At 37.2% G+C, this 72089-nt stretch overlaps 2 long non-coding RNA genes and 1 pseudogene across 3 annotated transcripts; 2 read left to right on the top strand and 1 right to left on the bottom strand.

The window, feature by feature from the left end:
• Positions 1–6235: 6235 nt before the first annotated feature.
• LOC114276979 (uncharacterized) lies at positions 6236–11044 on the bottom strand. The gene is made up of 5 exons (XR_014327371.1): positions 10724–11044; positions 8963–9047; positions 8823–8870; positions 8118–8229; positions 6236–6509 (listed from the first exon to the last, which is right to left on the bottom strand). It is a non-coding gene; the product is annotated as an uncharacterized LOC114276979 (long non-coding RNA).
• A 31786-nt stretch (positions 11045–42830) lies between these two features.
• LOC114289904 (uncharacterized) lies at positions 42831–49429 on the top strand. Of its 2 annotated transcripts, none has more exons than XR_014327370.1 (2): positions 42831–42955; positions 48903–49429. It is a non-coding gene; the product is annotated as an uncharacterized LOC114289904 (long non-coding RNA). The 2 variants fall into 2 exon arrangements; XR_003638773.2 differs by having other exon boundaries at positions 42833–42955; positions 48973–49429.
• Positions 49430–54083: 4654 nt separating this feature from the next.
• Positions 54084–58154, top strand: LOC114275724 (uncharacterized; annotated as a pseudogene).
• The last annotated feature ends 13935 nt before the right edge of the window (positions 58155–72089 follow it).

Below are 72089 nucleotides of genomic sequence, written 5' to 3'. Positions count from 1 at the left end.
ATGAGCATGCATGTGACAATTCTCCATAGAATCAACTCAAAATTCAACAATATAGGCATGCATGCATGAATTAAGCTATAATTCAACAATTAAGAGCCATAACTTGGCTCTAGACTTCAACTTGCTCAAAACCATGCAAGAATCAATTCAAAACATACACAAGAGGCAATGAATCTGCCTTAGGTCTTGTAATTCAAGATGTACAAGCTCAATTTTGCAAAGAACTCTTCAATTTACTTCAATTACCAAGCAAAACTCAAGATGCAGCTAAGCTTTCTCCTTTCTCTCCCTCTCTTTCGGTTAAGTGTCACTCAATGGCTAATGAAATGTTTGTATAAGGCTTAACAATAGTCCAAGTAGTGGGTCACTAGGTGGCACTAATGTAAATAAGGCCAACTATGCAATTTATCAATATTTAATCTAATTTAATCATACCAAATCAGTTATCAGATAAATATGTCATAAATTCACATTAATTCTAACGATCATAGAACATCAATCAATTTCAGATTCGGCCGCCGATAAGGCCTTCAATTTCACAAATTAACCATAAAGACACGAACAGATCAATTAACAAGCAACATATAAAAATAAATTTAAACAGATACAGTCAATCAATCAGTTTCAGATTTTAGTCAGTTAGTTCAGTATTTCAATCAGTTCAATTACTTCAGTTATCAATCACAATCAGTCTCAGTTTAGCAATAATCAGTAGTTAATCGATAAACAGTGACGAGGGTTGTTACAGTTGGACCTCTCATCCTTTGGAATGTGAATAAAGGCTTGGCAACCAAACACTCTCAAGTGCTCATAAGATACATCTTTGTCGGTCTAAACTCTTTCAGGAACATCACCATTCAAAGGATAGGAATAAGATAAATTGATCACGTCAATCGCTGTCCTCATTGCCTCACCCCCAAAAGGATCTTAGCAATTTAGCATGTGAAAGCAGACACCTTGTTCTTTCCACAATGGTGCGGTTCATCCTTTCGGCAAAGCCATTTTGTTGAAGAGTCTTCTTAACTATCTTTTGGTGCCTAATACCTTGGCTGTGACAATACTCATCAAATAGCCCAACGTATTCACCACCATTGTCTATTCGGATGCACTTCAATTTCTGCCATGTTTCTCTTTCAACCATCGCCTGAAAATGCTTAAACACATTTAGAACTTGATCTTTAGTTTTTAATGCAAAAGCCTAAACTTTTCTTGAATAATTATCAATGAAAGTGACAAAATAAAGTGTACCACTATGTGTTCTAACTTTTAAAGGACCACAAACATCCAAATGAATCAACTCCAAAATATTTTATTTTCTAGAAGCAACATTTTTATGAAAAGAAACTCTATGTTGTTTACCCGCCAAGCAATGAGCATAAGCTTTAAGATGTGTACCTTTCAAATCGGGTAGAAGATCTTTCTTGAACAAAACTTGCAGCCCCTTTTCACTCATGTGCCCAAGCTGTTTGTGCCACAACTCGATACAAGTATCATCCTCAAGTGCATTGAAAACACCTTTATAAATATTTCCTTGCATCGAATAAAGTGTGTGAGTCTTCTTGTACTTAGCCACCACCAAAGAACCCTTTGTGAGCTTCCATTTTCCATCACTAAATCTGTTGTTGTAGCCTTCATCATCTAGCTTCTCGGTAAAGATCAAATTGAAGGGAATATCTGGAACATGCCTCATATCTATAAGCAACAACTTGAAGCCCAAATTTGTTCCCAGGCAAACATCACCCATGCCAATAATCTTGGACAAACCTTCATTACCCATTCGAACACAACCATAATCTCCTTTGGTGTAGGAAGTAAAGAAATTAACCTGAGAAGTCACATGAAAAGAAGCACCAGAATTAATCACTCAATTGCTCTCTTGGCCTACGAAATTGACACAATCATCTTCACAAACAACCATGAGATCACCATCGGTAGTAACCACCGTTGTGTCTTCTTTCTTCTTATCCACATTTTTGTCACGCCTTTTCTCCTTATTCTTGAGTTTTCGGCATTCCCGCTTCATGTGCCCTTTCTCATGGCAATAATGGCACTCAATGTCTTTCTTTGAAAAAGAACGTTTCTTGATTTGTCATGGCTTTGATTACGACCATGAGGAGTCTTAGTTATTCCCCTTGTTTTGCTTTGGCCTCTTACAATAAATACCTCTGAATAAGAAGAACCTGATGATTTTCTTCTTATTTCTTCATTCAACAAGCTACTAATGACTTGGCTCATTGTAACAACTCCATCGAGCGCCGAATTACTAACCATCATAACCAAAGTCTCCTAGCTTTCAGGCAAGGAACTAAGTAGCATCAAAGTCTGCAACTTATCATTAAAAACAATTTTCATAGATGTAAGCTGGTTAATGATACTCTTTATTTCATTTAAATGTTCCAGAATGGGGTTGACATCTTTATATTTTAAATTAACCAACTTTCGAAACAGAAAAACTTTATTTGTGGTTAATTTTCTATCATAAAACCTTCCAATTTTTTCATAAATCACGTGCTGAAGTTTCAGTAGCAACATGATGAAACACAATGTTATCAATCCATTAATGAATAACACCAACGACTATTCGCTCAAACCTCTTCTGTTCCTCATCTTTCATAGCAACATGATAAAACACATTGTCATCAATCTATTGACGGATAACACCAACAACTTTTCGATTAAGCCTCTTCCATTCATCATCTTTCATACCCTCGGGTTTGCTACTATCACCCTCAATGGGTCCATACAAATTTTTACAAAATAGTAGGTCTTCCATTTTAGTTTTCCAAATTACCCAACTGCTTCCATTGAAGCTAGACATATGAACCATATTCCCCTTCATTGATTAAGCCTCTTCCATTCATCATCTTTCATACCCTCGGGTTTGCTACTATCACCCTCAATGGGTCCATACAAATTTTTACAAAATAGTAGGTCTTCCATTTTAGTTTTCCAAATTACCCAACTGCTTCCATTGAAGCTAGACATATGACCCATATTCCCCTTCATTGATTTACACAAATAAATAAATCCAAATGAACCGTAAACTCTAATAGCAGTTGTTAGGGAAAATAGATGATTTCTCATAAGTAAATCAATCAATGGAAATAAAAACTAATGCGGAAAATTTCATTAAAGTCAACACATTTCTTTTGCCCAAAGCATTTCACAACAAGGTATGCCCTATACCTTAGATTCTTGCCATCATTCTTCAATTTGAAGACCCACTTATTTTTCAAAATTTTCCTTCCCTTAGGCAATTTCACCAAATCGTAAGTGTGATTTTCAAGTAAAGAGTTCATTTATTCTTCAACGGCCTTTTTCCAATCACATTTCTTTGCATGCTCAATTGCTTCTTGGTCGCTTTCGAACTCCCCTTGATTAGATATCAATGCAAATTCATTAGGAGGATACTTTTTCAAAGGTTACCTGTCCCTTATAGATTTTCTTAACTAGTTGTGGTGGTAGTTCTTAAGTTGGATGGTCTTCTTCAATTTCGGGCTCAACTTCATTAGGATTAGCATCAGTTTGATCATTTTGTATGAGGTCGTCCTTATGGACATAATGTTTAGCGTCTGAACCTTTGGATAAAAAAAATCCAAAAGTGGATTTATTGCCGAGTGCCCTATTTACAATACGCTCTAATTATGACATTTGTGATTTTGATTATATCCTATTGTGGTGCTAATTATATCACTTGATTATAACTCCATTTGGTGTTGGTTATAACCTATTGCGGTGTTGATTACGACTTATTGTGATTATGATTTTGGTTATAATTTAATTATTATTATTATTATTATTATTATTATTATTATACCTTATGTGGTATTTGGTTATGAGTTATTATTATTTTAGTTATAACCAAAAAAGAGTTGGTTATGACATTCAGTGGCGACTCTAGGAGTTTTTACAGATGGGGTCACTTGATAGGCTTAAGTTCTACAAATTTTAAAAGCAATCCTTAAAAAAAAAAAAAAAAAAAAAAAAAAAAAAAAAAACTAAACAACATTTGTTCTGTTTGGTTTTGAATTTTTAAAAATAGTTTTTGAGTTTTTTTTTTTTCGTGTTTTGTTATCTTTAGTAAATTTTTCAAAAATATATTTTATACATTTTCTTAGATGCATCTAAAAAATAAAATACATGTAAAAAATGTACTGAATTTTTCTATTTTTTCTATTTAGTAAATTTTTGTAAAAACAAAATCACAAAAAACTTTACGTTTTAAGTGAATATAGATTAAATGAATTTGAAAAGTAAAGAAATTTGAAATTTGTTTAAAATATTTAAAAAATTCACCGCTAACAAGTTACACGAAAAATAAAAAACTCAAAAATTATTTTTGAAAATAATTTATCAAACAGTCATTTAAACTTTTTAAACACTATATCTCTAATGGGTGTGCACCCTTGTTTGATGAGTAAAAACATAATGTCACAATGATACTATGTCACCATTAATACGTGATATCACTTATCAATAATAAACTTATATGTTGAGGGTGAACCTCACTCTCAAAATATAACTTTACCTTGTCAACATATATATGAGAAGGTAATGGCAAGATGTTAATGGATGATGATATTAATCATTGTATTAAATTTTTTTTTTCATATTGATATGGTCCTTAATTTTTTAAAAGAATCAAATTATATAAAATAAAATACTAATAATACAAATAAATTTTTTTTCCAGAGTTTTTGTTTTTTTGATGTGGGGATGGGACCCATCAAGCCCATGGTGTCGTCACCCCTGATGACATTTGTAATAATCAATATCATAACTTACATATGTATACAGTAGCATGACCCTTGCAGTTAAATGTACAACTTGATTGATTGAAATGCGTATAACAATATATATATATATATAGCTTGAGGGGCTCGAGGCTTACCATATGTCTCATTTTGATGATGATAATCGTTTATTTTGTAAGGCCGTATATTATTTATGGTTGATTCAATAATTACAACCTTTTAATTTTATCGTATTTGTCTTAAAAAAAATAAATTATCTATTTTCAAAAATATACTTATCCATTCCATGTTTTTGGAGATAAATACGATAAAATGAAAAGATTCTGATTGTCGGATGAAACTAATTTTTTTTTTTTTTTTTTTTTATGAATGATATACACTGAGAGGCTATATAAAATGAACAGTTCAAATTATAGAAGCAAGACCTATGACGTACCTCACAGGCTTCACGAGTTCAAATTTGAACTTAAGAAAAATCCAATCCTATATATAAGAAGTTATGGATGCAAATGTGATGCATCTGGAATTTTACATTTAAATCTATCAAGAAAAATGTAAATTTTATATGATAGAAGAAATAGATAGAATAGATGTAGAGGGAGAAATCAGAAAGGCCAAAACATGCCTGGATAGCTTATGTTTCCTTGAAAAAATGATGGAAAAATTAACATGAGAAAGACTAATAACAAGAAGGAACTCATCACAATGATAGAAACAAGAGAAAATTCATTAAACTATTACACCTAATACATTAGTTTTCTCAATTATCAATTTTAAATTATTTAAATTGTTTCACCTTGTCCCAAATCATTAATGATGTTTTATATGCTTAACAAAAAATTTCAATTCCCCTCAAAATATCACATTGTATTATTTTACCCCTAAATTTTCAAATTTAACAACTAACACACACTACAAAAAAATTGACTTTTTGCGACGGTAAAATACCGTCGCTAATACTCCTTCTGCCGTCGCTAATACTTTTTGCGACGGCAAGAGGGGGGTCGCAACTGCAGGGGTTGCAAAAGAGTTTTTGCGACGGTAAGTGCCGTCGCTAATGTTTTGCGACGGCATTTTTACCTTTTTGCGACGGTACCGTGCAGTCGCTAATAACATTTGAAATTTCTTAACTTTTTTGCGACAGTCCTATTTTACCGTCGCTAAAAACGTTATTTGAGACGGCAAAAAACACCGTCGCCAATAGTTTTTTTTTAAAAAAAAAACACTGTTTTTTGCGACGGGTGGTGCCGTCGCAAAAAGTATAAAAAAATGAAATTTTCTATTTTTTGCGACAGTGTAATGCCGTCGCAAAAAATATTAAAAAATAATAAAATTTCTATTTTTTGCGACATATAATATCGTCGCAAAAAGTAAACCCTGTAACAAAATTAATAAAAATATTAAAATTTTCTATTTTTTCCGACGGTGGTGCCGTCTCTCTCAAAGAGCTAATTATTTACATTCCATTCACAAAAACATCATAACAGAAAATAAAAATAAAAATTAATCAAACCATCAAATTCAATATTTTACAAAGAACAATTAAATTGTACATGTTCATAAAAACATATTTAAATTATAAAATTCACCCAAATCCTAAAAAAAATAAAATAATAAAATAAAATCTAAAAGAAACATATTTAATTAAATGTCAGACTCTCCAAGTGAGTGAGAATCTATAGGAGGATTTGATTTTGATTTTGCTGTGAGATTAATCCTGGGGGATCCAACATCTGAATCATCACCTCCAAAAGCCTAAATGAACAAAAAAACAAACATAATAATGAGGAAATAACAATGTCAGACCTGGTTAAATGTCTAAATAATAAAGAACAAATCACATTTTTTAAAGAAATAAACGAATGTTAAAAACAAATTATTACATTTAAAATAATTGTTGTTTCTATTCTTTGATCTGTGAAACTATTCAGCTAATCATTCAGCTCATATAATCTCTAAAGTGAGCACTAAATCCCTAGTCTTCCTCTTATTTAGTTTCTCAACCAAACCTGATCTTAAGGTACTGTTCTGAAGGCACTGTTCACAGCATCCCAAAGGACCCAAACAGTCCTTTCCTTCTTTAAAAACATGGATTTTGCTTCAGCTCAATTAAAGCAACCATATTTTTGGTACAAAATTCAGAAGTTCACATTCCTTTTACTCAACACTGGATATGAGGCATAATAATGTATTGGCCACACATGCAGCAATATTCAATAGAGTGAGAATGTTAATATTATGAGAACAAAGGCAAAATACTCAAAATGCAGGTGCAAAATTATAATAGTCTTTTGGCATTCCTTAATCTCAGAGATAAAATTGAAGCTATTCAGGAAAACTCATCATTGGAGATGCTAAATATGTAGAGGCACTAACTGAAGTAACAAAAACACAGAAATGAACTTATACTAATTCCAAAATTTTCCTGCTAAGATAGAAAGAAGCTAATGTAGTAGAAGATCCTACAAATCTACAGAATTATGTGATTAGTACCCTTTCCATTTGCATTTGGTTTGACATCTTTTTACCTACCAGACTTCCAAAACAAAGGTTTTAGCCCTGACACTGTATACTCCACTCGTCAGTTTTTTCTGTCAATTTTTTCTATCTTTTATCGTACTGCTCTTCTACCACCAAACTAAATTATGTCATAAGCATGCTTATCATACATTTTGAAATGACTTCCATCTTTTTCTAAAAGAAAACAAAGAACATTTAGCTTTTATTTATTTATTTATTTTATCAAAAAGGAGGACATTTAGCTCTTCTATGGTTGAATTTTCACAAATCACCATGAACATACCCAAGACTACATTTCATCCACAAATGACTGAGCTTACACCTTTTCCTTTACACTTTGTTCCATGTGTTATTTTCCTATCTTACAGTTAATATTTAACTAAAAAGATAGTTGTGAATCCAAAGTTGTGAATCCAAAGATCCATGGATTTACAAAATGTTGTGTTTTGAAGACCTAAACCCTCATCGTCAAACATGACAGCTTCCAAAATCAAGATATGACTAAAGTATCCATTGAGCTCAAGGAACAAAATTTTGTTACGTTACCATCAAAATGGTTGAAATATTTCCATTTCCCAGGATCTATAGACCTTAAATATGTTTAATTATTTAATTATTGGGCTCATATGAACATTTATATTGGCTTTAGTTTCTATTTCCAAATAATTCCATATATTCCCTTTTTTATTTTTTCCTTGTGTTAAAACATTTCTGAAACATTTCAGTTTCCAAGCGAACTTAAACAGCATATCGAAACAAAATTTTGATATAAGAGAATGCATTAGGAAAGGGGATAATCAACTACGTTCAAGATAAACTAAAACAAAGACTCTTAATCATTACCTCTTATCAACAAGGTCAGTTTTGTTCCCAACAATGACAATTATAACGTCACTGCCCCGTTCAGTGTGAACCTGCTCAATCCATTTTGTGGTGTTCAGGATTGATTGCCTTCCTACACCCCCCAAAACAAATTATCACAAGTGTATCATAGAAGGCATTAAGTCAGAAGAGCAAGCAAGATGCTTAGAAAATAAATTTGAATTTTTATTTTATTTTAAATAAGCTGCATCTGTTCAGGTGGCTGTAACCTATAACACACCATTTTTCAGTCACAACTAATCACAACTTATCTCTTTGTGGGAGCTTTTAAATTTAAAAACCATTTTAGTTAATGTACAAGTTCCATTTACAGTTTCATAGTTTACATTAACATTAACACTAATTAAAAAATTATTATTATTTATTAAATGAAAAAATTAAGATATAAGTCATTTATTAAATGAAATGATAAACAGATTGAATAATATGGCTACCTTATTCCTAGAAAGCTTCAACATAGAAGTTCTGGCAGCTTAGGGCAGCAAAAATACAACATCAGACCACTCTCTTTATAAGAAGATTGGTGGATCATATAATTCTATCCCTAGAAAGCTTCGACATATAAGTTCTGGCAGCTAAGTGCAGAAAAATACAAGAAGATGCAGATCCAATAATTCTATTTCAAATGATGCTCAAAAAGAGATGCCATCTCAATCTACAACATACCTATTCATTTTCTTTTGAAACTTGTTGCCCACTAGATGCATCGGACACCTACAATATGTTAGTATAATGTGTTAATAATTTCCATATGTATATATACAAATTGATAAAACGTAAAATTCGTTAATTTGTAAGTATTGCACCTCTCTCAAGCTCATACTCCCAGCCACACCCTGTGACTCTAAGAACAAAACACGTGTCGTTAGGTTCTTGATCGTCGTAGTGAACCTAGACTCAACGTCATCAATAAAAAGAATGAGCACAGGTATAAACAAATATATGAACCCCATTTTTAGCCTTGTCATCTAGATTAAATAAATATATGCGAAAAAAGTCCAGGTATTAACATAAAAAAAATTGCACGAATATTGGTGTAAGTTAATTTTAAGCAACAAACAAAATCTTGGGAGTAAGATTTAAGGCCATCCCTTCAAACATCCACTCATTCAGATATATGTCATAAAAATCCAGGGAAACATTTGTCTTCATGTCTTTCCAATGGGAAATTGAATATCTCTTCATCGAAAGTTGTAAATTGTAGCACAGATCTGAGAACTGGCATATCAAGTTATTAACCTACAACTAATGACAATTATAATGGTGTTCTTGCAGCATATAGAATCTGTTGAGGAACAACAACATCATGAAGTGCCAAATTATAGTAGAGACACAACTATTGAAGGTTAGTAAGCCTAAGCTTGACTGTTCTACTTCCTATCTGAGTGTATATCAACTGAAACTTCAATTGCTTTGATCTGTGAAAGTATGATATGCATGACTAACAGAAAATGGAGTGAGTTTGTATAAGACAAGCTATAGAGTGCCATGATAAAGAAAATCTGCAACCCAATGCTTGGGCATCGAACAGAAGAATACTACAAGATTAGCATGTATAATCTAACGCCAAAAATGCTATCTACTCCAAAAATTGCCTCAAATTTGACATGTACAGTATAGATTTGAAGTTGTTGTGGGGGCAGAAACAAATGAATCTTGTTTTCAGATTGTAAATTCTGGGTATTTTTCTAGGCAAATTTGATAGGTACGTAACATTGCTGTATCCAACGGCTTGAGTAAAAACCTCTAGTAAAAAATGACATCAAAATACTACATTCTTTTAAAAACAATCACATATTCTAAAATGACTTTATTATTTAGATTCATCGCAAGAGATCCGTGACAGAGCATTATAATCAGTAGCTTGTTTTAATACATAACAAGAGCATGTTGATCTATCATGTTGCTAACTAGTTTGGTACCTTGAAAAACTATACACACAAAAAGAACATAATGGCTATGCATCAGTTGAGAGCTAGACAGTAGATAGGTCACAAATTCAATTTTGTTATTTGATTCATTAGCATCAGCATGCTCTGGCTTCAGTAATAAACCAGCCCATTACTTGAGCTAGTTTGGTGTGATCAGCAAGATTTTAATTAGCAGTATTGGGAGGTGAATTCGTATAGGTGGCAGTGTAGTGATATGGGAAGTATGAAAAATCAATTGACAGAGTCTTGAATTTTTTGTTAGTCATGCATATCATAAACCAGCCCAAGGAGGCCTCTGTTGAAGAGTTGATTCAAAAGCGACATTTAAGCCTCAACCAAGACGATCGATAAAGCTTTGATTGATTGTTGATAGCAGATTGATCGATCAATCTCATAAAGCTAATGTGGGTTTTTCTTCTAGTTACAGATGCAAAGAGGCAGGTATGAGTAGCAGTAGGCAGATCTGTATGGGAAAAACAGATGAAGAAAAAAAAAAGATCATATATATATATATATATGTAACAGATCAAAAACCCCCCTATATACACTCACAGATGTATATATATATATGTGTGTGTGTGTGTATGAAAACCCCCTATATCCGAAATCCCGACACAGAGAGAGAGAGAGAGATACCCTTTGAAATCGGCGGTGAGGGAAGATCGCCGGTGAGGGAGGAGTGGCGGTGAGGGGCGAGCAACCGTCAACGTCGTTTGTGAGAGAGAGAGAGAGAGGGAGGCAGCAGCGGCGGTAAGGGAGGAGGATCGACAGTGAGGTACGAGGGACGGTGAGGGAGGATCGGGAGTGAGGGAGGATCGGCGGTGACGGATGATCGGCGCCGTCGTTGTGTGAAAGAGAGAGAGAGGAAGGCGAAACCCTAGATGGAGAGAGAGACAGAGAGCGAGCAGGAGGAGAGGAGACGGCTTGTTGTGTTTGTGTTGGGTGTGTTCTCAAACAAAACCCTACACACACCAACAAATATGTTATAGTTAATGAATTTTTTATCAAAATAAAAATTATTAAAATAATTTTTATAGTTGATGAATTCTTTTTTTTCATTTGGTAAAGTTAAAAATTTATTTGTTTTATATTTATTTTAATGAATAAAAAATTATTATTATTTTTTTATTTGGTAAAAGTAGGAATAATATTTTCCATTAAAATAAAGTTAATTTTTTGTGGTCAATGAAAAAGAGAGAAGATAGATGAGAGAAGAGATAAATGAATGAGAGACACAGAGAGAGAGGGAGAGTCAAATAGACAGAGAGAGAGAGAAGAGTGATGAATAAGAGAGAAAGAAAAGAGAGAGAAGAAGATGAAAAAATGGGTGAAAAGATATAGACAAAGAGAGAGACAGATAGAGAGAAAAAAAAAGAGCGAAAATAGATAAATAAGAGAGAGAGAGACAGACAGAAAGAGATGAGCGAGAGAGCGAGCGAGAAAAAAATAAGAGAGAGAAGAGAGACAGAGAGAGAAGATATATGAAAGAGATAGAGAGAAGAGAGATGGACGAGAGACATAGAGAAAAAGAGAGAGATAGACAGACATAGAGAAAAAGAGAGAGATAGACAGATAGAGAAGACGACTTTTCTAAATTTTTGCTGATATTTCTTCACCATACCCTCCATCTTCACCTACCCAAGAGACGACAGGTGTCGGAGGGAAAGTCGGAGGGAGGGAAGAGAGGGTAGTCGAAGTTAAGAGAGGAGAGAGAGAACTAGAGGTTTCGCCATTTGTGAGAGAGACAGGTGGTTCGAATGGCATCAAGAGTGGGGAGAAATGAGAGGATGAGGAGGAGAATGAGGTCCGAGAAGTCATTTAGGTTAGGAACGGTGGTGGAGAGAGAAAGAGAGAGAAACAAAAGAGTGAGAGACAAACAAACAGACACAGAGAGAGAAAGAAAGAGAGAAAAGTGATAAGTGAGAGAGAGATAAAGAGAGAAAGAGATATAGAGAGACAGAGAGACAAAGAGAGAAAGAGATAGAGAGAGACATATAGAAAAATAGAGAAAAACAAGAGATGAGAGAGACATATAGAAAGAAAGCGAAAAGAGATGAACGAAAGAGAGAATAGAAAAATAGAGAGATAGAAAGAAGAGAGATGAGCGAGAGAAACAGAGAGAAAAAAAAGAGATGAGCGAGAGAGACAGAGAGAGAAAAGAGATGAGAGAGATAGAGAGAAGAGAGATGAGCGAGAGAGACATAGAGAGAAGACAAATGAGAGAGATAGAAAGAAGAAAGATGAACGAATGACACACAGACAGACAGACAAACAGACAGATAGACAAACAGACAGAGAAAGAAGAGTGATGAGTGAAAGAGAGAAAGAGAAGAGTGGTGGTAGTTAAATGGCATTTGCAGTAGTGGTAAATGTGGTAGAGAAGATGGGTGGTGAGAAAGAGAGATGAGTGAGAGATGAATAGAGAAAAGAGATAGAGAGACAGAGAAAGAGACAGAATGATGAGCGAGAAAGAGACAAAGTGGTCGCTAAAAATGCATTTTCTTGTAGTGGATCGATAAATCGAAAGGGAGCTCAATAAATAAAGAAGACAGATAATTCAAAACTCTTTTCAAAACTTAATTCAAATCAATTTTTTAAATATTTTAAAAATATTTTAATTTTGTGAGAGACAAATAAAGAAGAGAGATAGAGAGAGAGAGAGAGACAGAGATAGAGCGATGAGCGAGAGAGAGAAAGATAGACAAAGTGGTTGCTAAAAGTGTATTTTCTTATAGTGGATTGATAAATCGAGAAGGAGCTCGATAAATAGAGAAGATGAGAGTAAGAGAGTAAACAAGGCGAACATAGTGAGGGAGAAATAGACAAATAGACAAGTAGACAGAGAGAGAGTGAGAGAAGAGTGATGAGTGAGAGAGAGACAGGAAGAGAGAGATAGACAGAAAAAGAGATAGAGAGAGAGAGATGGAGAGATAGAAAAAGAGAGAGAAACAAGAGATAAGCGAGAGATAGACAAAAAGAAAGAGAAATAGAGCGAAAAGAGATGAGCGAGAGAGAGACACAGAAAAAGAGAGAGACAGAAAGAGAAGAGAAATGAGCGAGAGAGATAGAGAGAGATAGAAAGATAAGAGAGAGAGAGAGAAAAAAGAAATGAGAGAGATAGAGAGAAGAGAGATAGGCGAGAGACACAGAGAGAATGAGAGAGAGAAACAGGCAGACATAGAAAGAAGAGTGATAACTGAAAGAGATAAAGAGAAGAGAGAGAGAGAGATAGAGACAGAGAGACGGGAAGATGAAAAAATAAATGAAAAGAGAAATGGTATATCAAAAGAGTAAGACGACATTATTTTTTTTAATTTTTTTTGCGACAGAAAAATACCGTTGCATTTATTCAAACCATTTTGTGACTGTATATATATAAAGCTATCTCAAAACCACAATCACTATGCTAGGTTAGAGTTTTCCAAAAACTCTTTTGAGAAAATTAAACTTTATTGTTTTCCGTGTTATATTGTTTTTACTGAATTTTTTAAATATTTTAAGTATTTTTTAAAATTTTTAGACACACTTAACATAAATACACCTAAAAATTAAAAAAATTGTAAAAAAAATCTTTTAAAAATTCACTAAATACCAAAAATATAATAATTCAATACATTTTTTTGTATTTTTTTGTATTTATTAATTTTTAAAAATATTTTTTCATAATTTTTTATTTTGTAGATACATCTAAGTAAGGTACATCTAAAAAAATATTTAAAATTTTAAAAATATTCACTAAAAAAAACACGAAAGTCACTTTTTGCGACGGCAGAAAATGCCGTCTCAAAAAAGCAGAGTATTTGCGACGGCACCATTTACCGTCTCAAAAAAGCAGAGCATTTGCGACGGCCCTATTTGCCGTCTCAAAAAATGAGAGTATTTGCGACGGTATTTAGTGCCGTCGCAAATGCTCTGCTTTTTTGAGACGGCAAATGATGCCGTCGCAAATACTCTGCTTTTTTGAGACGGCATTTTCTGCCGTCGCAAAAAGTGACTTTTTGAGACGGTAAGTGTGCCGTCGCAAATAATTCCGTCTCATATACCCAGTTTTCTTGTAGTGACATTAAAGTATTAAAATAATTTACTTTGCTTCAAATTATTAACAACATTATGCGACTTGTCCTTTTCTCCCTTTTCTTAATCAATTTTGCTATAAAAACATATTTTGGTACTAAACTATTTTCATAGTATAAGATGTTAATTGTTCAAATTGATAGTTTATGGGCAAATTGAAACAAATGTGATAATTTGAGGGTCAAACACTACAAGAAAATGCATGCTTGGTGACTAAAATAAGATTACCAAACCAATTTTAAAATAAGATTTTTTTTGTCAAACAATAGTAACCGTTCATGAGAGGGAGTTTTTATGTGCACTAGGGCCGAGCTAGGCCAAGGCGTGGTAATGGGCCGTTCTGTGGGCCGCGGTAAAAAGGGCTGAGTGAAAGGACTTTGTAATTAGCTTGGTCTAAGAATGATTGCAGTCACCACGGTCAGAGTGGTAATAATTACCTCGATCTTAGAATTCGGAGCCGAGGTATCATGGCTTCTTATGGTGGACCTCGCTCTGGTTAGCACGGTCAAAGCTTGCTGTAAGTTAGCTCGATCTCAACAGACAAAACCGAGGTACAAGTGAAAGGGGAGCCGAGCTATGTGTTGCATATGAAGGTGTTGGATTAAGTATGACAGAGGGTTAGCGTTAGCTCGGTCATACTGTCTTCCAACCGTGGTAAAACCATGTCACTTGATTTAAGCAGTGAGGGGGGTGTTGAAGGATAAGCATTATCTTTCAGGATATGATTCCTAGGGGGACTCTATATGGAGGAATAAGAGTCCTACTAGGATTGTGCCATGCGGAACCTATAAAAGCTCACAACATAACCTATGTAGAGGTAACACAACTTTGATCCCCGAATACATAGAGATTTTGTCTATTTGTCTATTTTGCTAACTTAGGCATCGGAGAGGTATCCGACACACACCCGCCGGCTAGCTCACATTTGTGTTTTCAGGGAGTAAAGCGACGACGTTTGGAGGAGTGTAGACTTGATCAACAGGATTATACGAGAACATTATTTCGTGCTCGTATAATTGGCGCCGTCTATGGGAATTACACATAGAACAAAACCTTTTGATCGAGTTTTCCTCTCTAGTTGAAATCAATGGTGCACAACAAAGATTTTCCGTAATCTGCTATAGATGGGCAAACCCTGGAAGGGGGTGGAAGGCACGAAGGCTTACCTTCTATCCCACCCATGGCGAAATTAGATCCACAGCGAAGGAATTTGCGGAGAGAAGCGAGAGAAAGACGGGGCTCAAGTCCACACCGCTCTCAAAGCCCTTGATAGACAGAGGCGAAAAATGGATCCTCAGGTTCTCAAAGATCGCGTAAGGGAGCAAGACGAAGTAATAAGAAGAATGGCGGCTGACATAGAGTCTATGATGAGCTAGATAAAAGGCAAAGGGGTGGCAGTAAAAGAGGGGCGCAAAGGCAACACACACTCTTGCCACTCAGAAGATCGTAACAGACAAGTCACACCATCACAAACTGAAAGTACAGGTCGGGCGATACACAATCAAAGACTTCCAGGACAAGCTACTCCAGGCCTGAGAGAATGAGGACTGAAAGGGCTCGAAGGAGAGAAGACACTCAGGCTTGCGACCCCCGCAGAGTCTCTGTACTACAACGATTGGCTCCTAGAACACACGGGAGTTTCGAGGTTAGAATTTCGGAGCCACGCCTTGCCTATGAACCAGCAGACAAAGCGTTAGCAAGGTTGTAAAGCTCACCGTTCATTCCGACAATAGAGAACGCACCATTACCCTCAGGCTTCCACCAGCCCAAATTCACTACTTATGAGGGGAAGTCGGACCCCTACATACACTTGAGCCACTTTTACCAGGTTATGGCCGTGTATCGGTGAAACACGGCTCTAATGTGTATCATGTTTCTTTCCAGCCTTGGTGACCTGGGTTTAACGTGGTTTGAAAGGTTGCCAGAAGGTAGCATAGCTTCGTGGGCGCAACTAGCGGAGGCATTTGTGACCAGATTCAGAATGAACACCAAGACACCAATGGAGATTGACCAGCTTCTCTCCATAGACATGGGCGAGAAAGAAACATTAAGGTCTTACAATAATCGATATTGGGAGACTTTTAATCAGATTGGAGATTGCCCTACAAACCTAGCTATCGCACAGTACAAACGAGGTTTGCCGGCTGGCAATAAGTTGAGGGATTCAATGACAATGATGTCGCCCCTTACTATAGAAGCCCTAATGGAGAGAGTGTACCAACACATCCGGGTAGAGGAAGATGGGGCGCGCACCAAGGCAGAGTCCGGCGCAATAGTGATACCAGCCAAAAAGCCTTTGGCGAGAGTTAACACGGTTGACAAGTAGGATTGACCGCGCAAAAGTCTTTACCCAACTGGGGGCAAAGTGGATTGGCAGGTTTGACCAACTCTTTCTAAATAAGTCTTTGCCTGACTGGGGGGCAACAAAAAAGGTTGGCAGGTTTGACTAACACTTTTTTCATTCCTAAGCTGAGATAAGGATCTAGGCTGTAGGAAGTTGGCAGGTATGACCAACATTTAGCTCTCTTCAGCCGAGATAAGGATCTAGGCTGAAGAAGGTTGGCAGGAATAACCAACATTTAGCTCTCCTAAGCCGAGATAAGGATCTAGGCTACAGGAAGTTGGCAGGTATGACCAACAAAACTTTTGCACTCTTTGGCCGGGATGACAGTTACCTCGGCCAAAGTAGGTTGGCAGGTTTGACCAATAAGTTTTTTGGATTCTTCAGCCGAGATGCGTGGCAGGATCAGGTAAGGCCTAGCTAATTAGCTAGACATGCGGTCGGAATGATGCAAAACATTGAAAAAGAAACACAGTAACCGAGCAAAGAGATCGAAATTTTTCATTAATTGGAAGATGATTACAAAAGGTGGGACATATAGCCCGGTTACACTTAAAGAACGCCTTCTCATATGATTGCGAACTCGAAGGATATAAATATTGAAGGCAAAAAGGTGGGACTGTTCAAAATTTTGAAGGTACATGACGGTTGTAACAAGAGAACGAGGATAATGGGGGCATGCCATGTATCTTGGGAATGACGTCGTGCCAGATTAGTGGAAGAACATGTTGAGCAACTGACAAGGCTTATTGGGGCCGAACGAGCTATGAAACCGAACAACTTTTTAGCTCAACAGAGTGGGGCGTTCTTAGCTCGGCTGGAGGAAAAATAATCCCAATCAAGCTACGCAGATGGAATTAAGGGGCAATTGAGAGGGTAATTTGTAAACAAATTGGGCCGAGCTAGGAAGAGTCTTCTTTGGGAGTTGGGCCGCATAATGGGCCGAGATAAGGGCTGGTGTAGCTTGGTCTTAGGCCAAGAAGACATCTCATATTTCGGGTTTGGGCCGAACTATGGGCCGAGGTAATTATTTATGTAGCACGGTCCTTGATCATCTAAACATCGGGTCGGTCAGAGATGGGCTACTAGTGACCTGACCTAGCTATCCTGGACCGAGGTATCAATGGAGGGAGAACCGAGCTACAGAGGTAAGGGTAAGCATGGTGGTGCTTAAAGTATCACCGAGTCAGGACTGATAGTGGTGCTTAAAGTATCACCGAGCTGTGTGAGCACGGTTGACCGCAATGTCAGTCGAGGTAAGGGTTCAGCCATCTCACTTGCCTTGCAGTGATAAGGGTGTTTTAGGGATAATCATTATCCTTGGGCTTGAGACTCCTAGGAGGACTCTGCTATGGAGTGTAGAGTCCTACTAGGATTATGCAAAACCATCTCACTTGGTTGGTAGTGAGTAAGAGTGCGACTCCTAGGAGAACTCTGCTAAGGAGAGTAAAGTCCTACTAGGATTGTGCACACCATCTCACTTGATTGATAGTGAGTAGGGTGTGTGATTCCTAGAAGGACTCTTATAAGGAGAGTTGGAATCCTACTAGGATTGTGCCAAGTAAAGTCTATAAAAACTCATGGCCAGACCTATGTACAGGTATCCCAATTCTTACTCTAGAATACATAGAGTTTATTGTCTATTGTCTAGTTGCTGACTTAGGCATCGGAGGGATTTCCGGCACACATCCGCTGGCTAGCTCGCGTTTGTGTTTTCAGGAAGTAAAGCGACGACGGTTGGAGGAGCGCAAATTTGATCAACAGGATCACACGAGAAGAATTATTTCCTGCTCGTATAGTTCACAATTCAGGGCAAAATGAAACAAGTTCAATAGTTTCAGATGTTAGCTATTAACACTGATAATTGAGGAGATAAAATGGCGCAAATGTAATAGCTTGAGAGGTAATACAAAATTTTCCCTACAAATAATTAGAAAACAAATCAACAAATAGGTTGCAACCCCCATTAGCTAGTCCTTTTTCTCTTGGTTATTTTTTTTTATCCAATGATAAAAGTCACACAAGAAAAAAATAAAGAAGTATGCAAAAGCAAATGGCCTAAGATGGCTTATGTGCCAATTATTCACGTATCAACATCAAATATTTACTATTCAATTAGTTACAAATCGTAATGAAATTCTTAATTCAGTTTGATTTTCATTCTCATCATTTGGTTTGTTTTGTGATTAATACTTATTTAACTGTTAAATTTTCTCTGATCAACTTTATGTGCCCAACTCTTTTTCCAAACTCTCTCTATATATACAAGGATTTAAATCTTTGTTTTACGCGTTTTGTAACATTCCAGTTTGTAAGGAAAAAAAAAAGAAAAAAAAGAAATAGAAAATGCTAAAAATAGTCCTTAGGACTATTGTCAGTGTTGAAAAAAATGTGTGAAAAGTATATTGAATGTATAAATATATCTTGGAGTATGTTAAAAATGTATTAAAATTGCTATGTTTGGCATAGGCTACTTTAGTTATTTTAGCCACAAAAAGACAAAATAAATTTAAAAACTAATAAGAAAAAATGTCACATTCAAATCATAATCATTTCATTTTCTCTTTCATAAAAGTAAAAAAAAGTTAAAAAGGTCATCTCAAGTAAGGCTTTTAGCCTCAGCTTAAAAATTAAAAATTCAAAAAGCCAACCCACTGCCCAAACGAAGGCATAATAATTTTGGCATTTTATAACTTTTGTTGATAGCATTGATAGAACCCTTCATTTAATATGCAAAGTGCATATATTAAACGATTAATTATTCACATGTCTTGTCCTGTCCTGTCACCAGTAAGTTCCACAAGTGTTTGTATAGATTAAAGAGTCCTAATAGTTGGACTTGAAGTTTTTTTGTGACGATTTTATGAATGTCGCTAAAAATTGACAATTGATGATTTTCTAAATGTCTCTAAAAAGTAACAACTAGTGACGTTTTTCTATGACGAATTTTTAAACTGTCACTAAAAATTAACAATTAGTGATACTTTTTATAAAAGCGTGGCTAAATATATATATATATATATATATATAATTTTAATGTTTAGGGAAAAAGTTGTATGGGTTCTATACCCAAATTTCTGTATGGGGTAGTAGGCAAACCAGAAACGAGCCCAAGAAAGGGACAAACTGGTGGGCTAAGAAAAGAATGGGCCTACAGGTCCATGAGTTTCCGTACAAATACCTTAGCATACCACCAAGCGACCATGCTTGTTTGTGCCCTAATGGGTAAGCAAGACAATGTGGGGATTCAAGGCCAAGGTCCTACCGAAGTGGCAAACACCAACACCACATACCTCTCTCTCTCTCTCTCTCTCTCTCTCTGATAAAGTCTCTAGTCAATTGTCATTCCATTGGTACGGGAGATATTTTACTTGTGGATATAAGCTTCTTGATGATGTGTATTAAATGCATCCATGAGATATTGGAAGAGTTGCACACTTGATCTTGATGGGAAAATTATACATTGGTCTTGGGCAAATTTATTTGGTGTTTAATTTGTGTTTTATTAATTGAAATTGTGAGATTTATTAATCTTACATTGGATTTTGAGAAATTAATAGAATAAATGTCTTAAAATGAATGATGTGAAATAATATTTTAAAATCACAAAATCACCTCTCCACTTGAAGACAATAAAAGTGCAATTCTAATGACATAAATTTTGCTTCAAATTGAGAGTCATTTTTGCCACATTAGCACACTTAAATCATGATCATAAGAGGGAATTGAGAATACTGCTGTGCGTGCACACATAAATGATGCCGTAATATAGTTGTTTTTTAATAAACAATTCCATTGCCTAAGGTAAAGAGATGAATGGCCCTTTTCTTATCTTTTTTTAATTGTCATTTACCCAAGAGGTTTAGGTCATGTGCAATTTCATCTAGTTAAATAAAAAAATCATAACGTTTAATCCTTGTAACAAAATATAATTTTAAATTTTAATTTTGTCAATGTAAATACTCATTTTTTGATTTATTTTTCAATGTAAATTATTTGTCTATTTTCATTAAATAAAACTAACAGAAAAATAATATTTTATTTATTAAACTCAATAAAAAAATGTATTTTAGACATTTTATGTACACCAAATGGCTAAAAAACCTTTTTTTTTTTTGTCATTTAGTTTAGATTGAAAAAAAATCAAAATATTAGAGTTAAAATTGAAAAAAAATTAAAAATCAAGGTTAATTTTGTTACAAGAGTCAAACTCTAAAAAAATTGTGTAATTACCCCTAATATTTTTGCCTCTTATTTCAAATAATCTAATCTTTTTGTTTTTATTTTTATTTTTATTTTTGAATCTATCTAATAATGAAAAAAAATATATAAAAAAAAGGTTTAGATTTATAAATTTATAAATGGAATTGAGTTAAAATTAATAAGTTTTATAAATAATTTCTTCCATAGTTTCAAAAAGTAAATGTTAACCACTACCCAATGAAATATTGGTATGTATGTAAAAAATTTATTGAAATGTGCAAAAATATATACGACTATACAAAGTGAGAATATATGAAATTTGTATTGAAACTATAACTCTTTTATCATTATGTAATACTTAATAAACATTTGTTTAGCAGTCGTTGGCATAATCTTTTCAGTAACACGTACCTACCTCAAAAATTGAAATGTATTTAAAAACCTAAAATTCTATTTTATGTACTTTTTATTCCACTAAATAAATTTATATAAAAAATTAAAATGTTAAATTTATATAACATAAAATATTATATTGATCATAATTTACTTTTATTTAATTAGTTGAAATTGCATAAGAAGTATACCTCTTAGTGTAAATGACAATTAAAAAGAAAAAAAGAAGAAGGACCATTTTATCTTAGGCAATGGAGTTGTTTATAAAAAAAAAAAAAAAACAAATACGGCACGATTTAAATGTACAGTAGTAGTTACGGTGCTTAAAACACAACAGCATCCCCCAACCCTCATAAGAGATATTTTGAGTAGTAGATCTAATAATCAGAAATTTATATGAAAATTAGTTGTACCAATATAGCATGTGAACAATTTGATTGATATAGCTAATATTTGTTTTAGGACCAAATCATAACTTTTGCAAAGCTATTTTAGCTTTTACCACTAAGGTAATATTAATGAGCTTCGATAGTTCTCCTGCTTGGACTGCATAGTGCATAGTGTGGGACTCGAGCTATTTTGGAAAGATGATTATAATCAATTTTTTTGGTGAAAAGCTGCTTATAAATAATTTTTTTGTGAGAGAGAAAGTGGGTTATAATCTGGGAAGTGGATTATAACCCACTTCCCAAAATAGGCCACTATGCGTATTAGTCATCTAAATAATTTATTTTCTATGTCCCAGTGTAAGTCATCATGTTGTAATCTATATATATATATATATATATTTATGAATTATTTGTGCATAGTAACTTATAAAATAAAGTACTTACATCAACAGAGTGATACCTATGGTAAGTCCTACAGGACAAATTGCATTGTGTGGCCCGGAAGACCAATTGCAAAGAAAGCCATTCCTAAAATTATTGTGTATATGATTTGAAATGTCACTAATATGTTGACATAAAATATAAAAAAGAGGTCATTAAATTAATACACTAGTAACACATAATTCATATGTCATTTGTTTTGGCAAAAAATAATTTATAACAAATATTCTTTTGTATTTTTGAACTATGGGCCAACTTGGGCTTTGATTGTGTGGGCTTTCACGAGGCATCCTTTGTTCACTTGGATAAGGTTTTGGGCCTATTGCAAACTCATAGCTTGGCCCAAGTTATTGTGGGGGGTAAGAAATCCAAGACCACTAGAGCGGCCCATGTTCCAAATCCTATATTTTGGTCGTTTCGGACCATAAATGCATGGGACTAGGCCATAACATGGGCAGGTTGGATCGGATTAAGTGTCCGTTCAGTGTCAATCTGAAGTGTAGATAGATCTAGTTAAGGTTGCAGAAAAATTTAGAGCAATACTAGGTATCATGAAAAATCTTTCATGAAAATAATCATGAAAGTTTTGTGACCCTTGGATTACACTTAGAATAAAGCACCACACACTAATCAAGGTAATCCAATGATCATAAATCTTTGATGATCATTTTCATGAAAAAATTTTCATGATACCTAACTTTTTTCAAAATTTAACACCAAACCGAAACATTCGATTTTGTTGGTTGAAGAATATAAATCTACCACATGCTACAATTTAATTATATCAAATTTTTTTGATGTAGTGTAAATAAACAAATCACAAGAGATTTTAGTGCTTTATAGAAATATATAGAATTGTTCGTTGAAAATAAATGAAGAGAGTGTATTGCTTTATGAATGACTCCCTTGTAACTTTTATTACAAAACGTGCACTGTATTGAGTATTTATTTTCTAGTGTTCAAAAATTATAACACAAAAAAAAGTACTAAAATATAATATTTTGTTCGATTTGGTTGATAAGTTTTCTAGTTAGGTTGTCACTTGAGATCCACAGAAAATTTTTAGAAAATTCCTATCATCAAATGCTCCAATTTTTTAAATACTTAATTAAATTAGGTATCGTTTTAATGTTTAATGTAAGATTTTCAAAAATCTTGGTCCCCTATTATTATCAATAAAAGCCAAATCTAATCAGATCAAGCTGGTTTGGAACCGATTTTTTTTTTTTTTTTTTAAAAATTTGAATTTTTTTTTGAATAATATTAGGCATCATGAAATTTTTTCATCATTTAATTAGTGTAATTTTGACTTTTGGTAAAATGGGAAAGTTTCTTTTTAAGTGAGAAACAAGTTACATTCATTTTTACTGTATTAATTAGTAATTATTTTTGTATATTATATTTACCTGATATTAATTTATAGGTTATTTTCACTTTCTATTATTGAATTATTGTCAAATTGTTTATTACTATATTGAGTCTACCGAACTCTTAAAGTACATAGATCAAAATCTACGTAGTTACTAAACTATCGATTAACTCAAACCTTTGTGGTTCTTGAAAAAATTACAAAAATAAAATATAAGTTCATAAGATTTATAAATTAGTAAAACAACCTACCTATTTAAGAATTTATTACAAAAACAAAAAATTAAAAAATTAAGTTTTCTATTTTTTTTAAAAAAAAGTGGGCACCAATTTTTTTTGATGAATTTTCTGTATAAGGGTTAGGATAATTATCTAAAATATTTTATTGCTCATCTTCTACAATAACTACTTGTTTGCTCTTATCTATTATTATATGTCAGATTTCATAAGTTTTCCATTAAATTATTTTGATAAATTAATTAATGTATTATTTTGTTCTATTATTATTTATAGCGAAATGCTATTATTCAAATAATATTATTTTACTTTTTCAGTATATCTAATCCTCATACAATTTTATTGGGAAAGTTGAGAAACTAAACATTGATATCAATTCAAACACACAACGAAACTAAACACTTTTTTAAAATAAAAAATATATATATAAAATTTTTTCTAAAATAAAATTTTAATTTGGTGAGATTTTTTACTTATTTATAATACTTATGAGTTTATATTTTATTTTTATAATCTTTTCAGAGACTAAATAAATTTGAATTAAGTAATTTACGAACTTAATATATTCAGTAGATTAAGTAAATTTTAATTTATATATTTTAGAGACTTAATAAACTAAATGGATAATTTAAGAATAAAATAGATAATTTAATAATAATTTGAGAATAGAAAGCTAAATTAACACTTAATCCATAGTCATGAAGAGAATCAATATAGCCATACACCCAGGACTACAGCAGACATGACACTATGATGTGAAATATGCCAAGCACAGCTTGAAGTTTTTGATGCAACAAGGCTCATCTAAGGTTATGTTTGGTAACTTTCAATGTTAATTAAAAAGTCAAAAAAAATTATAAATTATGACATCATCCTTGTTATTTTTTCACATATTTTTTTTGCAAAAAATTAAAAATTACTAAAATAATTGGTTCCAAATGAGAGTTAACTGGCAAAATTGGTTCTCGCATATCCTGTTGGGCTGATTCTTTATTAAATTATTCCTAAAAAAGATGAAATCAAGCCAGTTAAATGAATGTATAACTAAAATAAAAGCAAGAAAAATTTTCCTAACAAATTATTCCCATAAAAGAATGGAAGGTTCGACATTAGGGCAACCTTAATTTCTAAGGGGAAATATCCTCCTTTGGCTCATATTTTTCTATTAGCAATTAATTTTCTGAAAATATTTATTTATGAAAAACAATTTGAAATAATCATAAGATGGCTTGACACTACAAAAAAATACAGAAATGGCGACTAAAAAAATTATTTTCAACGCTGAAAGTGCCATTTTCGGCGACTAAAATGGAATTAGTAGGCAAAAGTGAAGACTTTTGGCGACTAAAATGGAATTAGTAGGCAAAAGTGAAGACTTTTGGCGACTAAAACAATTTAGTAGCCAAATATATAGTTATTGGCGACTAAAAATCAATTTAGTGGCCGATTATATGGGTTTTACCAACTAAAGATTTTTTAGTAGCCAAAAGTGACGGTTTTTGGCGACTAAAATAATTTAGTAGCCAAAAGTATAGGTTTTGGCGACTAAAAAACAGTTTGGTTGCCGATTATACGTGTTTTGTCGACTAAAAACAGTTTGGTCGCTAAAAGTGAAGCTTTTTGGCTACTGAAAAAAATTTAGTATCTAAAAACAGGCAATTTGCAACTAAAATTTAGTTTAGTAGCCAAAAGGGGACGTTTTTGGTGACTAAAAACAGGTTAAGTTGCCAAAACTGTTTATTTTTAGGTGGAACTTATTTTTTTAGCGACTAAAAAATAATTAGTAGCCCAAAATTACAGAATTGGCGACTAAATAATGGATTTAGTCGCCAAAAGTGGCCTCAACTTTTTTTAGTAAATAATTTATTTTTTACATAAATTATATTGAATAAAAATAATTATATTTATATATATAGTTTTATATTAACACGAGTCAATATACTATATAAATAATATATATATTGCATATATATTCATGTGGTGTTGTAGTGGCATAGTGGAGGCAATGTGTTGCTAAAGGTTTAGAATGTGGGACAGGTTGGTGGTTCAAATCTCAGAAAAAGCAAAAAAGTTGGTTTTTTTTTTTTTTCACGGAAGCACCTTTGGCGACTAAAATTATTAGTCGCCAAAAGTCTTTATTTTGGCGACTAAACGGTTTAGTCGGCGATTCAATGAGTATTGGCGACTAAAGGATTAGTCGCTAAATGTATGATTTTCAAAAGTGTAAATCACTATTGGCGACTAAAACTTTGGTCGCTAAAGACCTATTTTTTGCCGACTAAAAAAATTTTAGTCGCCAATACCTCCGGCGACCATGTATTCGCAATAAAAGCGGCAACTAAAAATTTTAGTCGGGGAAACTAAATAGTCGACTTTTGGCGACTAAAAATGGACTTTTGGCGACTAAAAATTTAGTTGCCAAAGATGATTTTTCTTGTAGTGTGACAGGAATGTCTTAGTCCTTAAAACAAATCAGATATTTGCTTAACCAAATAATGACTTTCTAATTTATGTTTTGTTAGTTGTTAAAAATAGTTAGGAAATTGAATATATAATTTGTTATAGATTTTTAATGGGATTATTATTTTGTCAGACTCGATGTTCTTTTATTTTTGTTATAAAAATTTGCCCAATTCATGAAGCCCAAACGGATGAAATGTACTAAACATAATCAACCCAAGAAGCAAGGTTAAATGGTTAATTTCTACAAATCTCAACATAATCTAATCATTACACTTGTTTTTACAATTTTTGTAAAGTGAAAATGAATTATATTTAAGCTTAGAATGCTGTGTGGGTGAAAATCTGACCACACTGCCCGTTTAGTGATCAGCTGGAGAGCACAAGCAGAATAGATGGCTAAAGTAACCTGAAATAGAAAGAAAAAGCTCCGGCGGTTGTTCTTCCACCCGGGGGCACTCCGACGATCAAGTCAGTATATCTCTCAAAGATAATCAAGTACTAAATTGAATACTCAAAGTATATGTTACATACCTTAGACCCACGGGGGTGCCTCTCTTTTATAATATACTCAATCCAAGTCCCACTAGAAGTATGACTTCTATGAATTCTAGTTCACTGTTTACTCTGGACTCTTTTAAGTGATACAGATAAACTCCTTGAAAGTTTTATCCTTATCTTAATTCAGTCCCCTTTGTGCCTTAGGACTCTTGCCCCATATCTCGGATTCCGATATCTTCGGAGATGACCTCGGCTTCTCCGAAATTACCTCGGCTTAACTACCAGGGCACGTGGCACCTCGGCTGACACGTCGGCGTCACCATGCCACGTGTTGGTATACAGAAAATATATCCCCACAACTGCCCCCTAGGTTCTATTACCTTGGCATTCTGAGGTGATGGAACCTATTCCGAAATTTTATCGCTTCTTTCCTGAGTAATGGCTCAAAAACTATTTTGCCAAGTTTATCTACTTTCAGCCGACGTGTTCTCTTCGGAGAACAAGGCTTTGATCGTATTCTCCCATGCGCATGAGCTGTCATGCATCTCTAACTGTTTCTCTTACGTGTCTCGTCTTTATTGGAGCATGTTAGTGACGCGCCTGAAGCTGTCTGTTCATTTCGTCTGCGCCGTCTGACGCGTGCGTTACCCTAGGCGTAATGATTGCCCTAATTTTGCCGCCGTTTCATATTTTTGACAAAACTTTCCTTTTGCCTCTTATCTTTTCTTCACTTTTTCATTCCGTCTTCTTGTTTTTTCTCTCTGAAAAGCTCATTCTTCTTTGAATCTGCCATTGCCTCATTCTTTCTTCTGGAACTGCTCTTACTCCCTCATTCTTGCAAAAGCCCTCTTTGCTGTTGCAATCAATTTCTGAGTTCGGTGAGCACAGCCTTGGCTTCATTTGTCCTGGTAAGATCTTCTTCTTTAATTTTTCCATTCTCTTTATGTGCTTTTGTCTGTCTGTTGCCATTACTGATCTTGTTCGAGGTCTTGGATTTATTTGTATCTTGAATTTGTGGCTTTTACCTTGAACTTCTATGCTTTTTCATCATTCTCTTTGCCGCTGTCCTTGATTTTTTCTGTATTTCTATTGTTTCTGAGAACTATACCTCTGTTCTTGAATCTGAAACTTCATCTTTGTTTTCTCTTTTTTGTATCTGCCCCAGATCTGTGCCCTCGATTTTTATCTTCATACCTTATAGATTTGGGATTTGTCTATAGAACCCTTAATCTTTAGGGAAACCTGAAAAACGCCCATCTTCTGAAACATATTCCTCTTAGTTTAATCCAACATAATGGGTATGTGGAGGCATAGGGTAAATACCCCGACAAAACTTGAATACTTTAGGCAAGAATTCTCGATCCCAGCCGACGTTCATCTTAAATTGGCTGGGGATAATGATACCATCGTGCCCACAGATCATACAATGCCTTTTCCAATAGTTGCTTTTACCGAATGTGGACTTCGGCTTCCACTCGATCCCCTTTTTCGTCAAGTTCTCCATTTCTATAAGCTGAACCCTATGCAACTTACTATCAATTCCTATAGGGTAATTAACGGTATTATTGCCTTAGCTAGGCAAGAAAACCTTAGAATCACCCTAGCCGACCTTCAATATTGTTATACCATGTGCCCTCTCGATCTGAATGATAGGGGTTTTGTCTATTACCTTAAGCCGAGATCCACTCAGTACAAAATTATAGCCGACCTCCCAGACTCCAACAAGGGGGCTGGAGATGATTTTCTCATTGCTTCTGGAAATTGGGAATTTGGCCCAGATGAAGATGTCCACCTCTACCCTCCTCCTCGAACACTTACAGAGGGCAAGAGTAAGAGCCCTGAGTCAACACTTAGTTGTTTTTATTTAAGATTTTAATATTTTATTTCTGACGCCCGTTTCTTTGCAGATCTTCATCAGCCACCGAAAAATTTTCGCCAATCCTTCTTCCCAGGAACAGATCTGAAAACACTTCTTGGCCTCCCAATCCATAAACGAAAAGCCCCAGTATTACTAAACTTCATCCCTACATACAAATCCACCTTACCCGACGTCCCAAGAAAAAGGAAAAAGAGCCTTTCTCCACCTACAGCCACAACCTTAACTGCTTCTACATCCCGAACAGATCAAGAATCCACATCTGACCCAGCCGATCTTCCATCAACTTCGGCCCCCTACTTAATACCAATTCCTGAACGTAAACGCCGAAGAAAGCTTGTAAAAACAGCCGAAATGGTTCGTCCAAGGCCTGTCGTCCAAGATCTTCTCGCCGACATTCCAACTGACGCCGAAGCCGCACCAACGCAAACAATGCTTCCACCCAAACCGAAGAGGGTAAAAAAGGCTCAGCCTAAGGCCAAGGCTACAGATGCCGAGGCTGAGGATGCTCTGCCGATTTCGAAGCTAGCTGAAAGCAAAAAATCAGCCTCTACTTCAACCAAAAGGTCTGCTGAGGGCCAACCCTCAGGGTCTACACAAACAAAGAGGCCAAGGTCATCGTCTGCGACGACCTCGGCTTCGAAGAAGTCCGACGTCCCCTAGGCCCCTGATCTATCCCTGGAGGATAGGCCTATCATGGCTAGTGAAAGTGCTGATGATATCAACGTTGCTGTCGCCCTTAGCACCGCTCTTCTTCTACCAAATGACTTGGAGCGAAATGCCAAGTTCAGTGAGTATGAAAATTACGCTCTGATGCTCCAACACTCTGCTCAAGTAAGTATTTCTGTCTGTACTTGTGATTCTTCCTTCCGTTCTTCACTGAGAGTACTGTCTCACATTTCTGTTCTTTTTGCAGGCCATTCAGCATGCCCACTCATTTTCCATGCAAGCCTTTGAAAATCGTCAAAGGTTGGTTGATATGAAGAGGGAAGCATCTTCTATGAAGAGAGAGATCAGGTCTCTTGAAGCAAAAATGAAAAAATTGGAGGATCAAGCCGAGGCTGCAACTAAGGTTCAAACTCTAGCTCTTGAGAAGGCCGAAGCTGCTGAGGCCGTTAGAAAGGTTGCTGAGGCCGAGAAAAGAGAGGCCGAGGTTCAGAAGGCCCAAGCGGAGAAAGAACTACAGCAAGCCTTGGCCACCAAAGAGGCCGAAATCAAGGAGGCCGATGAAAAGGCCTATGCTCAAGGTATGGCCGACGTCGCAGAAGACTACAAGCTTCAAGTCAGGCAGGCATGCAACAGGGGATTTTCCCTTGGTTGGATGTCCTTGATAAAGAAGCTTGACCTTCCTGCTGACTCGCCATTGCGTCAGGCCGACGCTATTCCGTTACCATTTCCTCCACCTCCTCCTGAAGGTGAATCAGAGTCTGAGGCTGAGGCCGTGGAGGAAGATGAAGAAAAAGATGATGGCGAGGCCTTGGTGAGAAAACCCAAGAATGCTGCCGAAGTCAAGTCCCTTCCTCCTGCTGAGCTGGTTATGGACTTAACTCAAGATGAGGGGGGTGATGATGCTGAGGAAGTGCCCAGGGAGTCTGTTCAAGGGTATCTATCATCTGACCTCCTTCTGACTGAAAGAAGTCTTGACACAACATTGGCAGAGATAGATGCCGAGATACAAGCAGAGAAAGTGGCCGAGGAGATTCCACCTGAATCGTCCGAGGTCCCCGTTCCTGCAGTGGCTGATACTGAAGAATCTTGAAAATGTTTTTTGTACTTTTTTCCTTCTTTTTTCTGTACTTTGCACTTTGTACTTTCTGGGTAATACAAAACTCTTTCTTTTGGCCGACGTGGTTTCTTCAACATGTAACTGTAACAGTTCTTTCTTTTGGATGTTTTGATCTTGCGATATTCTGTTGACTGCTTAATCTTTTGCATGTTGCTTCCTTTGTGCAATCTTCTCGGGGTTATATACCTCGGGTATAACCATGAGACTTTTACTTCGGCAAGATACTGTCCTGCAATCTTTTCATAGATTTCAACAAGTATTTAAATGGTAATCTTAGTCCTACCTGCTTGTAAATTGCTACAAATTTTAACAAGTAATGAACAATATACTTAGCCTTTATTTTAACCTGTAACTTACTGTATACCTCGGCGGGTGATCATATGTCGGCTTAACATAAACTTGTAAATGGCTACAAATTTCAACAAGTGTTAAGCATCTTCCCTTGGGTTTAAACAACCCACATATTGCTATGAGAACTTTAAGCAATAACCTCGGCCTATCTTCAACTTGTAAATTGCTACAAATTTCAACAAGTGAAGATAAGGAATCAGCTTAATTCCAACTTGTAAATTGCTACAAATTTCAACAAGTGGATTAAGGAATAACATCGGCTTAACTTCAACTTGTAAATTGCTACAAATTTCAACAAGTGAAGATAAGGAATCGGCTTAATTCCAACTTGTAAATTGCTACAAATTTCAACAAGTGGATTAAGGAATAACATCGGCTTAACTTCAACTTGTAAATTGCTACAAATTTCAACAAGTGAAGATAAGGAATCAGCTTAATTCCAACTTGTAAATTGCTACAAATTTCAACAAGTGGATTAAGGAATAACATCGGCTTAACTTCAACTTGTAAATTGCTACAAATTTCAACAAGTGAAGATAAGGAATCAGCTTAATTCCAACTTGTAAATTGCTACAAATTTCAACAAGTGGATTAAGGAATAACATCGGCTTAACTTCAACTTGTAAATTGCTACAAATTTCAACAAGTGAAGATAAGGAATCAGCTTAATTCCAACTTGTAAATTGCTACAAATTTCAACAAGTGGATTAAGGAATAACATCGACTTAACTTCAACTTGTAAATTGCTACAAATTTCAACAAGTGAAGATAAGGAATCAGCTTAATTCCAACTTGTAAATTGCTACAAATTTCAACAAGTGGATTAAGGAATAACATCGGCTTAACTTCAACTTGTAAATTGCTACAAATTTCAACAAGTGAAGATAAGGAATCGGCTTAATTCCAACTTGTAAATTGCTACAAATTTCAACAAGTGGATTAAGGAACAACACCAGCTTAGCTTTGAGTTTGATATGTCTTCAAAAACATCCGTGCATAACTTTATCAATCGATCATGTTGAAAGGATTCTGAAAAGACTTTATTGATAACATCGGCTAAACAATGATGTTTTTCTAATGATAGAAAAATTTTAAATTACAAGTATTCCAAGGTCTGGGCAATGCTTTGCCCTCATTGTCCTCAAGCCGATATGCTCCATTGCCTAATACTGAAGTGACTCTGTAGGGTCCTTCCCAGTTTGGGCCAAGCTTGCCTTCCCTGGGATCCTTCTTGTTCCCGACGACTTTTCTTAAGACTAGGTCGCCAACTTGAAAATCTCTTGGATTAACCTTCTTGTTGTAAGCTCTGGCAAGCTACTGCTGGTATACTGCGAGCTGAATCGCAGCTTTCTCTCTTCGTTCTTCCAATAAATCCAGGTCTCGGGCTAACAGTATGTCATTGGTGCCATTCTCTACTCCCTGGGTTCTGATCCCTGGGATGCCAATCTCCAATGGGATGACTGCTTCTGTGCCATAGGCCATGGCAAAGGGGGATTCTCCTGTTGATCTTCTCGGCGTAGTCCGATATGCCCAAAGTACGTTAGGCAATTCATCCACCCACTTTCCTTTTGCTGCCTGCAGCCTCTTCTTTATTCCATCCAGGATTACTTTGTTGGATGCTTCTGCTTGCCCATTGCTTTGAGGAAAACTTGGTGTTGAGAAATATTTCTTGATCTTGAATTTTGCACAAAAGTTTTTGATGAGTTTGCTGTCGAACTGTGTCCCGTTGTCGGCAACTATTGCTCTTGGAATCCCAAATCTTGTGATTATGTTTCTCCAAATAAAATTCTTGACATCCACATCTCGGATTTTGGCAAGAGGTTCTGCCTCTATCCATTTTGTGAAGTAGTCTGTTGCTACCAGCAAGTATTTTCTTTGCCCAGTTGCTTGGGGAAGTTGTCCAACCAGATCCATGCCCCATTGGGCAAACGGCCAAGGGCTGGATACTGGGTTTAGGTCGGCAGCTGGTTGATGTATCAAAGGTGCAAACCTTTGGCATTGTTCGCACTTCTTTACATAGGCTTCGGCGTCCTTTTGCATGTAGGGCCACCAATACCCCTGGGTAATGGCCCTATGGGCTAACGATCTGCCCCCTGCATGGCTTCCACAAATTCCTTCATGAATTTCGTAAAGGAAATCTTCAACCTGCAAAGGGTGTACGCACCTTAAAAGTGGTCCAGTGAAGGACCTCCTGTAGAGTTGGCCTTCCGCTGTTAGACTGAATCTGGCCGATTTCAGCCTAATTTTATGTGCTTCTTTATGGTCTTCTGGCAGCTTCCCCTCTTTTAGGAATGCAATGATTGCATCCATCCAACTTGGTCCAAGGCCCACGCACATTGCTTCTTGTTCAATGCTTTGTTTATCTATGCTCGGGGCCGACATGTAGTCGATCATAATTGTCCTTGTTTTTCCAGTTTGAATTGAGCTGGCCAAGTTGGCTAACGCGTCGGTGTGGGTGTTGTCATCTCGGCTTACTTGGAGTAATCTGCAGTTCTGGAATAGGGCTGCCAGTCGAATGACTTCCTTTGCATATGCCGACATTCTTTCGTCTCTGGCTGCAAATTCCCCTGTTGACTGATTAACAATCAATTGTGAATCACAAAAAACAATTACCTCGTCTGCCTCTGCTGCTGCTGCTAGCTTTAGCCCTGCAATTAATGCTTCATATTCTGTTTCATTATTGGAGGCTTTGAACCCCAGACGGATGGACTGTTCTACAATTTCTCCATCTGGAGATATCAGCAGTACTCCTGCTCCTGCTCCCTGGCGGTTTGAACTTCCATCGACGAATAGTCTGAATGAATCGCCGATGTAGATGCTGCATGGTCTGAGCTTTTCTTTCTCTTGCTTTTTTGTCTTTGACTGGGATTCTTTTTGCTTGTCGGGGCAATGTTCCTCTTGGCTCGACGGAGCCCGAGGTGTGATGGCTTCAGGTGTGAGTTCTGCGACGAAGTCGGCCAAAACTTGGCCCTTTATTGCTGTTCTTGGCCTAAATTCTAGGTCAAACTGGCCTAGTGTTACTGCCCATTTTGCTATTCTTCCTGTTAAGTCTCCTTGATGTAATAAGGACTTCAGTGGGTGCTCTGTTAGAACCACAATCTTGTGTGCCTGAAAGTAATGGCTCAATTTCTTTGAGGCCATTACCAAGGCTAGCATCAATTTTTCCAGTGGTAGGTACCTTGTTTCCGCGTTAGCCAGAGTTTTGCTTACGTAATAGACAGCCTTTTGCTCCCCTTTTTCCTCTCGGATTAGCACTGCACTGACTGCGTGTTCAGAGACTGCTAAGTACAAAAACAATTCCTCCCCTGGGATTGGGTTAGAAAGGACCGGGGTTGTGGTCAAGTACTTTTTTAGGTCGGCTAAGGCAGCTTCACATTCTTCCGTCCACAGGAAGTCTGTGGCTTTTTTCACTAGGTTAAAGAAGGGTCTGCACTTGTTTGAGCTTCTGCTGATGAATCGGTTTAGGGCTGCGGCCCTTCCAGTGAGCACTTGAACTTGCTTTGCCGATGTTGGACTCTGTAGTTCCAGGATGGCCTTGATTTGGTCTGGGCTGGCTTCAATGCCTTTTCTTGTTACCAGATATCCTAGGAATTTGCCTGACCCAACTCCGAATGCGCACTTTGAGGCGTTGAGTCGGAGCCGATATGTTTTGAGTATGTCAAAGACCTCTTTTAGGTCAGCAAGATGACCTTTTGATTCCTTGGTCTTTACGACCATATCATCGATGTAAACTTCTACCGTTTTGCCAATCAGGTGTCTAAACATCTTTGTCACTAACCTCTGATAGGTTGCTCCTGCGTTTTTCAGCCCAAAAGGCATTACCCTGTAACAGTACAGGCCTTTCGGGGTGATGAACGCGGTCTTCTCCTCATCTGGAGGGTACATAGCAATCTGGTGGTACCCTCTGTATGCATCTAAAAAACTCATCCTTTCATGTCCCGAGGTGGCGTCTACCAGTTGGTCGATTTTGGGCAGAGGAAAGCTGTCTTTCGGGCAAGCTTTGTTGAGGCTGGTGAAGTCTACACAAACTCTCCACTTGCCATTCTTCTTTTTTACTACTACTGTGTTGGACAGCCACGTTGGGTACTGGACTTCTCGGATGGCCCTGGCTTCAAGGAGTCTGTCTACCTCTTCCTCGACTGCTTCGACGTGCATTAACGTCGGCCTTCTGGCTCGTTGAATCACAGGTTTTGCCGATCTGTCGACATTCAGACTGTGGCAAGTGACCTCGGGGTCAATGCCAGGCATTTCATAAGGTGTCCAGGCGAACGCCTCTATGTTTGCCCTTAAAAAATCTTCCAGTCCTTTTTCTTCTTCTCTAGCTAAGCCTGAGCCGAGAAGAAAAAACCGTTCTTCGTCTCCCTCCTGGACGAGGATTTTCTTTAGCGCCTCTTCGCTTTTCTCGGCTGGTTCTTTCCCGACGTCTTCTAGGACTTCCATGTCCTCGTCTTCAACTTCTGCTTTCTTTGGCTCTCGTATACTACAGATGGATTTTATTGCTGCCATGGAGCAATTTTTGGCTTGTAGTTGATCCCCTCTGACTTCTTCAATCCCATGCTCTGTTGGGAACCGGAGTAGTTGATGCAACGTCGAGGGAACTGCCCCCATTGCATGCAACCACGGTCTTCCCAGGATGATGTTGTATGGTGAAGGTGTGTCAATTACCAGGAATTCCGTCCTGATCTTCTTAGTGCCGGCTTGTACCTCCAAGCTTGTTGCGCCCAGTGGCCATGTCGGCGTTCCATTAAAGCCGACCATCGGGCCGCTGGATTGTTCTAGGTCATCGGGGTGAAGGCCTAGCTCTTTGTAACATCTGACGTACATGATGTCACAGGAGCTGCCTTGGTCTATTAGGATGCGTTTTACTTGGCACTCCCCAACCTGGAGGGATACTACCAAGGCATCATTATGCAGATGTTGGACCAGGTCTAGGTCGGCTTCAGTAAAGGCTATCATTGGCCCTTGGCATTCTTCTGGCCGATGTCTCTTTTCCCCGACTTGGTAGATATGCTGTAAATGTCTTACCCTCTGGGTTTCTCCTCTGACTTCGTTTTCGTTGACCCTTGAGTGGATCACATTAACCACCCTCGGTTCTCCTGCTTGTGGTAGCTGTGCTGGGGGAGGGGGTGCCGCTGGTGCTTGAGGCAACCTTGCCTGTTCTTCCCTCGTTCTGGCCTCGTCGACCAGGTCCCTCAGAAGGCCTTGTCTTACTAGGTCTTCCAAGTGTGCTTTTAAGGCTTTGCAACCTTGAGTTGGATGCCCTTCTTCATTGTGGTAGGCGCAACGTCTACCAACGTTCCTTCCCATGAATTCCCCTGGTGCTCTTGCTGGAGCCCTGAAATAAGGTTGATTTCGAATCCGATCTAAGATTTTATGGATTGGGATCCGGAATACCGTTGTTACCGCCTGTTTATTTCTCAATTCTATTTCTTGTTTGGTCGGTCCATTGTTGTTTCGGCCTCGCTTTGGCGAGCCGTTTCCCTTTTCTTGTTTCACCTCCTTGTTTCCCGATGTATCTTCCTCGGCCCTGGCGTATTTCTCAATCCTTGCCATGAGTTCTTCCATGCTTTTTGGCAATGTTTTTGCCAAAGATTTCCGTAGTGGGCAGTCATCTTTCAGGCCGTTCTTGAAGGATACGACTGCTACTTCCTGGTTGCATTCAGGTATTCGGTTGAACACCTCGTAGTACCTCTTCGCATAGGCCCTGAGGCCTTCTTCTTTGGTGATTCGTAGAGCCATCAAAGCATCAACCCTCAGGGGTTGCAGCTTGTTGGTCACGAATCTGGCCACAAACATCTCGGTCAAGCCTTCCCATGTCTTTACGCTTCCTTTTGGTAACTTATGGAACCAATCAGATGCAATTTCCCCAAAGGATGAGGGGAATACTTTGCAAAGCAATGGCTCGTTCCCGCTATACAACGCCATTGAATTTAGGTATAGCCCAACATGAAAGTTTGGATCTGACTTACCATCATAGATTTGAAACCTCGGCATACTGAATCTTTTGGGCGGTTCGAATTTGTCCAGTTCCACCGAGAAGGCTGTCCTCGGTTTCACTGGGGAATTTACCTCGGCTTCTGCATTCTGCTGCCTCCTCTTGAGGTAGTTCCTTAAGTCTTCTTTGCTCCTCCCTGGAGCTCGGCTGTCTTTGGATTTTAGTCTTTTCGGTATACTGCTTTCGGCCTCGTGGTGGGGTCGTTTGGATCTTTCTTCATGGGTAGTGTCAAAATGGAGTACTTGCCCCTGAACATGTCGATGTTCCTTGGGGTCTGGATTCTTCATGTGGTGTGTCCTTCGGGACTCTTCTTGCCTCGGGTTTTCCCGTCCGACTTCCCTAGAAGGCCGGTGAGAATGCCTTCCGCTTCTGGTATGCTGAGGGACCTCGGGGATTGTTTTTCTTCCATCCTTCTGGGTGTTGTTCGCCGGCATCGGCGTATCTTGCAGCGGGTATGGTGGCTGCATAACATTATTCTGCATCATGAAGTTGACGACTGACTGCAGGTCCGCCAACTTGTTTGCTAATTCTTTTACTTCTTCATCCCTCCTTAGGCACCTGTCCCTCCATACCTGGAGGTTGTCTTCATTGTAGTATTTTCCTTGGTTTGCTCTTTTTGACGTGTCGCCTTCTGGGATGGCGTTGTTCTCTCTGTGACCCTGGTCACGGGCTTCTGTATTGTGGTTATCTCCTTCGATGTCAAGGTCAATTGGTCTGCCACTCCCAGTGGGAGCGTCATCCCCAATATTTTCCTGCTGTCCGTTACTGGCCATCTATTCTTCCTTCGATTCCCACAGACGGCGCCAAATTGTGTGGGTGAAAATCTGACCACACTGCCCGTTTAGTGATCAGCTGGAGAGCACAAGCAGAATAGATGGCTAAAGTAACCTGAAACAGAAAGAAAAAGCTCCGGCGGTGGTTCTTCCACCCGGCGGCACTCCGACGATCAAGTCAGTATATCTCTCAAAGATAATCAAGTACTAAATTGAATACTCAAAGTATATGTTACATACCTTAGACCCACGGGGGTGCCTCTCTTTTATAATATACTCAATCCAAGTCCCACTAGAAGTATGACTTCTATGAATTCTAGTTCACTGTTTACTCTGGACTCTTTTAAGTGATACAGATAAACTCCTTGAAAGTTTTATCCTTATCTTAATTCAGTCCCCTTTGTGCCTTAGGACTCTTGCCCCATATCTCGGATTCCGATATCTTCGGAGATGACCTCGGCTTCTCCGAAATTACCTCGGCTTAACTACCAGGGCACGTGGCACCTCGGCTGACACGTCGGCGTCACCATGCCACGTGTTGGTATACAGAAAATATATCCCCACAAATGCCATGATAAAAGAAAAAATAAATAAATAAATTGAAATTACTTGTCTTCTTTTTTTTTTTCCCTCTCTAAGTTCTCAAATAAAAAATAAAAAATAAAAAGATTTGTTGAAAATGTTAACATTTTTCTTCCTAACTCAATCAAACAAATATAAAAATTCAATTTTCTTTAGTTTTATTTTTATTTTATATTTTATCTTTTTATTTTATTTTATTTTGTCTGGTCTTTCAATTCTCTTTTTATTTTGGTTAACAAATTCAAGAGTAAAAGTATTATTCAATAAAAAGTTGTGTTTTTCCCATGCTTAAGTGGCATATTGTAAGGGTTTATTATTATTTTTTTTCTACGAGAAACATGTCAACATATATTTTCTTAATTATATATAGAGTTATACACAAATTCAAACATAATTTAAAATATACTAACTTTACCTATTTTATGTAGACTCTGTTTGACAAATATTTCTTTTCTATATATTTTTCATCATAAATTGAGATAATCTACAAATCCAATACCAATTTTGCATTTCACGTTTTTCTTTTTAATTCTTTTCAGGGTATTACGATTCTTTTTAATGCTAAATTATTTTATTTTTTTGAAAAATTTATCCATAAATCCCATATGGGGGAATGTTGATCTATTTAATTCTACGAGTTTTCTATGAACTAATTAGTCCTTTTTTATTTTGAAAAGTTATATTTATTTGATTTGGTGCCATTTAAGTTTAAGTGAATGTCCTTTTGTGATTTATTTTTTCGATTTTCGTTTTTTGGCATGAGAATGAAAAGATGAGGTATGGAAGATTTTTTTTGGGGGGTGTAACGCCCCAAAATAAATACGATAAATCTATCTCATAAGCGAAAGTATAATTGAAATGATATATTTTCATTAATCAAAGTTTGATATACATTTACGAGATGGTAATAAGAAATGAAAGCTACACAGATAGTCATGTGCCTTGATGGCTTACATCTTTCCAAGTTACTGCTTGGGTACTATAAAAATGAGTCTTAAGCTTAATATAGACAAAGCTCGAGGCTTGTACAAAATGAATGAAAAGCAAAATAAATAAATAAAAAATGAGCCTTTAGCTCCACGGTCCTCGCAAACTATGCCCTTGGCGGAGGCATGTCACCAACACCTGAAAATGGTTTTCCCATATAGGATGAGACAAAACCCTATAGAAATAATTCAATAGAACATATGAAACTTAACATATACAATGCCATTGATAAACTGATTCATAATTCTTTTGTAAACCATACAGTGCCAACCGTATATTTCAATTCATGAATTCAATTCTATTTTATTCAGACAACCAAGCTGAGTATACAACTCAACTGGTCTCTAATCATTACAGCCATCATAAAATCACTTCTAGTTGCCATTTCACGGATATATCGTCTGGGGGAATCGGCATCATGTGTACGTGCGGTTTTCGGGACTTTTACCTTAGACACACAGGCCAACTTAATTCAATAGAGTACATCATTTTTCTTTTCTTAAACATGGAGTACATCCCCTTTCTTCTCACAAATATCATACATTTACAATGTATTAAAGATATTGTCATATTCAATGACAACGAATGAGAGATTAGTTTCAATTCACCTAGTCCTCATGTAAATTCTGCAACAATCATAGTTATCCTCTACCGATAGCCCAAAACAGATATTTCTAAACAGACATACAATCTTCAAGACCAATAAACTATCCAAATTTCTATAGGTAAGAGATAATACATATCCAACTCCACCATTTATATAATCATCTATCTAATTTCACATTTTCAAAACCAATTTCATCTATTTGTACAAAACAAATGTTTGAGACATTTTAGGGCAAACTTCTCTCTCTTCCAAAATACAACCCAAGTATCAAAATCAACCATTTTATTACTACAGAACCTCATATTCACTCTCATATCCATTTTCAATACATCCATTTGAAAACACCTCTTTTGATTTTAAACTAAATTCCTAGATTTGTTCAGTATCCTCCAAATTCACAATAGTGTTTATTCAAAACAAATAACTATGTTAAGAGTCATGCAGGAGTATAGAAAATTCCTACCTCAAGCTAAAAAACAAGCAAAGCAAGGAAAGAACTTGGATGAAGCCGAAATCCAACTCCAATCGAATGAAAATGTAGCCCTTGAGATGCTCTACCTCTTTAACAAAGGCACACGGGCATAGAAACCACTAAATCTAGGTGAAAAAACAGAGAGAGAGAGAGAGAGAAAGAGAGAGAGAGAGAGAGTTTTAGAGAGAGACTCAAGATCTAGGGTTTGAAAAAGTTTTAGAGAGAGAGAGATATATATGAAAAAGTAATGTAAAAAAAGACTTTCACAGTCTACTCGAGCGTAAGAAGTGACGCTGTCAGACACAATAAGTTATTTTGCTCGAGTGCAAGAAATGAGACTCGAGCACAGATTACGCACTTCCAGTAGTTTTGTAGACGGCAAACCAATGTTCGAGTGCAAGAAAGGCTGCTCGAGCTGAGACCACTTGAGCGTAGAAAATACCACTCAAGCGTAGAATACATCCTCCCAGTAGTTTTGCAGACTGACAAAAGTACTGAGAGTTCACAAAACCCGCTCAAGTGCAAGAAGTGCCGCTCGAGCGAAGGAGTGAAATTCTAGGCAATAAGAGTTTGAAAATCAAGCTACCAACATGTTCCAAACGTAACCAAAACAACCCAAAAGCCAAATTCAATGAGGGGAAAAAGAATAAAACAAGAATAACAATACAAAAACATGAAGCCCGAGTCCAGAATACAAAATGGGTCTCGTCTAAACCAGAATCGCTCTATGGGGATTGGCAGCTGGAGTGTTGGTTGTTGAGCGTGAAAATCTTCATTTCTATTAGTGTGGTTTTCTGGTCTTACATTGGAGTATTACGTTAGACTGCTACATTTGAAAAAGTTACACTAAGGAGTTTTTGTGCGTTACATTGATTGGAGTATTACGTCTGAGAAAAATACACTAAGGAGTTTTTTTGCAACGTTATGTTGTTACGTTTGAAAAAAGTACACTAAAAATTTTTTTAGTGTGTTACATTGAAGTGTTATATTTGGAGAAAGTACACTAAAGAGTTTTTGTGTGTTATATTGATTGGGGTGTACATTTAAGAAAAGTAAACTAAGAAATTTTTTAGTGTATTACATTAGAGTGTTATGTTTAGGAAAAGTATACTAGGGAGTTTTTGTGTGTTACATTAATTGGAATGTTACGTTTGGAAAAAGTACGTTAGGGAGTTTTTTAAGATTGTTACGTTATTACTTTTGATAAATGTATAATAATGAGCTTTTTAGTATGTTACATTAAAGTGTTATTACGTTTGATAAATGTACAATAAAGAGCTTTTTAGTGTGTTACATTAAAGTGTTATGTTTTTAGAATATTACATTAGAGTATTACGTTTGGGAAGAGTACACTAAGAAATCGTTTTGAAGAGTTACGTTTAGTAATTTCAGCATTATGATAAAACCCACATTTGTCCCACATTTGTCCCTCAACACATAACGCATGCGGGTTTGTACTTGGCCATTTATGTAGTTTATATTAGAATGAGACTTTTGGGTCTATAAGATAAAAGTGAGGACCAAACAATTCATAAGATTACTATTTGAGATTTATTGATGCTTTACCCCCCTCCCTTTCTTTTTATTTTTTCGTACATTATTCTATACTTAATACCAATTTTATATTGATATGCCATTTAAATTTTATAGTGATTCTATATATGAAATTATATTTCATTTTCTACATTATTTTATATAATCACAACTCACATGAGAAAAAACATGCACAAATGATACTCTTTTAGGAACCTCTAAAGTTTAGATTTATTACTTGAGTTACTTTTTCAACTGTTGAACAGTAAGTTTTTTTATATTTTGACATTATATTACAGATGATTAATAATTTCATTCACTGAGATGTATCTATCATTTGGATGTTTTCAGTATTTTTTCTTTTTGGGTTTAGATATTATTATGTGATTATTTCTTTTTTAGTCGTTATTGAATTTCTTCTATATAGTTGATATTCTAATTTAATTAAAAGTGTTTATTTTACAATCTTATAATTTAATATATATATATATATATATCATATAAAATCATTATATGATAATCCAACTACAACATGGTTTTGTTTAATTTTTTTTAATAAATTTTGTATAATTTCTATTTCTACGTATTTTTGTTTTTCAAATGAATATAAAAGAAAATTAAATAGTTAGAATTACTTTTAATTTTATGTTACTAATTCTTCTTTAATTTAACTATTATTTTTAATATCAAAATGAGTATTTATTTTACTATTTTATAATTTAATAAATATCATACAAAATTATTATACGATAATTACACTTATATAATACGATGGAACTAAAATTATTAAAATACACAAATAATTTAACTAAAATTAATATGTATAAGTATTCAAATAATAATTTTATAGAACGATGACACTAATATTATTAAAATAAATAATCAAAATCATATTTTAAATTTAAATTTTATAACAGACATTGTATCATCAAATTTTTTTGAAAAAAAATAGCACGTGCATTGTACGGTTCAACTGCTAGGTATTCAATAAAATGAAAGGAAATAAAAAGGACTAGATAATAATTTGGTTCCTCAATTATAGTCATCTAGATGTAACAACCACCCCCTGAATTAATTGGGCTAATTATGTGATTAGTCTTGATTTTGTGTTTTATGAGAATTATGTGTCATGTGTTAATTGTTTTATAATTATATGAATTGATGTATAGAGAATAGGAAATAAACCTACCCAAATCAGTAAATCATAAGGTTAAAATTAAATATTTGAAATAAGCAATTCGAGCCTGATTCACAGTAGTGTTAATTGAAGTGGCTTGTGAGGAGAAGTGAATTATTAAAATTAAACTTAGAATTAGGAAAAGAATAAGAAGAACCAAACGAGGCCTATCCTTACTCATCAAATAAAAGGCAGTAGATAGAGATAGATATTTTGAAGAGACTTGAGAGAATTCTAGAGACAAGAGAGAAAGAGGGAAACCTAGAATTCAAGAAAAAGAAGAAAGGGGTTTGAGTAAGCTTCACCAAATCAATCATTTAAGGTAAGAAATTTTCCTTTAATCTCATGAATTAAAGTTGTCTTCATCATGGAATTATATAATCTAGGTAGGATTGAGGGGTGGAGTGCTGTAAATTGAAGTTAAGAACTCTCAAGAGAGGTGGGGTAAGACAGCTTAAAATTGGGATATACATGGCATGATTCTTGTTCAAACATTTGTTTCTTGCATGAGTTTGAGATTTGAGGAGAAAGTTCATGGATTTTAACTTTGGCACTCAAGATTTGCATAGGTTATGATTTCATATGCTAAGTTCAAGGTTTTGATGTCTTAAATGAACATTGAGTTATAATTTGAAGTTATGATTTTTGTTTCATGAAAGATAGGTTTAATTCAACACGTTTTTAAGAGTTTTGGGCCTTGATTTTCATGAAATTGAAGTTGGTTTTGTAAAGGGGGAAGTTCCATGTTGCAGCAGATTTTCGAACTGGAAATGTACCTCTCGAGCGGCCTGGGCCACCACTCGAGCGGCCAACCTTATTTTCCTTAAAGTTGCATTCTATTTTCCTGCTGCTAATGCGGCCAAGGCCACTCGGCATGTGCGGCCTACGGGGTAGTTTTTTTTGGTTTCGTTTTCTTTCCATTTTTCTGACTTTCAAGCCTCCGTTTGCATGGTCTTTAAGTATTTTTCATATGCATGTGCATTCATGAGCATGAAAAAAATGAAAGAATGACTAGGACCGAGTTAGTGAATAAGGTACTGTAGACGTCCCCGAACGCCCCGGGAGGATGAGTCCCGTTCTGTTCGTTATTGGGCTTCACTACAGTTCAGACTCACAAATTGTCACGGTTCTTAATCTGAACCGAAGAGTCCAAATCCGGCAAATCGTTTTGAGAAACAGATTTTTTGAAAGAAGTGCCAAACATGGACTGCTTTGCCAGATACAGAGTCGCCACCTAAATATTTTATTTTTGGAAAATTTAGGAAACCCTGACTCGTTGCCCAAGGCCACATGTCCGTCATCACCAAAGTTGCCTCGGCTTGGGAACTTGGGTATGATTGGGGAAGGTCACTTCGTGAGCACCCACGCTCGCCCGATCAAAGATCGGCCTCTACTAACCATGATATCTAGTTTTGAGAACTTTATGCGTTCTTATTCCGGTTATTAGCCTAGATTTACTATGTGATGCGCACAACATACAAGTATAGACTGGATCGTCTGAATTGGAACAAAACATTTCATGTTTATTTTTGAAAGTGGTTTGATGGTGCTACCCGCAAGTAGGCTAAGACGTGGATTTGCCACCCTCGGGTGGGCTTAGAAAACATGATTTTGCCACTATCTAGTGGGCTTTAAAACTCACAATTAATGAATTGTTCCAATCTAAATAACCCAACCTTCACCCACAGGCATTCAGGCAGGTATATCACATAAGCATATAGCCTCATGGTAAGCATGCTATCATGGCAGTCACTCACACGCATACAAAGATGCTAAAGCATAAACACTTATCGAGTACTCCAAGCCAAAACAAAAGCTATGTTAGAAATCCATGCATGATCCTAACTATACAGAAATGCCTAATGCAACACATGCAAAAGTGCAACTATAGCAGGCTCGGCTATTCTAAACATGGCATATGAAATGCTACAGCTAACATGTATTCAACTTGGAATTGAAAATACAATGCAGTTAGTATGATGCACCGAGCCCGGTGCATGCAAGACAGATGAATGAATGCAAACATGCTTTCATACTGTATGCTAATTGAAATATGCCCTAATCTAACCATCATAAGCTGGTAAATAAAAGGGAGAAAGACGTGGGGTTGGAAGACATACATCACACGCACGCACACTTATTACAACATTGCCCTCGCTCGGAGGGTCCGAATAAATAATATACAGTCTCAAATGAACAATACAGTTCGAATAAATACAAAATCCTAATTAATTAACAAATTAAACTAGGAAAGTAGTAAATTAGCATGCAAGCTAGGGACTGCCTCGACTCTGCTCTGGATGATGAATGATGCATGTGCGGGTTGCTTGGCACGGAAATCCATCGCGATGCCCCAATTAGCCTCTATTTGCAATTGATGCCGGAATGCTGTGCAAGGCTTTTGAAAGCTGCTGATTTCTGATTTGCTGCAAAAGAGAACAGAAAAGGGGCATGGCAATGTATTTTCACATATGTATGCTTGACTACTCTTCAGGGAGTGTAGTCATCGATCCTCATGCCACCAATCACGCATATCGATGCATGATGGCCGAGGAGTCGATTTGCACGACTTAATATGAAATGAATGCACAAATAAACACAACAAGCCCGAGACTCCATCATGGATAATCCGGAGTGTCGGTGACTGGGAATTGAGACACGTTCCGTCACTCGAAGTACGAAACGTCCCTCGTTTCCCGTGCACGGGCTAACTCCTATCCTAACACAATGCAATATGCATGACATGCATGAATGCAATTCTAACATGCAACCTAGCATACACAATGCTATGAAATGGCATACACAATGCGCGATGTAACATGGCATACACGATGCTCTAACATACAACCTAGCATACGCAATGCTATGAATCGAAATGGCATACACAATGCATAATGGACTTACACCAACATGAATGGACCTCAGCCACACTCACATTAGTGGCCATAAGATGAAAATGAGACTATCGAAATACGTGCACACGTGCGCGCAAACCGAGGACCGATCCTAGGCATAACATGTAACTCTAACAAGGCATGGCAAGGCATGGAATATGGCATACAAGCATGTAGATTCCAGCACTGAAATATGATGCAAAATGGTCCCGAATTATGGAAATATGGCACCCGATGCATGAGATGAACCCTGAAACTCGAAACTAGGCACATGGAATGACTTGTAGCTATACTAAGCATACATTATTTGATCATGAAACATGAAGACAGAGCCAAGGCAGTCCCAAAACATGGACATTTTCAGTTCAAAGTATGGCCAAAAGATGCTAGCAAGATGGACTAAAATAGCATGCAATTTTGACTAGCAAACATGGTTTACACGGAAAGTATAGGATGCATATGGAATCTCACCAAACCAGCAAAAATCAGTGAATAAAACATGTGAAAATAGGCCCAAATAACCACTTATATGCAACCATGGCATGCAAAAATGATGAGTTACTTTAGAGGGCCATGCAAGGAGTCATTAAGCACATGCAAGATAGACATTTGGCATGGAATAAACAACTATGAAAATCAAATATGGTAGTCCCAAAACTCACCAAATTGACCCTAGAAAGTGACTCCAAAGCATGCAAGATAGGGTCTCTTTGGAAGGCAAAAATGACCACCAAACAAGTCAAGGTGAGAGGGGGTCACCCCCCTCTGATTTGGAAGCTCAAAATAGTGTCTTAGCCACTGAAAATCCACTAGATTTCATTGGCTAGAAGTCCAAACAAAGCATGCAACAAGGGCTTAGGTGTAGGGCTCAAAATAGGAGACAATCAAGCATACAAGGAAGCATATGACCTCAAAAAAAAATTTAACCTTAACCAAACTTGAAGATGAGATTAAAACAAGATATTTTTCAGTTTATGACAACTCTCAAAAACAAACACAAGTAGGGCTAATCTATCATGCAAAAATGGCCCTAAAAGAGAGAATAGAGACAAGGGACATTAGCTGGCCTCAAAAAGTGAAGAGCCCTTCAACAAAGTTGAAGAGAGGCTCAAAACAAGGCACTTTACAGTTTATGTCAAGCTTCGAAAATAAACACAAGTAGGCCTAAAATATCATGCAAGAAAAAGGCCTAAAAGAGGGATAAAGAGACAAGTGATAGCTTCTGGCCTAAAATAGAGGAGAGCCCTTCAACAAAGTTGAAGAGGGACTCAAAACAAGACATTTCACAATTTATGACCAAGTCTGAAACAGCTCACAAATAAGCCTAAAATATCATGCAAAAATAGGCCTAAAAGAGAGTTTAAACACAAAGGGTGAGGAGGAGACCTCAAACAGAGAAAGACCCTTAATCAAACATGGAGATGAGCACAAAATATGACTATTTACAGTTCAGGTTAGAGCCCAAAAATGCTTTCAAGCAAAGCTTATAAATGAAGCAAGAAAAAACTAGTTTATGGGAAAAGTGTGCTTACCCTTGAAGAGCAATGAACCAGCAGCCCTTGGACCAAGAAGAGGAGCTCCTAGCCTCTGGAAATCAGCTTCAAAAGGTTGGAATGGAGTGTGGATGTGTGGAGCTATGGGTTGGTGTGTAAATGGTGCAAGGCTTTTAGGGTTTTGAGGCTTGGAAGAGAGGGAGATGGAGAGAGAGAGATGTAAGCAAGGCTCCAAACAAGAATTTGTAACCCTAAAAAATGGAGCTGTGGGGTCTGGTTTTATAGAGGGAGGAGTGGAGAAAAAGAAGGGGGGAAATGAATTCAAATTTCCCCCCCCCCAAAAGGGCAAACCCTCGGGCAGGGGTTTTGTGCAAAACAGCTGGCACAACTGTAATGTACCAGGAGAGAGAAAAATGGCCAGCCAGGTAAAAAAGGTTCAGGTGGCCGGCTGGCCACCCCCCATGGCTGGCCGGCCAAGAGTCAAAAGGGTCAATGAAGATTGCTGGCCGGCCACCTCAAAAAGGTGGCCTCCCATGTGTGCACAACATAACTATGTGGTCAAAATCCAGAAAATGTGAACTAGGAGAGAGAAAAGCCAACTTTTTAGAGGGGTTCAAAAGGGTCAATGACAATTACTGGCCAGCCTATACATATTGGTGGCCTCCCAGGTGTGTACAACACAAATATGGGGTTTAGGGCTAAAGAAAGTGGCCCTAGGGGGGTCAACATTAGCTTTCAAGTGAGGAAAACGGGCGACGGAGAGCGATGAAGAAATGAAACTGGATTTTCAGAACAATTGCTGGCCTCCCACCCTCCTACAAGCTTCCTAAGAATGAAAATAAGGCCTCCACCAAAAATGAAGCCAAACGGATGCAAAACGGAGGTTCGGGGACCGACACGCTCGGCCCGGGGCCCCGAAAATGGGCTGTTAAGCACCGGAGGTGGCATTCGACCACGAAGTTGGTCTCTCGGGCCACAGTGTTCCTCAAAAGGGAGGAAATAAGGTGTATACCAAAAACCGGAGCAAACGGAGGTGGTTAGGCGGTCCCGAACCGAGGCACACGGCCGTCGGCTCCGAAAAACCGAAAACCGGGCTCCAAATGGGAAAAATGGCCTACGACCATGAAACGTAGCCTATGGCCACTAAGAGATGATCTAAAAGACCTCTCCCTCCCTTCGGGAAGAGAAAACAGAGAAAACGGAGCCTGGTTCGCAAACCGAGGCGAGGCACGAAAGAGTCCGGAAGTTCAGAGGCAAGGCTTGTAGCCAGGACTCTGAAACTTCTGAACGAACACGATATGCAATATCACCGAGCGCTCAAATGGTGACGTCTGAGTCTTAAGGTCAGTCAAAAATGGGGTGTCTACAGGTACGGATAGGTTATGAACCGAATGGGTATAAGAACCGACTGAATGGCGTGAATGCATTATGAAATGTTATGAGTGAATGTGTTGTGTAGGTCGTTTGCACGAGGAGTATCATCTGGACGAACACGGTGAGTAATCTCTTTGTAAAGATATATTCATATATGAATTACTGTAAAATGGCTCATTAATTTGTAAAACCTATGTTATGTTATGTTATGTTATGTCATGCTTGATACGATAAGTGTTTGATTAAGAATGTTAGAACCTGTAAGTTATGCTTTGAAACTTTGAATTGTGAACAATACGATATATGTTCCTAGAAATGAGATTTTAATAAGAATGAATGAGATTCCCTTTTTGATTATCGAATGTGATACCCATGAACACATGCTTGATTGTTCAGAAATCTCTGTTATGATTATGTCGATTGATTAAGGCCGAATTGTGCAACATTGAGGCCGTTAATTAGGATCTTTTAACTTTACTTGCTTGATAAACTATACATTTTATGCCAGTTTAATGTCAATGAGGTTTGTACATAGTAGGAGCATAAAATGAGCAGAAAATTCTTTCCTGCACGTGCAGCCTTTACCTCGCAGCCAAACAGAGCCTTAGCTTCCCGTACGTGCGGATTATTTTTCCCGCATGTGCGACACCCCTTCCCGCACGTGCGGTGACCACTCCCGCACTTGCAGCCGCACCTCGAGACACAAGCCTGCTATTTTGAATATGTTGGAAGAGGCTAGAGGTATAAAAAGACAGAAAATAGGCTGGAATAGGGTTCTGAAATTTAGAAGGAGAAAAAGGAGGCTAAGGTTTGGAAAAAGGTAATTCTCAATCTTCAAAGCAAATACCCATGGAGAATTCCATCTCTTCCACCTCTTCCCACTCCTCCATGAGTGGCTAAGCTCTTCTTTTCTAGGGTTTTGATGAAACCCTAGCCATGTAAAAGGATTTTTCTTAAGCTTTGATTGTAAAACGGTTTAAATAAATGTATGGATGATTTAGAAGTTTATAATAATTGTTCTTTTCATCTCTTCAAGTATTTTACTCTCTGTGATTGTTTAATGCTTTTCATACATTAGTTTTCTTTGTGTTTGTGTTCAAAGTACGAGACAAGTCATGCTACGAGAGATGGGTTGTGATACTACCATAGTTTAGAGCAAACGACTCGTGCTACTTGGAATGATTTGTGCCTGTACGTTGAATGCAACAACCCTCTTGATCAATACTTGAAACTTGTAGTTGTGAAATATTGGGTATTTCAAACCGGATTGCAATTGATAACCGATGTTGAATCTCATTTATGTGGTTAGTGGTGAATTCTTTACCCTAGGTTTTTCCCAAAAATCAATAATTCCAATTTTAATTATAATTGCTAATTTAATCACATTATTTAAATTAATTCTTATTAGTTTATGAATCCCTCAATCTTTCTATCAAAATTAATTTAGGAATTTAGCAATTAAATTAGTTTAATTTCACAATTGTCCATGTGAATCGATACCTAGACGTACCATTACTCTAAAAGAATTTGGTATAGTTTAGTGTTTATATTTGGTGTGTGAAACAACCCACCAAATTTTGGCGCCGTTGCCGGGGACTTCTGGCGAAATTAGTTAATTTAAAGCTACATTCCTATTTTAATTTTTAGTTTAGGATTTTATATTTTTGTGTTGCTAAGTGTACAGAGTGTTTGCCAGTGGAGCTATCACCGAAGTGCAAGCAGAGCGCAACCGAGCTTTAAAAACAAATCGTAGCACCAAAGTGCTTACAAAAACAAAAACAAATATTCACAAGCAAAGCACCAAAGTGCTAAAACTAGCGAGCTCAAGTGGAAATTGGGATAACGTTTACACGTCGAGCACCCATGAGACGAGCAAAGCATTTTTGTTAAATCGTTATGAGTATTTCTCCCTTTGATATTTTGCTTTCATAACTTAGTGTACAGAGTCGGAACTTAGTGAGTGTGTATGTGAGTAGTGTATGCACGGGCGCCGTTCTTGTCACCTTGAATTATTGAATTTGGACCTTAAACTAGAAAGGACTCTTAGGAAATTTAGAGCATCTTCCTGTGTTCCTAGGCTTGAATACCCTTATCCATACTTCAAACCAGTAGAGATGGAAAACTTGAATGGCCTAAATGGGCCCAATCGGACCCATAAAGATTACTTTACACCCATTGCATATACATCACCATCATGTATCTAGTTACCCGACAACACTGCTACTCATTATGAGATTAAGTCCAGCACCACCCAAATGCTTCCATCATTCCATAGACTAGCTCATGATGACCCTAACAAACATCTGAATGAATTTCTAGAAATTCGCTCAACAGTGAGGATCCAAAATTTCACCAATAAGGCCCTAATGTTGCGTTTGTTTCCATTTTTCATTAAAGGACAAAGCCAAACACTAGTTGAACTCCTTACCTGCTAATTCAATCACAACTTGGGACCAATTACACCAGAGGTTTTTGGAGAAGTACTTTCCCATTGGTAAGACCAACCAACTTAGGCGAGCCATCACCAATTTTGCTCAAATTGATGGTGAGTAATTTCATGAGACATGGGAGAGACTTTGTGACTTTTTCCAACAGTGTCCCCACCACCAAGTGCCTGATTGGCAACTTGTGCAGACCTTTTACTATGGCTTAACTGAACCTCACTGCCAAATGGTGGATTCTTCTTGTGGTGGGACATTCATGTCCAAAAATGATGCCGAGGCTTGGCAATTATTTGAGAAATTAAGTGATAATTCCATTCACCATGCCTCCGTAGCCCAGCAAGATCGGAAACCGATAGTTGAAGCCCTGAAAAGAGAGGGCATTTATGGGGTAGGGCAAAACCTAGAGTTAGCCCAACAAGTAGAGGCATTGTCCAAAAAAATAGACCAATTATTAACTACGGGACATGCCCCTATATAGCAAGATCAACCTCAATTTCACGAGGCATATTTTATATGTGTGAGCCCTGCTCATGACTTGAGTGAGTGCCTTTCGGCATCACAATTCCCAAAATTAGTCGAAGAGCATATGAATGTGGCTTAAGGTTTCCCCAACCCGGGTATATTCCAACGCATACAATTCGGGATGGAGGAACCACCCTAATTTTTCATGGAGACCTCATTCACAAGGCACATCTTACAACCCTCCACCATTAAGGCAGAATTTTAATAATTTTGCTAGCCAATCTTCTTATTGACCACCGCAACCTTATCGCCAACCACAACCCCCGCCTGTTCCTGATGGCAACTTGGCCTGTGAGACTCAGGTTGTCACACCCCGAAAATTACCCCACAATATACTACGCCAAGCCACCTTTACTAATTAGATATAACTATTCTCCGATCCTTTCGTCATTAATCTCCATGGTTCATACAAACGTCCCACATGTAATTTATATATTCGTAAGTAAGAAAACACAAGAATCTATAACATGTGAAGCATGTAGTTCCAAAATAAATAAAATGCCCTTACGGGCTATAACTTCCAAGGCTTAAGCCCGGTTACACAAAAGTGGCCTCTCGAACCCATACATAAATAGCCCTTGGCTTTACAAAACTTCACAACAAAATAGAGAGTATTCACAAAACTTATCCACGCCTTCAATTCGGCGGAATCACTATGTCTTTACCTGCACCAAAACCCGTAGGGGTGAACACAAAGCCCAGTAGAGATTTCTCACAAAGTATATACAGTTATGCAAACACTTCAATGAACATGCAAACATCAATGCCAAGCTATGCACTTATTAAAGAAAAATTCCATTTCATGCTCTTTTAAAAGATTACCAACTTCCAATATAAACTATGTAAGAGGCCCAACATTTAATGCCATGCGATGCCATGCTATGCCATTTTCAAAAGAAGATAATCATGTGCCCTGCTTTAAATAAAAATCATCATGCTTTCAACAACATTTTCAAATCTCATTAATTCCAATTCCAATTTACTCAAGAGGGGCGGTAAATACGACACTGGTAATCCCTAGGCTGGTGTCTACAAGTAGACTATACAAGTTCTACCAAAATGTCATTTTTACCGGTATTAACCGGAAGGCTCGACGCCTATCCACGCGGGTCTTTCACCATAGACACTCAGGCCAACTTATCAAATCATCTACACCCCCTATCTGGACTTACCACCGTATTTACCCCATCAACATTTCCATTAGTTCTCATTACAATAACATTTTCTTCTTCATGATGTAAATCTCTTCAATTTGGATTCAAGATGCGCAATGATAAATAATGTAATATGCAATGCAATAATCCTTTCCATACCTCATAACATTTCTCCATTTTTGCATATCTCTACAACAATGTCAACATTCACATTCTCATATTCTCTTTTCAATGTTCATCCACAAGATTAACATGTGTCATCAACACATCATCACAATTCTCGTTTAACATACCATAAAAAATTAGTCTCTTCAATACTACAAGTGACATATTTCAAATAAAACCCCCAATGTTTACAATTTTTCCACCATCTATGGTTTTGAACAATTAGTCACACCACAACCTTGCTTATTCAAGTATTAGCAAAATATTAATTTAACACCTCATTCTCATATATCAAGTAAATTTTCCATTTTGTAAAACATTGATGAAACTCACTCTCATTCATCCTTTTAACATGAGAAAATATAGAATTTCAAAGACATTTTTCCATTTTACCAAAACCCCCAAATTTCTAGGGTTTTCTTTTAAAAACAAGTTTTTCTCATCCCTTAAGAAAAACCCCATCAAAATCATCTTTCACAAGTTTAATAGAGGGAAAAACTCTCAAGAAGTTGTAAAATAGTTGTGATACAAACCCACATTAAAAAATCTCTACATTTTGAATAAAATCTATAATCAACACAAAACTTCAAGAGCGCTTTTAAATCAACACCCAAATAGCACAACTAGTATATATAACTCAAGAAATCCCTACCTCAAGCTTGTTGATGAAAGGTGAGATGAAGCCCTAGCTTCGAAAGATGAGAGAGAGCTTTGATTTCTTCCACCCAAGTGAAGCCCCAACCTAGATCTTTAAGATTTAGAGGTAGATAATGGAGATCTTGACCCAAGATTTAAAAGGATCTAAGTGTGTTAGATGATTGAAGGGGTTTTCTAGAGAGAAGAGTGAGAAAAATATGTTTAGAGTGAGAGAGAGATGAGCAAAAATGTGAGATACATTCGGGTCCAAAAGATATAAAAATAGAGTTTTCGGACTGCCAAGGCTCCGCACGTGCGGCCTCCCCATTCGCTCGAGTGGCCTCCCCCTCCGCTCGAGCAGCCCACCTCTACCGCTTGAGCGGCCTAATTTCTCCCGCTCGTGTGTTGATTTCAGAATACAAATTTCTGGGTGCTAGCCTCCACCGCTCATGCGGCCCAACCCCGCACGTGTGTCCCTGGCCCAGCAGCCCAAGTTTCAACTTCGTCCCCGGGAGCCCCGGACTCACTTGCGCACCCTCCGGAATGACTGAAATTTGCCACCGGAAGAAATAAGAACTAGAAACCATTTCCAGACATTTCAAATCCAACGAGGATAAAAGAAGATGAAGCGAAGAAAGAGAAAGAAAAGGAGAAAAGGGACCGATCATCACACAGGTGTTAGAAGTTCTCTCAGAACTTAAGGGGTTAGCACCAGTAGTTCACTCCCATACTAACTCCATTGCCAAGCTAGAGGCCCAATTAGGTTGAATGGCTAATAACATAAATAAGAGAGATGAGGGAAAATTACCAAGTCAGACTGTGGCCAACCTTAAGGGTCAATATGGGGCAGAGGGGTTGGATGGGAATGAAAAGCACCATGATCAGGTGCAAGCGGTGATTACCTTGAGAAGTAGGAGGGAGTTAGAGCCTCGGCTAGTTGCATCAACTAGTTGCATCTGATGCAACTAGGGCTAAGAAGGGTGACCACGGCAGTACACCCAATGAGAAAAAGAGTGAGGAGGAAACACCTAGGGGGGATGACTTAATCCCTAGCACTTCACATGAGCCTAAGGTATCATATGTGCCTAAGGCACCCTTTTCCCAATGCCTTGATACACCGTCCCTTTTTAATAAGAATGCGGCATCCATAGAAGCGATGATGGAGGTTTTTAAACAAGTTAAAATTAACCTCCCTCTGTTAGAGGCGATTAAGCAAGTACCCTCTTATGCTAAATTTTTAAAGGACCTTTGTACGCAAAAGCGTAAATCTAGGAGACATGTGTCCCAAAAGGTCGTACTCACGAAACAAATAAGCTCCATCTTGTTGAATGACATACCCCCTAAGCTTAAAGACCCAGGTGCCCCAACCATTGCACGCATTATAGGGGACCATATCATTGATAGGGCCTTATTATATTTAGAGAATAGTGTCAATTTGTTTCCGTACTCTGTGTGCAGAGAATTCGGGCTTGGCGAGTTAAAGCCCACTATTGTTACTCTCCAGTTAGCTGACCGGTCCCTCAAAGTGCCACGTGGCATGATTGAGGACGTGCTAGTAAAGGTCGATAAGTTTTATTTTCCTGTTGACTTTTTGGTTTTAGATATGAAACTGATAGATAGCTCTAAGAAACTCAATGTTTTCTAAGCATCCCAACAACCCCATAAAAGAAAGGAGTGTTTATTTGTGGATGTTGTGGATGGGATTGTGAAGGAGGCTTTACCCTCCATTCTTGTCGATGACCCTTTAGAGGCTTATCTAGCTCATTTTGGATTTGAAAATTTTGATATTGATGGGTCAGTGGAGCAGGTGAATGCCTTACTTAATTCTTCTTCTACACCGGATTTTCCTCCGTTGAAAGCCCAGTTTGAGTCCCTTCCACCTCTGTCTCGATAGCCTGCCATACCATCCTTAGTCACACCACCTACACTTGAGTTGAAGCTATTCCCAGCCACACTCAAGTATACATTTTTAGGGCCAAAGGATACCTTACTTGTCATCATTGTATTTGACTTGACTGCAGAGCAGAAGAGTCAATTAATGAGTATTCTCGTGGCACATAGGAGTGCTATAGAGTGGTTGGTGGCTGATTTACGAGGGATATATCCCTTCGTGTGCATGCATTATATACATTTAGAATAGGACACCAAACATTCTCGTGAAATGCAACAGAGACTTAATCCCAACATGCAAGAGGTAGTGAAAAAGGAGGTGTTAAAATTGTTGGATACGGGTATTATATACCCCATCTCGGATAGCAAGTGGGTGAGTCTCACACAAGTGGTGCCCAAGAAATCGGGCATCATTGTTGTTGAGAATGAGCGAAGAGAGTTAGTCCCCACTCAAACCACTACTAGGTGGCGAGTGTGAATTAATTATAGAAGACTGAATTCCATGACTAGGAAAGATCATATTCCCTTACCTTTTATTGATCAGATCTTAGAGCGATTAGGAGGGTAGAGCTACTATTGTTTCCTTGATGGCTATTCGGGTTACAATTAAGTTCCTGTGTATCCGAATGACCAAGAAAAGACCACATTCACATGTCTTTTTGGCACTTTTGCCTATCGTCGAATGCCTTTTGGGCTTTACAAAGCACCAACGACCTTTTAACGATGCATAATGGCTATTTTCTCTAACATGATGGAGAAATTCTTAGAGGTCTTCATGGATGACTTTTCCGTGTTTGAGCTGTCATTTGAGAAATGTCTCTAGAATTTAACTAAAGTACTTACTCGATATATTGAGACAAACCCTGTTTTGAGTTAGAAGAATAACCATTCTATGGTTCACGAGGGTATAGTGTTGGGACACATTGTGTCCCCTCGGAGTATAGAGGTTGACAAAGCTAAGGTTAACCTCATTGTAGGTCTTCCTCTACCCAGTTCTGTGGGTCAAGTTAGGTCTTTCCTAGGACACGCAGGTTTTTACCGTTGATTCATCAAAGATTTTAGTAACATATCCCGTCCTTTGTGTAGTTTACTTGCTACGGACGCACCTTTTGTCTTTGATGAGGCATGTCTTAAAGCCTTTAAAACACTTCACACGGCCCTTTCTACTGCCCCTATCACACAATCTCCTGAGTGGTCTATTCCTTTCGAAATCATTTGCAATGCGTCTGACCATGCCCTCGGCGCCGTCTTGGGCCAAAGGGTGAATAAAGTGCCCCATGTTATATCCTATGCTAGTCGTACTCTTTCTGATGCTCAATTAAACTACACTACCACTGAGAAAGAGTTACTAGCTGTTGTCTTTGCACTTGATAAGGTCTGGTCCTACCTCCTATGGTCTAAAGGCAATGTGTTCACTGACCATGCCACTTTGCAGTACTTATTGCCCAAAAAAGAGACTAAACCTAGGTTGATTAGGTGGATTCTACTCCTTCTGGAGTTTGACCTTGAAATCCGAGACAAGAATGGATCCGAGAATATAGTTGCGGATAATTTATCCTGTATCTTTATTGAGCACACGAGTGATCCCTTAGCCTTGCATGACTCGTTTCTGGACGAACAATTTCTTACGGTTTCACACGTGCCCTTCTCATGGTTTGTTTACATAGTGAATTACTTGGCGGTTGGTCAAATACGTCAAACTTGGTCTAAGCAAGACAAAGATTGATTTTTCTCACAAGTCAAGCATTATTTCTGGGAAGCCCCGGAATTGTTCAAATATTGTTCGGATCAAGTGATTCGGCATTGTGTGCTTGAGAGTGAAACCCATAACATTCTTACCGTTTGTCACTCTCATGCATGTAGTGGCCATTTCAGTAGGCAGAAAACGGCTGCTAAGGTTTTACAATGTGGGTTCTACTAGCCCTCAATTTTCAAAGATGCTCATAACTTCTATAGAGCGTGTAAGCGTTGTCAATGCATGGGCTCCATGTCACGGTGAGATATGATGCCGATAACCCTTATTTTGATTGTTGAGATTTTTGATGTTTAGGGCATCGACTTTCTAGGTCCCTTTCCACAATCTTTTGGTTTTGAACACATTTTGGTGGCTGTGGACTATGTCTCCAAGTGGGTGGAGGCAATGACCACCAGAATGAATGACCACAAGATTGTGGTTAAATTCCTCCATGAGACCGTTTTCTGTCGTTTTGGGTTCCCACGTGCCATAATTAGTGACGGTGGCAAACATTTTTGCAGCCGATTCTTCGAGGCATTAGTGCACAAATACATAATCACTCACAAAGTGGGCACTCCCTATCATCCCTAGACTACTGGTCAAGTAGAGGTTTCTAATAAGGAGGTTAAACACATCCTTGAGAAAACTGTGAGGCTCGATAGGAAAGATTGGTCCACTAGGTTGGTTGAAGCACTTTGGGCCTATCGCACTGCATATAAGACATCCATTGGGATGTCTCCATATAGGATTGTGTTTGAAAAACCATGCCATCTCCATGTTGAGTTAGAACATCGGGCTTGGTGGGCCATTAAGAAGTTCAATTTTGATATGAAAAAGCTGGTGACCATTGAAAACTCCAACTCAATGAGTTAGAGGAGCTCCGCAATGATGCATATGAGAGCTCTAAAATTTACAAGGCTAGGACTAAGGCATTTCATGATAAACACATTTCTCGTAAGTCCTTCAAGCCTTAACAAAAAGTGTGGTTGTTCAATGCTAAATTACGGATGTTCTCGGGTAAACTCCGGTCTCGGTGGGATGGCCCATATGAGGTTAGTGAAGTCTTTCCGCATGAGGCAGTTGAAATTAAAAATTCACAAGATGGTACGACCTTCACGGTCTATGGCCAAAGATTGAAACACTATGTTGATGGTATTGAGAAAGGGGAGATGATTGAGGTCGTCCACTTGACGGACCCAATATATCTTCCATAGTACTTGCTTTGAGTCTAGGAGAGTTTAAATCCTCTAAATGTGTAATTCCTTTGGTTTTTGTCATACCCGAACGACATCTGACGATCTGGTATAGCCACCTAACTGTGTTTGTAGTAAGTTCCTAGGAGACCAACTTAGACGGTGGAAACTAGAGTTCAAATGGCAAAGCCTAGAACGCAAAGGTTTGGAATTTTCGAGACTAGAGTCTAGTTTAAATACCCATGGGTGTGGAGATTGCTTCAAAACCACCTTGGCTTGAACTCTGTATGGCAGCTCCATAGGTCGAGTTAGCTTTATGTGTCTCGATTCTGGATACCGAATCAACCTAGTCTGTCACCCTATTGGAGAATAAGGAAAGTTACAAACACTGTTAGGGAGAAAAGTAATACTCGTGGTTTTCGCGTAAAGATTATACTTTTGTTGAGCATTTAGTTATTTTTGAAATGCTATATTTGTTTTGGATGTAAAATGAAGGTAGAAATGGTTTGAAATGTTTGGGTGGTACTTGGGTAAATAATGGTTCAATCTTTTCGGACTTAATAAAAAAATATTCCGCACGTGTGGGACGATCCATCGCACGTGCGGCTAAAATCCCATTCCGAAATTCGTTCCTGCTTTAAGGTGCGACCCAATAGCCGTATGTGCGCTCTAGGCCCTGCATGTGCAGGAAATTTTGTAATTTTTTTTTTCTTAACCTGCTTTATATATAGGTGCGTGCCCTAGTGCAAACTGGAAGAAGAAAAAAAAAAAATTTCTTCGTTCAATTTATTTTATTTTTTCTTATTTTATTTTATTTTCATTTTTGAAAAAAAAATTAAAAAAATTAAATTAAAAAAAATATCAGATTTCTTTGTTCAATTTATTTATTTTATTTTATTTTCGTTTTTGAAAAAAAAAAAAAAAAACAAAAATTTTGATTTCAACAAAAACCTAACCCACTCCCATCACTCTCACAGATACACTCTCTCTCTACCTCTCATATTCTCTCTCTCTCTCTCTCTCTCTCTCTCTCTCTCTCTCTATATATATATATATATATATCTACCTTATCATCTTCTCCCTTTCCTTTTTCTTTCACTCAAACCCCACCACCACCACCAACTTTCTTCATTATTCTCCCCACTATTACCAACCTTTACCCAAACTCTTCTCACCACCACTCCACCACCGGAGCCTCACCGTCGGCACCTTATTCCCTTTCCGTCCGTCGAATCTCCGGCGACCACCATTTTTTCCGGCGAATCTCCCTTCTTTCTCTATCTTTCTTCACTATTTAAAGGTAAATCCTTCCTTTTTGTTTAAACTTTATATTTCTTCTTTCAATCCTCCCTTGTAGTGAGATTTAGGGATAGTTTTATAGAGATCTCTTGTTCATCCGTACTATAAAATAAAATTAAAAAATCTGGGCAGCCAAGAAGACGACCACCACACATGCGACCATCTCCGGTGCACGTGCGGCCCAAATAAAATAAAAATAAAAAATCTCATGCTTAGTTTTTCTGATTCCTTTAACTTCCTAGCTTGTCTATTTATTTATTTAGTTGTTTAGTTGTTTTTTTTTTAATTTTTTTATTTATTATCTCATTATTCTTTGTTAGTTTAATTCATAACTTGTTAGTGTAAGTTCATTTTTATTTGTTTAATCGTTCAATATTTCCATAAAATGTTAATGTGTCTAGTTTATTTTATTTTAGGTTTCATTTATTACACAAAAAAAAATAAAAAATAAAAAAATAAAAACAAAATAAAAATAATAAAAGAATAAAAAAAAATTATTATTTATTCTATGTATTTTATTATCTCATTATTACTTATTAGTTTAATTCATTTTTTGTTAATGTAGTTCATTTTTATATGTTTAGTCATTAGTTTTTAAATAAAATTTTAATGTGTCTAGTTTTTTAAAAAAAAATTTATTTTATTTTAGGTTACATTTATTACAACAACAACAACAACAACAACAACAACAACAACAACAACAAAAACAAGAAAACAAAAAATAATGAGAATTGCATGTGGTACATCAGTGGGCACACTTTTGCTTTAATATCTTATTCTTATTCTCATGATGGTTCCACGGGTATCTGTGTATTTGCTTTCGGTGTGTGCAGGATATAAATAAACGGCTATCCATCTGAGCCTCCAAAAAGGCCCGAGGTTTGTCCTCCTTGACACCATCACCACCATCCTCACCACCACCACCAGTTGAGTTGCCACGACCGGAGTGGGCTTCACGCCCACTTCACAAGCTTACACAGTTCAAGCTCAACTATTTTCAAAATGACCCAGTTGCCTCTTGGGCTGTTGAGCAGCTCCGTCTCCAGCAACAGTTGGGTTTGTGTATTGTTATGACGCCCACTTATCCTTGTCTGGTACGACTTTTCTACCAGAATATGTACGAGTCACTCACTAAGGAAGGACTATCGTCCACTATTGATGGCCACCTTGTTAGCATCACAAAATCTATGATTGCCCAAGTGTTAGGGTTCTTTTAAAAAACGGACCACTGGCCCTTCCTAGAAGTTGAGGGTCGACAACCTATACACAGCCTTATCCAAGAGTACTTCCCGGGGACCAATGGTAACCCAAGTTACACGTGCTTACATCGGAGCAAGCTGCCTAGCCACTTATTATTGATTGACTCCGTGATACATAAGAATGCCCTTCCACTTGGGCATAAATCTGAGCACCGCATGGAGTTTGTTTAGGTCTTACATGGTTATCAGCATGGCTATCAAGTCTCACTTGCGCACGTCATCTGAATGCATATACGCAAATTTCTGCAGGAGGCCGTTCAGTCTCAACCTATGCAGAACCTGACTTGGCCCCTGTCATTTGCCAACCTGCTCACACTTGTCTTCGAGCTGAACGGCCTCCCAATTGATCCGATTGAGGAGATTGACACAGCTTATCTGGCTTTTAGACAGCGGGAATGGCAGCATAGTGTATCCCGCATCCCGCAACAAGTTGGTGCTCCTGTTGATGAGGCCCAAGACCCTGTCCACTACCAACCACCTCCTCCTGCCTCCCCTGTGCCACTCAAGGGGACCCCTTATACATGACTCGCGAGGAGTACTTACAGCTTCAACACTCTGTGGATTAGGTCCACAGTACTCTTTATGATCACCACCAGATCCTCATGGGGTTACACATGGATTTTCAAGTGCATTGGGTATTTCAAACTGGATTACAATTGATAACTGATGTTGAATCTCATTTATGTGGTTAATGGTGAATTCTTTACTCTAGGTTTTTCCCAAAAATCAATAATTCCAATTTTAATTATAATTGCTAATTTAATCACTTTATTTAAATTAATTCTTATTAGTTTATGAATCCCTTAATCTTTTTATCAAAATTAATTAGGAATTTAGCAATTAAATTAGTTTAATTTCACAATTGTCCATGTGGATCGATACCTGGACTTGCCATTATTTTAAAAGAATTTGGTATAGTTTAGTGTTTATATTTGGTATATGAAATGACCCACCATCGATCCATGGTGGTTGTTATGTCTATGTCAACCCGTTGTGGTTGTTTTGTCTAAGTCGATCAATTGTGGTCATTATGTACATGTCGATCCATTGCGATCGTTATGTATATGTCGATCCGTAGTAGTCGTTATGCCTATGCCCTCGATCCATTGTGGTTGTTTCGCTCATATTATGTTCGGTATTACTGGTTATACAACGAAATGTAAGTAAGACCATATTTGATAAGTGCTTTGTTTCGTTGTGTACGTTTTGTATGGTATTTTGTCAGGGTTTAATAATGTTGTTGAAAATGTACTACGCTATGTACATTGCTTTATTTTATAAGTTATGGACCTCGTTTATTTAGCCTATTTATGTTGAGATTATTCATTGGGCCTTAGCTCATTGTTTACTATATGTATGTAGGCGATCCAACTTAGGACCGGACTTAGCAGCATCGACTTGTATGTTTTGTGAAGCCAACTACTGTGCTTCATTACGAGGTCCCAACCCACCATGTGTCTAGGATTTTGGGTGGTTCCAAATTCACCCTTTTACAATTGTGATCCAGTGATACAAAGTTTTGTCTTAAGACTTTTGTTTGTTTTTGTTAAGGGGATTTTATTCCCTAAGTTACGTATAAGTTTTTGTACAAAAGCTTGGCATGGATTTGCATGACTGTGCATGTAGATGGGTATATCAAAGTTCGTTTTGTTCTATGTAAGTTCACAGCTTATTGGGCGATATATTTTAATTATTATTGGCTTCTGCCAGCCCCTTTTATTGTGTTATTGTAAGCAGGCCTTTGGTAATCATGGATTATTGGCCGGTTACGATGCCAAACCTATCGGGGCAGATTTGGGTCGTGACATTAGGGCTGCAAACAAGTAGAGTCGAGCCGAGCTTTTGAATGTTGAAGCTTGTTTATGAAGAATTACTCAAGCTCGAGCTCGAGCTCGAGCTCGAGCTCAAGTCGAGCTCTAGTCGAGCTTAAAAAATCAAGCTCAAGCTCTAGCTTGGCTCGTCAAATATTTGTTAAACTCGAGCTGGACTCGAGCTTGCTCAATTACATAAATGAGCCGAGTTCGAGCTTGAGAAAAAATTAAATTTAAATTAATTTACTAATTAAGATTAAAAAAAATACAAAAATATGAGTAAAATATATAATAATGCTTATATTAATAATAAATTTCATCAATTAAATATGTAAATTTACACAAATACCGAACATAAATAAAAAATAAAATAGATTATTGAAAATTTATTTAATATATTATTAAAAATAAATATTTATTTATTTATTTTTTATGTTTACGAGCCTTGTCGAGCCAAGCTTAGGGCTACTCGAGCCTTACTCGATTAATAAAGGAGCTTAAAAATCGAGCTTGAGCTCGTTCATTTAGTAAATGAATCGAGCTCAAACGAGCTTTAAACAACCCGAGCTCGAGCTGTTCATAAAGAGTTTGGTTCGTTTGCTGCTCTATAACCGTCTAATCAGATCTCTTTAGGACTAATGGTGTGCATCATGTCGTATTGGGTCGTGTTAATATCAAAATTATTTCAACATTAATCTAGCATGTTCACCTCAACTCTAATCTGATTCATGTTATGTTTATGTATTAAGTCAAAAAAAATTCATCATTAGCTAAAAATATCACGTGTATAAAAAAAATAAAAAATTTCTCAACAATTAAAATTTAACATAACTAATCTCCATTGAATAAAATTATTAAATATTTGATTTCAACTCAATTTTATTCTCTTCCTTTACAAAAATTATATCATATTAATATTTTTTTTTATTAGATTACCTCAAATAGTAGAAAAAAAATAAGATTTTTAATTTAAAAAAAAAACACAAAATCTATATTTGTTTTAAAATTTTATTTTATATGTTTTTTAATAAATTGGATGAAATTACCTAAAGATTAAAAAACATCATGACATCCATTAATGAAAATATTATTAAAATATATAATTAATTTTTCATTAAACATGCTATGCCAACTTCCTGTCATACATGTTTGAAACTCGATCAGTTTAATATTTTGTTATTAAATCCCGTCAATCTAACGGATCATAAACTTTACTGGCTTTACTTTTCATGATCTTAGAGCGTCTCCTTCATTTTTTATTTTATCAAATTTAAATTTAATGAAAAACGTATAAAATTGGTAGTCTGACGTTATCATCAAATCAGTATCAAATCAAAAATATTTCAAATGTTTCATCAAATTGAGTATGCTAGAGTCTTTCACCAAATTATTATATATAGCCGTTAGTTTACAAGTTGTTAATGGACAATAAATGAGCACCAGATGATTGACCGGTTGTCTCCTGGTCGACCACCTCCTTGTAAAATTTGTTTAAGAATTTTGAAAAATTTACATTGGCCAGTTAACCAGCCGAACATCTCCGATTGTCTATCTGATTGATCAGTAGATTATTGAAACGGCAGATTGTACAGTTTGAACGGGCGATATCATGAAACTTTTACTCAAATTTTTATTCAAATTTAATGAAAAAATAGTAAACGTTGAGATGCACTTGACGGATTACTCTCTCTCGCGCGCGCTTACAGAGTTTGCCACAGCGATAGATTACAAAAGCTGACGCTATATTTTCTCGAGAAAATTTTTGAGGTAAAAGAGTTAGAAGGATTCAACTTTTAACTGAGCTCTCTCTCTCTCTCTCTCTCTCTCTCATAGCTACCTCTTTGATGGCCCCACCGTCTATCTGCTATAGCTTTTCCACTTAGCTTTTCTACACATCTCACTGAATTTTCTCATCTAGGGTTCATGTTTTGTAATCAAAGTCTTTCACATTTCTATGTTTAATTTGGTGAATGATTCGTGGGTTCATGATTTGTATAGTAGTGCTGAAGGTATTGAGTGGATCTCCTGCCTGCAATTATTATAGGGTTCATGATAATCAATGTTTGAAAAGTGAATTGTGCTCTAATCTGTTGTAATTTATGAATTTATATTGCATTTGCTTTTAATGGAGTTCTGGTGATAAATTTGTCGTAGTTTCCTCATTGTGTAGATTTGAGGGTTTTTTTGGCCTTTGAAAAATCTAGAAACCCCTAGATGTTGATTTGTGATTATGTATCAATTTTAGGCAATAAAACAATCCCAATCAAACAATCAAGACAAATTGACACAACGATTTTAACATGGAAAAACCACAATTGGAGCACTTCCAATTGTGATAAAAAAAAATCACGAGCAACAGCCACAAAACAAAACAAAACAATCTACTAAGAAGATATAAAAGAATTACATAGGTATACTTTCAATTACCTAGCGAATCCACGCCCGAATTGAACCAACCCCTATGTGCCTCTTCCAACCCCGTCTTCACCTCGAAATTGTCTTGACGATGAGCCACTCCAGAATCCACCAAAGCTTCAGGCTTGAATTCTTCAGAATCCACCGAAGAACAACTCTCTCTTTTATATAGAATAAACAAATAATCCTTTGATGTATACTTTTTATACCATGAGTTGAATACTCAATCAAAACATCAAAAAAAACAAGCAAAATATTCCCAGATATAAACCCTAGAACCCAAGAAGAAAATCTGGAGAAGTAATTCTAGATTTTGAGCAACTTGCGAATTTATAGAATCTGAAATCGCGAGGTCCGCTCAAGCGTGGGAATTGGCGCTCGAACGAGGACACTGTATGAAATGCTCCAAACAGGATATACGCTCAAGCGGGGATTTCGACGCTCGAGCGTGAAAACATGGATCACAGTACTTTTGCAGACTCACCCAACTTCTAGAACTCAGCATTCTCCGCTCGAGGGGGGAAATGGACGCTCGAGCGGGGAGGCAACTTTGAATGCATTTTTGCATTTTGCTTCGGGGGCGCTGCCCCTCGACCCCGCCGTGGCACTACCTCGGACCCGCCAAGGGGCACTGCCCCCTCGACCCCCGCGAGCTGACCAGGCAGCTTGATCCCTGTCATAATTAGCGAAGTGGCAATCTTGAAAGAATTAACATCACAAACTTCTCTGCAAGGCACAATTCGGGTTGGATTCGCATCTAAACACTCATAGCCTCACTGAAATAAAAAGTGAGAAAACAAATACAACTTAAAGGAGTTTTGTCAAATGGGGTTGCCAAGAATAAAAACCTAACAATCTCCCCCTTTGGTAATGCCGTGACAAAACGCACCTAACAAATAAAATCTTAAGCACCCCAACCCTTACAGCCAATAAAAACAAAGTTCTTTCTCAAGATCATGATCCGCAAAACAACTATTAATCCAAAACAACTATTAGTCCCACAAGAGTATATGAAAACGCAATAGACATATGACACGATTATCTTGAAATATGAGATGGAAAACATGTAGTATGAATAGATGAAACCTAAGACATGCACCTGACCGACCCATGGCATGAAAACTTGAAATCCTAAGACATGAATACATGAAATCCTAAGACACATGCACCGAACAACATCACTCCCCCTTTTTGGTTGTGAATTGACAAAGGAAGCTCAATCAACTAAACCAATATCAGAAACTACACAAGCAATGACATGATGATCAAAGTGTTCATGCTAACAAACTCTTGCAATGATAAACCAAACTTTCCCTCACTAAAAGCAACCACAAACACTGAAAACAATGAACAAAAAGCAAACGACAAAAATAATATGGTGGAGCAAGCAAGAAATTTCAGATTAGTACCATAAAACACACAAGACTATCCAAGAAGCACAATTACTTGAAAACACAATGTGCACGGTCTGTAGAAGATTCCTCATGAAAGACAGTGATGCATTTTATGAAAAGCATAGATCCCATGATAAAAGTGTGTGTGTGACTCTTGGAGTTCGACAAACACTAGATTCAATCCTAGTAGTGAGCTGAAAGTTGGACCTCCGACAAGAGAATCTAAGCACAACTAAGGAAAGTCAAACCACTAGGAAACAAGAGGTATTTGGTGAGTAAAAGTGGAGGCTCCCCATCAATCAATGAATCTTTTCCTTTTTTTTCTGTCTTTTGCACATTTTTTTTTCTTTCTTTTGCAAATTTTTTCTTCTTCTTTTTCTTTTTCTTTTTCTTATTGTTTTGCACACTCATTGGCGGTTGATACACTCAAGAGTATGGAAACCGAACCAGAGAAGCATGGATATAATAAGGATGGCCCGGTTGGTGACTCTGAGGTAGCCTTTTCCTTATGGCTGGACTACAAAGAATAGAGGGGAAAGCCGTGGAGATGCAAAAAGATGGAAGATGGTTAAGAGACTCAACATCACCCATGATATGCTAGTATAGGTCAATTCCTCTAGAAACGCAAAAGATCAATGACAGAAGTCCATAGAAAAAAATAATCACTAAGGCGAAAGACTCCAAAATTTGCTAATCTAAGAGTGTGTACAGAATGAGACATACTAATCAAAGAACACACACTCCAAAATGAGTAATTACCACAGAAAGCACACACATATTAACATGTAATGGATATTCTCATCAATTCCAATATGCATCAAGGACCACTCAGAAATTTCAAACTTGCAAAACCATACTAAGAAAATCTTTTTGGTTTTTTTTTTTCATTTTTTTTCCTTTTTCTAAACAAAGCAAGACATAAAATGAACAAGCACACATTTTTTTTTCTCATTAAAAAAAACACACAGAAACCCAAAAGCTAAAACAAATAAACAAATTAACACAAGTCAAGTTTTCTCACCCAAACCGCTTTAGTATAAACAAAGTTGTGAGCATTGCGGTTCTTGGGTGGGTCTTGACGTTGTGGTTCCCTTTGCTTTCAATGAGAACCCGTCTCAACTTGGTTTCCAACTTCCTATTCCTAGGACTAGACAAACAAAACCTCTGTTCATGATTGGTCTTATGCAAATCAAAATAATGAGGTCTAATATGACCCTTAACCTCATTACAACCAATGAAGTGTCTCTTACCCCATGAGATGTTGGAATTTCTTCCATCTCTATGAGACACTCTCCCATGTAACTTAACAATAAGGGCGAATATGACCATGCATACCACAATGATGACAAATAAAAATAGAGTGTACCTTCTTTTCTTTGGCCTTACCAACTCTAGGAAGTTTGAAAAGTCCATCCTCATGTTGAATTTTTTGTTTTCCCTTTTCTTGAGTTCTTGTATCATGAGATATGGAAGCACTCTATTTTTTCTCTTTTATACCACCAAAGCCAATGCCACTCTTGTCAGAACAAATTTGTTGAGACCCAATGATATTGTCCAAAGTCTTTGATCCTCTGTTTCAAAGACCAATGATAGCCATAGCACACTTGAGTTCTTCCTCTTTCTTGATCATTAGTTCTTCCAAAGCAACTTGAGACATCTCGAGAGTTTCAATCTTTTCTTTGTATGTCGCATAGATTTGCTGTAGCTCATTCCTCTCTATCTCACAAGTCAAGAGTTTTGCACAAAGAGCTTGTCGATCATTAGAAATCTTAAGGGCATCATTCCTAGCCTCGGAAATCTCTTTCTTCAATTTGACATTCTCACTTTCACATGCTTTGAGTTTCATAGTGAGTTTATCATTCAATTTGGATAAGTTAAGAGATTCCTTATACAACTTTTCATAAGCTTGCTCAAGCTCTTCATCATCACTACCCGAGGATTCATCATCAGTGGTATTCTCAACCGACCTCTTCGGATACTCTGTTCGTCCTTCAGTTTCAGAAGCCGCCATGAAAGCAAGAAATTGTTTATGTCCCTCTTCACCTCGATCTTTATTGTCACTTTCATCTTTATCAGATTCCGATTCATCATCCCAAGTAATAGCGATGGCTTTCTTCTTCCTCAACCGAGTGGGGCATTCTAGAGCAAAGTAGCCAAATCCTTGGCATTCATAACATTGGACTCTTCTAGAGTTCTCTTATATCTTTCCTTTCTCTTTCTTGGCTATAGGATTAATTTTGAGTTTATCTTTGCCTTTGGATTTATGACTATGAGTAGATTCCAAAAGTTTAGGATTCTTTTCAGAAAAGATTTTTTAAATTGTTTTATAAAAACATCTGTAATCTTGGAATCTATCTCACAATCCTCATCAGAATCATCTTCAACTCTATGAGCACTACTATAAGCGATAGTATCTTTTTGTTTCTTTTTGAAATTCCTATGTGTCTCATAAGTTTGGAGATTTCCAACCAACTGATCCAACTTGAGGTTGTCAACATCTTGAGCCTCCTCAATAGCTGTAACTTTTGGTTGGAACCGATCGGGCAAGGATCTCAAAAAATTTCCCACAACTTTGGATTCTGGTATTTTTTCACCTAAATTGAAGCTGGAATTTACAATGTGACTCGACTTCATATAAAATTCATCAAAGGTCTCACTATCTTTCATTGAAAGGTTTTCGAAACTAGACGTGAGCCTTTGAAGTTTTGAGCGTTTAACAGAAGGAGTGCCCTCATGAATAGTTTGTAAGATATCTCATGCCTCTTTTGTGACTTCATAATTGCAAATTCGACTAAACTCTTCAGGTGTGACAACGCAAAAGGGAGAATTGATAGCTTTACTATTCCAGCTACTATTTTGGTAATCAATTGTGTCCCACTTTTCAATTGGTTTGGGAAAAGTTACTCCATCAATGGTAATTGTTGGTTCGGTCCACCCATTCATGAAAGATTGCCAAACTTTTTCATCTATAGATTCCAAAAACGATCTCATCCGAGCTTTCCAAAAAGAATAATTGGATCCGTCAAGTAGGGGTGGTCGAACCATAGAATTTCCCTCACGAATTGAATCCATTATCACAAATCAAACAAGATCTCACTCAAAAGTTTTAAAAAACAAACGAGCAACCCGCTCTGATACCAATTAAAAAATATAGAAACCCCTAGATGTTGATTTGTGATTATGTATTAATTTTAAGCAATAAAACAATCCCAATCAAACAATCAAGACAAATCGACACAACGATTTTAACGTGGAAAAACCACAATTGGAGCACCTCCAATTGTGATAAAAAAAAATCACGGGCAATAGCCACAAAACAATCCATTAAGAAGATATAAAGGAATTACACAAGTATACTCTCAATTACCTAGCGAATCCACGCCCGAATTGAACCAACCCCTATGTGCCTCTTCCAACCCCGTCTTCACCTCGGAATTGTCTTGACGATAAGCCACTCCAGAATCCACTAAAGCTTCAGGCTTGAATTCTTCAGAATCCACCGAAGAACAACTCTCTCTTTTGTATAAAACAAACAAATAATCCTTTGATGTATACTTTTTAAACCATGAGTTGAATACTCAATCAAAACATCAAAGAAAACTAGCAAAATATCCCCAGATATAAACCCTAGAACCCAAGAAGAAGATCTGGAGAAGTAATCCTAGATTTGGAGAAACTTGCGAATTTATAGAATCTGAAATCGCGAGGTCCACTCGAGCGTGGGAATTGATGCTCGAGCGGGGACACTATATGAAATGCTACAAACAGGATATACGCTCGAGCGTGAAAACACGGATCACAGTACTTTTGCAGACTCATCCAACTTCTGGAACTCAGCATTCTCCGCTCAAGCGGGAGAATGGACGCTCGAGCGGGGAGGCAACTTTGAATGCATTTTTGCATTTTGCTTCTGGGGCGCTGCCCCTCGACCCCGCCGTGGCGCTGTCCCGGACCCGCCAAGGGGCGCTGCCCCCTTGATCCCCGCGAGCTGACTGGGCAGCTTGATCCCCGTCATAATCAGTGAAGTGGCAATCTTGAAAGAATTAACATCACAAACTTCTCTGCAACGCACAATTCGGGTTGGATTCGCATCTAAACACTCATAGTCACACTGAAATAAAAAGTACGAAAACAAATACAACTTGAAGGAGTTTTGTCAAACGGGGTTGCCAAGAATAAAAACCTAACAGCCTTAATGGTGCTGGGTCTTTAATGCTTACTAGTTGTTATTTGTCATGCAAGTGAATGGTTAGTTATAATCAAGTTTGGCTTGAAAATGTAGTAATTTTGCTCAGTTCATGGTGCCCATTCTTAAAATTTGAAGTTTTTGGTTCTAACTTTTATCAAAAGTAGGTTAATTTATTGAAATTGAGTACTAGTACAACACTATAGAATAAGTATTTCATGATGTTATCTTTTGATTTGAGTAAAATCCATATCTAACATGCCACTGTTCTTATGTAGAATATAATGTTCTTTGTCGGAGAAATTCCCAACTTAAAGAGGAAATTCTATTTGTTTCCCTTTAAAAATCAATCCTTTCTTCCTTTTTAAATGAGAAAGGAAGTAACCTTAGTTATGACTCTGTTACATCTTGCTCCCATGACAGAACAAACACTGTTAAGTCTTGTGGATATTGGCTGATATTTTACACAAGGAAAACTGGGAGAGAGACTTGGAATTATTACCATCAATTAATCTATGTTGTCTGTCCCTCAAATTCTGTTGGTGGACTTAGATGGAAGTTCCTTTCCCGGAACTACATAGTGAAATTGAACCTGATACATACCTTTTGCTAATGGAGCGAGTGGAAATCCATAATGATACATAACAGATCATTGACATAGCAAGAAGGGATGATACTTTCTCAAGCTCATCTATGATGATCATCCTTCCGGAGAGGAGCGGCCACAGCATGAAGACATAGCATCAATAAGCACAAGAGCCCTGACTTACTGAACTTCATTGCCTTCCTCAAATAGAGTGAACTCTAGGAATTCTTCATGTATAAGGAAAGGTGACGGTCATGGTCGTCGTGGAAGAAGCCCATAAATTCTGGGCTACGAATTTCTGTGGAGTTAGTTGTCACTATGGGTCAAATTATTGCATCTATTGTCGTTTTATCGTTGTTAAGACATGAAAATCCACATGCCCCACTCTTTCCATGGGTTTTGGGCTATACATCTGGTTGTGTTGCTACACTTCCTATTCTTTATTGGCATTATTGTAACCTCAATCGAGCTACCAAACAAGATTCATTTCAATCACGACACGACTCTTCCCAAAGTAACCCCTCACCTGAGAAGAAACTTGTACAAAATTGGCTTGCCCTAATGTGAGTGAGACCATATCTATATATGATATGAATATATGATACAAAAAGGAATTGAATAATTACACAATCAAAATCCCTAAATAATTGTAATTTATAGAAATCACAAGATCTCTTAAATATATTATATTCTATATTCCAAAACTCTCCCTCAAGTTGGATCAAAGATATCGACAAAACCCAATTTTCCAATGGAAGACTAAAGCAGAGATGGTCCTACAGATTTGGTGAAGATGTCTGCAATCAGATTGGAAGATGGAACAAAAGAGGGACACACAATGTCGGCTCTAACCTTTTCCCAGATAAAATGAATATCAACTTCAATATGCTTATTACACTCATGAAGTATAAAGTCAGAGGCAATTAATATGGCAAACTTGTTGTCACAAAATAGCTTGGAGGGAATATTGTTCTCAAAGCCTAACTTAGTAAGAATGGACCGAAGC

The sequence above is a fragment of the Camellia sinensis genome, chromosome 4, assembly GCF_055761805.1.
Source record: "Camellia sinensis isolate YWXY chromosome 4, ASM5576180v1, whole genome shotgun sequence".
NCBI lineage: Eukaryota > Viridiplantae > Streptophyta > Magnoliopsida > Ericales > Theaceae > Camellia > Camellia sinensis.
The sequence above is the reverse complement of the archived record's forward strand: the minus strand, read 5'-3'. Positions and strand labels throughout refer to the sequence as shown.